Source organism: Cydia fagiglandana, chromosome 19, assembly GCF_963556715.1.
Source record: "Cydia fagiglandana chromosome 19, ilCydFagi1.1, whole genome shotgun sequence".
NCBI classification, from domain to species: Eukaryota; Metazoa; Arthropoda; class Insecta; order Lepidoptera; family Tortricidae; genus Cydia; species Cydia fagiglandana.
The window spans coordinates 11,233,798-11,305,886 of record NC_085950.1 but is presented as its reverse complement, the minus strand read 5'-3'; the positions used below and the strand labels follow the sequence as shown (position 1 = coordinate 11,305,886).

General features: G+C 37.7%; 1 protein-coding gene across 1 annotated transcript; it reads right to left on the bottom strand.

Annotated features, from left to right (window-relative positions):
- Nucleotides 1-37,703: 37,703 nt before the first annotated feature.
- Nucleotides 37,704-65,081, bottom strand: LOC134673764 (CCAAT/enhancer-binding protein-like). The gene is made up of 2 exons (XM_063531785.1): nt 64,039-65,081; nt 37,704-37,896 (listed from the first exon to the last, which is right to left on the bottom strand). Exon 1 carries the CDS (start codon nt 64,879-64,881, stop codon nt 64,045-64,047), a length of 837 nt encoding a protein of 278 aa, XP_063387855.1. The 5' UTR covers nt 64,882-65,081; the 3' UTR covers nt 37,704-37,896; nt 64,039-64,044.
- Between the last annotated feature and the right edge of the window lie 7,008 nt (nt 65,082-72,089).

The following is a 72,089-nucleotide window of genomic DNA, read 5'->3' as shown; positions in this document are numbered from 1 at the left end:
CCGCTGCTGGGGGTATAGGGAGGTAAGAAGGTCTCATTTTTCGGCTTTTGACTTGTATCTTGGAATCTTTGCGTAGCGACATGACTACTTAGCCAAACCACAGAATTAATAATAGTACTAGGTACAGAAGACTCACTCTCTAACAAAACGCGTCTGTCCCGATCAGCACACATATGGCCGCTAGCTGGCGACAGCGCCACGCGCGGCTTATGGCAAACCCCAAAATTGGGGTCGAACGGATGTAATTTTAGCTACCTGTAGCAAAGCGACGAAATCGCGGAGTGAGCCACGCCTGGCCAAACCGAAAGCTGATAAAAATTTGTTACATGTTTTATTTACTCAAGTTTTTCGACCTCTTTAATAGTTTTTGAGATATCCGGTCTTGAAAGTTTATTTAGAGCACTTAATTTTATCTTGATATCTACATCAGTGTAGCTGCTATGCCGTGTTCAGTATAGCAATGCACCGAGCAGAAGTTTCTTAAGTTGCGAAACTTCTATGAAGAATATTCTCTGGAACTTAAATTTAATAAACAATCTAATCGTGTCAAGATCGACGTAGACTCATACCATTTTAAATATTTCGCCAGCCTGCTTTACTGTTAGCTGTGCTGTGGCGTGTAATATAATATATTACACAAAACGTTAAAGTTCTCATGGGAACATTCTCACAGAGAGATTTCTAACTTTCTTTCATGTAATTTCTCTGAAATGTCCGAGAACATTTCTGCAATTTCTGCAATTTGTACATTACTAGTTCAGTATCATTTTCGTATAAATCGGGGGTGCTGAATTGATTTATGGTATCACATTAGAAGACCTTAGCTTCCGGGTATCTTGACACTGGTCTTCCGTTGACACGGGCCCTGTTAAATGTCATGAGTTATATTTGAATAATTGTGCTAACTAGTAATAGTAATGAGGAGTACTAGGTTAGCGTGGTATGGGCATGTAATGAGGAGGGATGAATGAATGCCATATAGGCAAAAGAATGTTAGGGATGAATGTTGATGGACGGAGAGCGTATGGTAGACCCAAAAAACGATGGATGGATTGTGTGAAAGAGAATCATCATCATCATCATCATCTCAGCCATAAGACGTCCACTGCTGAACATAGGCCTCCCCCTTGGACCTCCATTCGTACCGGTTGGAAGCCACCCGCATCCAGCGTCTTCCGGCGGCTTTAACAAGGTCGTCCGTCCATCTTGTGGGTGGACGTCCTACGCTGCGTTTGCTAGTCCGTGGTCTCCACTCGAGCACTTTTCGACCCCATCGGCCATCTTCTCTGCGCGCAATGTGGCCTGCCCATTGCCACTTCAGCTTGCTAATCCGGTGAGCTATGTCGGTGACTTTAGTTCGTCTACGGATCTCCTCATTTCTGATTCGATCACGCAGAGAAACTCCGAGCATAGCCCTCTCCATAGCTCGTTGAGCGACTTTGAATTTTGAGATGAGGCCGATAGTGAAAGACCACGTTTCGGAGCCGTAAGTGAAAGAGAATATGAGAAAGAAAAGAGTGAGTGCTGAGGACACGAAAGACAGAGGAGAATGGAAGAGAAAAACATGTTGTGCCGACCCCACATAACGTGGGATAAGGGCAGGGGAAAGAAGAATTGTGCTAACTAGTGCACATGACAGGAACCAATGAGGCAATGCAATTAAGAATAGCCCTCAGATTAGCGCTCTGATCGACTTAGTAAATACTTCCTCATTATTCATAAACTCATTAGGAATTTAAATATAGCCTTTAATTGCCAGTAATCCTATTGTGCATTATTTCCATGCTAATGAGGCTCATCAATGGCATTTATTGATTATTAGTTTATTACCATTAATCGGGGCTATCAAATATTTACAAATATAAATTAAGTACCCACTTAAATGTTCCTATCGTCTAAAAATTGCAATTCGTTTAGTTATATTTATATTATTTAATTAGTTTTGTTAGGGTCCCGTGCCCAAAGGGTAAAAACGGGACCCTATTACTAAGACTCCACTGTCCGTCTGTCTGTCACCAGGCTGTATCTCAAGAACCGTGATAGCTAGACAGTTGAATTTTTCACAGATGATGTATTTCTGTTGCCGCTATAACAAAAAAGATACTGAAAAGTACGGAACCCTCGGTGGGCGAGTCCGACTACCACTAAAGTTGTCCGGTTTTTTATTCTATCTTTATGGATGTGACAAAGAATCAGACAGATCACTGGGTTACCTAATTCATAAAAATTATAATAATTCTGCCTATATACGTCCCATTGCTGGGCACAGGCCTCCTATCATGCGCGAGAGTGCTTAGGCTATTCGCTATTGTGCTGCCCTAATTTTGTCAGAATTTCTACGTTAAATCTTATGGAGTAAAATTAGTTCAAGCGGTTGCCGCTAGTACTAATGTCGGACATTCCATAAGATTACCTGTGTTTGTGACGATCAGCGCCACCGACTTCGCACGTATATATAGCCCAATAGTCCCCACGCTGGCCCAATGTGGGTTGGGGTCTATACATACACCTTTGAATTTATTCGCAGATTTACCTATGCCGGTTTCCTCATGAGTTTTCCCTTTACCGAGAAGCTAGTGGACACTCACCGAAAATCAAATGATATTCCGAAGAAAAGTTCCAAAAAACTTAATGGTACGAGCTAAGATTTGAACTCTCGGCCTCCGGATTGAAAATCGGGCGTCAGATTCACTTGACCACCACCGCTTAATTCATTTGATTTATTTACTTTCAACCTAAAGGTAAATTATCTTTTAAACTATAGTTAACTACTGCCGTATTCGAACTTCAAGATATTCACAAGAGACGACACGTACTAGGATTCCATTCTAGATATGTTATAGTTTAGATATCAACTAGTACTCTTTTGCAGCGCAATTCGGGCAACCGATGTCACTTTTACGTTAGATAGAGTAAGATATCTATTAGATGTGAATTGGATCTCTAAGTCATATCCTGTGGAAATCGTTCAAGAGTATCTCCAGAATCGCGCAAATGTCAATTTTGACAGGTTAGATCTTAAACATATCGTTATCGTATCTTGGTGATGTCTAAAAGATATTTCATATTTCATATTATATCTAATAATAGATGTGTATTTCAAAATCCGAATCGGGTCCCTAGAAGGTATCACTGTACCTAGATACTTCAACCATTACTAGCCTGCATATGTCTGTGTTTAGCCTTTAGGGAAATGACTAAGTGCAGACATTCTAATTAGAAATTCCCCCAGACAGCGAATTAGATCGAACTAGCTCTTTTACATTTATGCAGTGACCGATTTCAATCGGTTTACTTGATTTTAAACCGTATTTTTAGAATGTTAAAGTTGAGTATTAAATGCAACGACAATTTTATTGAATCTTCCAGCTGATTTTAGTTTTAGAAATATAAAATTCGGGAAAAAATCGTAGGAATAATCGGATATACTTAGGCAATAGAGGTCAGTTCACTGTGGAATAAACTGTCGCCCGCGGTATTTCCCTACCGTTACGATCTTCAGATATTCAATAATTTAAATTTTTCGGTTTATTTTATGTTTCTTTCCTTTATGTTTCTTTATTTTTATTTTTTGTCTGTTACCTTCCGTGATTATTTCTCACTTGATGGTCTCATCGGAAGATCAGCGCTGGAAGTCGCCAGCAACATGCTGAGATGGGACCATTTCGTGACACTTTATTTTTCACTGTTTTTCTATGTATCTCTATAGTCTGTGTGTTTACGAATAAAAACAATTCTATTCTATTCTATTCAATAAAAGAGCGTACTGCCCCATCTTAAAGGCTGGCAACACATTTGCAACTCCACTGGTATCATAGGCGACGATAATCACCATCTGGCGATACATCTGCTCGTTTCCCTCCCATAAAAAAAGAAGGAAACAAGGATAGTTTTTGTCATAGATAGTTTCATTAGAAACTGGATTAAGTAAAAGGTAAAAAAAACCAAATTAAATGTTTTTGTCTCGAAATCATTATTTCACAATCATCATCGAGTCATCAGACGCAGGCAGAACCGAGAGTAGTGGCTGACTTTTAGGAAACAAATACAATCGCCCACATAGTTCAATGTAGAAGTAGAGAGGTATATATAGTAATAATCCTGTAAAACTTTCGTTCGAACCCAAATAAACTTTATGATGAATGCCCGAACGTGCCGCGGGTCATCAAACGCCAAAATCGGCATTTGCATTCTGTTCGACTCGCGCGCAGCCCTCCCCTCCCCCCTACCTCGCAGCGCGGGCACACTTTCACTTTCCGTTCAGTAGGGCAAACCACTCACTACACACTAACGTCAAGTTATACAACCACCACAACCAAATTTCAACCTTATTTTTTAACTCTGTTGGTCGAGATTTGATTAGCGCTTTTGCTTCCTGAGCAACTTTGTCAAAATAAGTCAAGTACGTGACAAAAGTCGAAAGTGATGATGCGCGTGTGATACCAAATGGTATCCTTTCTAAATCGTGTTAAGGGTTAGATTCCATTGAGTTTGATGTTGTGTTAGGTCTTATTCGGCTGGTAGATGGATTCTAAGTTGTTCCGCTAAGAGAGATTCAGAGCCTTATGACGGATCCACGTTTAGCGTTATGAAATCGATTGACACGAGCCTTTGTATGGACTTATCGAGAATGGGCATGATGGGTTTTTCTCATACTATCCTATTTGACTATATTTAAATAACTATAATGTAGATATCTTCGGGCAATGATTTCATCACTTTTATCAGTTTAGGCATAGCCCAGGTTTGGAGTTGATAACCTCTTGTTCTTGTATCTAAATACGTAATATTTAATTACGTATTTAAAATTCCCGGCTGAATAATGGATGCTATTAGCAATTTCCACTAAGATTAATGTAACACAACATACCTACATTATATTCGTCAGTCTGTAAAGCAAAGAAAAAAAGATAAACGCACTGAAAGACATTATATAAAAGCGAATTGGAGGGTATACACCCACTTGCTAGAATTTCATTTGCCATAATAGTCAACAGCCATTATATTGTTTCCCATAATTACATATGCAATACTTATTGTTTACTATATTAGTCACGTGCCAGAAACTTTGTTTCCCATAAAATCAATTTCAATAATATCATCTGTCATCATCATTGTAAGCCATAATTATCACTAGCCATAATATATTTTTTTACAGAAACCAAATGCTACTACCAAAATGGGTTAGGTTAGGTTTGAACTGCGACCCTTACAGAAAAGTAATGCTACTGGAAAAGTGGGTTAGGTTAGGTTTGAACTGCGACCCTTACAGAAAAGAAATGCTACTGGAAAAGTGGGTTAGGTTAGGTTTGAACTGCGACCCATATAGAAAATAAATGCTACTAGAAAAGTAGGTTAGGTTAGGTTTGAACTCCGACCCTTACAGAAACCAAATGCTACTAGAAAAATGGGTTAGGTTAGGTTTGAACTGCGACCCTTACAGAAAAGTAATGCTACTGGAAAAGTGGGTTAGGTTAGGTTTGACCTGCGACCCTTACAGAAAAGAAATGCTACTGGAAAAGTGGGTTAGGTTAGGTTTGAACTGCGACCCATACAGAAAATAAATGCTACTAGAAAAGTAGGTTAGGTTAGGTTGGAACTGCGACCCTTACAGAAACCAAATGTTACTAGAAAAATGGGTTAGGTTAGGTTTGAACTGCGACCCTTACAGAAAATAAATACTGCTGGAAAAGTGGGTTAGGTGAGGTTAAATATTCTATTAAATAGTATTATTACAATTAATAATATGGACAACAACACGTATGGCACTCGTACGTTCTGGAATCTAATAATCGGGTAAACAAAGAGTATGTCACATCATTTTTATGGTAAACAAACAATTCGGGCAAATGAAATTCGGGCAAATAAAATTCGGGCTTATGAGTATTATTTTATATAATTTTCGGACAAACAATAGACAACCGAATTGGAGGAACTGTCATAAAAGGGATCATCCTTCGTCGAATCACGCGTGAAGTATTCATTTGAGAATTATTCTCCGCCAGGTAACGACGGTAAGTAACATTATAAACATGTTATGGCTCCTCTACACGATGGGCCAGCGCCGGCCACTCCAAGGGACGCATTTATGCGTTAGAGAGAGCAAGTGATATTACTGACTCATTCTACCGCATGGCTGCGTCCCTTGGAGTGGCCGGCGCTGGCCCATCGTGTAGAGGAGCCATTAAGATTATTCTCGCTCCCAACTTGCACCTAACAATACTTAAATACCATTTTCAAAGTAGTACAATCTATTATGAATAGTTCTTGTCTTCAGGAAGTTATATTGACCCCTTTTTCGTTCAGCCTAGCGGTAGGCCTAATGAAATATTAAAACAGACTTCAGCCGACCAGCGACGAAAAGTGGGGTCCCTATGCTCTCCTAGTCCTTCTTCGCCAGGACGCTCTGTCCCGGGTAGTCTCAGATGTCCAACTCAAGGTTACAATATTATACTTGGTCAAGCAGATCTTGTCAGTAGAAAAAGGCGGCAAATTTGAAAAATGTAGGCGCGAAGGGTTATCGTCTCATAGAAAATTTGAATTTCGCGCCTTTTTCTACTGACAAGATTTGCTTGACCGTCTATATATAGTAAAAATACTAAGATTCGGGAATTTTTCAATTCTCAAAAATAAGATTTACACAACCAGGACATCGTAAAAGCACTGCGTGATTGGCAAAGTGTGTCACGGTCAGTTATTAAGAGAAATGAAAGAAAGTGCACATACGAAAGCAAAAGGAACGCATCCCGGATCCGGCAGACATCCGCGAGGGTGCGCCTCACACCAAAGTCAGCGCTTCTGCTACTCAAGAATATGGTCCAGGCCTATAACCGCGAACATCGAAGTTCGCAAATTGCGGGCATTTTTCTCTGTCACTCCTTCATTGGAGTAAAAGAGAAAGATCCCCGCAATTTGCGAATTTCGGTTTTCGCGGTAGCCCCTCAGGCCAGGCCCCGTAAACAACATGCTAATAGCTAACGCTCCGTAGCGAAACGCAACTGTTACTGTCACACTAATATGGAAGAGTGAGAGACACAAAGCGATTCGATGGCGAAGCGCAAGCGATCGTCACCTTGGCTAGGCCGCCAGATGCTAAGAAAAGTCACTTGATTATTTCTATACATTATTTAAGATTTAATTTGCGTTTTCTAATAAAGTATCAACGAATCATCTTGGCAAGTCCCCGATGTGCCACGATGAAATTCTTGGACATTCTGGAGCTAACTTGGTGACTGGTGTACATTTTAGACAATAAAGCACTTTAACTTGAAGCGCGATTGTCAATAATTAGGTAAGCCGGTGGGAATTGAGCTGTGAATAGGAGGGAAGGAAGGAGGAGGGGGAAGGGGAGGAGTTTTTACGAATAAACCCTAAATCGGGTTAAAATTTTACGAATATTTTTCTTGTTTCTATTTTTCTAAAATGTAACTTCAAGTTGAGGATTTCGTCGGGTGACAAGCAAAAGTCACTAAATACTATCAAAAAATTAAAGTAACAATGCACTTTATTACAATTGTAACACGGTTTATAGTCCAATAATTTCAATGGTGTTAGTTAGTGACTTTTGCTTGTCACCCGACGATTTATAACTTTGAGATTTTCGTCAAAACGGAATGATATATCTTGTCAATGTTAATCTTAGTTCTTACCGGAAAATTATAGGGGAAATTATTAATCCACCTTTGAGATTTTCAGCATTCGGTGTGAGACGCAGCCGCGTCATAACGGGTTCTTATCTGAGTCACTCCCGAACTGAAGTGGGCCACTTTCCGCCATCTTTAGCCTGTCCGGCTCAACTGTGACCAACATAAATTGATTATTTATTATGCAACCACATGTTTAAACTTAATGCATCATAACAAACCATTTTAGTAGTAGGTACATATATATTTTATATAGAAAAACATATTTTGCTGCTCTGTAAATATAGGGATCAATCTAAAATTCAAGTTGCCACTAATACTGATGTCGTACCTAGACCTAGTGATGTAGACCTATAGTCTGTAAATTAAACAAACATTTGTGCATTTTCAGGTAGTTATAACATTTATTGGTTAACCAACGCGACGAATTACAAAACCGCCTAGATCAGTCACTGAACGATCTGACTTTAACCTACATTATTTGATCGTGTAATGTTTTCATCTACCCTCAACTGGCTTAACGAGCCATTTGAGGATAGATTTTTTTACTTTTATTTAAATACCTAAAGAAACAGAGTATAGGCCGTTACGTCCACTGCTTCACAAATGCTGTTCCCTAACTTTGTACTACCTACTAACTGTAACTGGTTATCAGAAAGGAATCGATTCCACAGCGGCAAGACAGGAAAGGGCATGAGGTATGCTTCAATGTTCTACACAACGCTCGATCCTTTGCCGCCCTCCACTTTCAATATTTAGATCCTTCTTATCATCATCATCATCATCATATCAGCCAGAGGACGTCCACTGCTGGACATAGGCCTCCCCCAAAGAGTGCCACAATGACCGGTCTTGCGCCACCCGCATCCAGCGAACTCCCGCGACCTTTACCAGGTCGTCATTCCACCTTGTGGGGGGTCTACCCACGCTGCGGCTTCCGGTACGTGGTCGCCACTCAAGAACCTTTCCGCCCCAATGGCCATCAGTTCTACGAGCAATGTGCTTCATATGCGACCAAACCTTCTAAAGGAGGCCACTGACGAGCCCTCCAACAGTCCAAATTGCGTGGCTGAAAATCGGTCCGTGAATGTCAGAAACGTACAATGTTTAATATTAGGGGCTATTCATAAATTGCGTCATTTCAAATTAGGAGGGGGGGGGGGGGGCTGGACATGGTCGGATGATGGTAGCATGACGTAGGAGTTAACGGTCGTCCATTTGGATGAATCCATTGTAACATTTGGAAGGTTTGTCAGTGGCCTGCTTTATGCGTCCATCTTATGCAAAACCCGCATCTTCCGGTACCTCGCAAAAACTAATTGTAACTGCAAATCGGAACTTAATTTTATTAACAAAGCCTAAATTGCGTAATGAACTTAATTACACTGTGTCACGTCCGTCTAACCAGACCATGTCCCACAGATCGGGGGGTACAAAAACGATAATTGCTGTTATGTAACGCAAATCGGCGAATGTCGGTCATGAGTTGCGCAAGAGAGAAAGGTTACATAAGTCTTAGAGCGGGACGAGATGAGGCAGATCTTGCAACATTGCAAAGATTATGGTTGGGGTAGAAGGGGCAGGTTAGCTCTCAATGTGCGTCCACTTGAAATTATTTTTTATTCATGTATTTTATTATAAACCTAATGTACCTACATATGTTTGCAATAAGAAATCAGCAACGCAGGCTTGCCTCTTCCCAAACATACCAAGGATGATATCCGCAACAGGCTTCGTCATTATAAAATCTGAGAAGTTAATCAATATTTAACCGTCACGAATCGTACCTGGCTCAAATGTCCCCATTACGCTGGCAGCGTTACCGCGCTGAATGGCCAATGGGATCTGTTGAACCAGGTACGATCCGGAACGAGGGTCGCACCCTCTGTCTCTCAGCCGCCGACCCAAATCCCTCACAAAGTCCCTAGCCTCCACAGCCCACGATCCTGCAGTCTCGACTGCAACTGGGACAAAGTCGTACATTGGTTCCAGGGCAGAGTATTTGGCATGTTTCATTTTGGCGGCATACTCCGCGGCTGTCCCAGCAGACCTGACAGTGAGACTCAAGTGGGAAGGCGCAAATGTGCTCACTTGAAAATTATGATGTTCCCATACTGGTTTCTATATAACGTCGTGAGACAAGGGACAACGTGATAGTGTTGATAGTGTTTTATTATGTTGTCCTTGTCCAAGTTCCCTTGCAACGTCCAATTTACTGAAAACTTACACATTCCGAGTGAACATATTTAATAACACCAACGGATCTACCGCGATATGATTTAAGGTAAAAACAATGAAATTATATCGCGGTAGACCCGTTTGTGTAATTAAATACGAGTATGTGCACAAAACTTGAGAGTTTAAAGTGTTTAATTCCGAGTGAAGTCACATGCGGATACTAGTATTACTTTATATAAAAATCTTTTTCGCAAGACCATTATCATCTCGTCGTGTCCTATCGGAATTTCGAAAGAAACGTTATTTAGCTGCAAGTTGCATGATAATTATGATAAAGCATGCACATTATGCAAGCGTTTATTATGTAACTTTTAGATAATTCTAAATGTTTTTGCTTATTTTGGTGCAAATTGGTCGTTTTGTTTTTTCATACAATCGCATTACGTGGAGAAATTAAGCATAATTTGAACATTGTAACTCTTAAGGGACTCCCCCACGCCAATGACCTTCGATCTGAATCCCTTAGTTTTCTAATGTTTTTTGTAGCTTATCATATTATCAGCAACGGCTTTAAGAAATATAGTATCCCATATTTACTTTAAAGTTGAACAATTTTAGGCTAAAAAACTAGTTTTCTGGCCATAACTTTTATGTTAATTAGTTTAAAATTAAAACCCTGGACACGATTCTCGAGACTTAAAAGACGAACCGAAATATGTAGATTTCGTACATGTAAGATCCTTTACTGCAAACTAGATACGAAAAAAGTATGTTTTTAGACAATGTTTAAAAAATTCATAAAAAAATAAGTACCTCTTCATTTTTTTCAAAATCCGGTGGACAACCGTTTGTTCTATAATTCTATCTGTAGTGCAAAAAAGGAGATACGATACAAAACTTGTCAAAAATCGATGAAAACCTAGGGTAGCCCCTTAACAATATATTTTGAAAAACAATATTGTAGAGAATTTTATGGAGAATGTACTCCTCATAGACATTTTTATTGTAGCTATCACAGTTTGTTTGAAAATTTATAAAAACTAAAAATGGGGATATCAAAGTGGGGAAACAGTAATTTCTAGGCGTGTTTCTACTTGTTTTTATTCTTCTTCTTCTTCTTCCTCGTGTTATCCCGGCATTTTGCAACGGCTCATGGGAGCCTGAGGTCCGCTTGACAACTAATCCCATGATTTGACGTAGGCACTAGTTTTTACGAAAGCGACTACTAGTACTAGTACTACTTAGTACTGAGTACTTAGTAGTGAGTACTAGTTTTTACTTGTATTTATTCTTATAAACGTAAAAGCTACATGCATGCCAAGATTCATGCTTTCTGCTAGGTGGGGCCAAAGTTGAGGCTAAGAAACCGCACTAAAGGATGACTCACGTTAGACCGGGCCGTGTCCGGGCCGGAGCTTCCGGGGCAACGTTTTCTATGAAAAGCATCACGTGATCACCTGTCATGTCATAGAAAAGTAAGCGCCGGAAGCTCCGGCACGGACACGGCCCGGTCTAACGTGAGTCATCCTTAATTTCACACTACCGAAAACTAGTTTTCTAAGCTATTGCCCCGTTAGAACAGAACAAAGTGAGAGAGTGTCATTATACATCATATTCTACTATCATTATGGCATTACCACTCTTTGGCATTGTAAATACCAGGCACAGTTATGGCTTCTCTACACGATGGGCCAACTCCAGCCACTCCAAGGGACGCAGCCATGCGATAGAATGAGATAGCAATATCACTTGCTCCCTCTAACGCATAAATGCGTCCCTTGGAGTGGCCGGCGTTGGCCCATCGTGTAGAGGAACCATTAGCTAGGTCCGAATCTAGCCCACTTCATATTGTACCTACAGCCGCGTCTGCGAACTAAACTCTTTGCCAAAGATCAAAAGGGGGGAGGTATGTAGGTTGCCAGCCTTTGTTCCCCCCTTTTGCCCATTTCCCACCACTCGCGAACTGGTTTGCGGCGGTACGGCGACTGTTCCATTAATGGGTAGCACCTGATTTTGACGGAAATGTACAATTGATAGCCTTAGGAGCTCAGAGCACAGAATAAATAATAGTACTAGGTACAGAAGACTCACTCTCTAACAAAACGCGTCTGTTACGATCAGCACAGATATGGCCGCTAGGTGGCGAAAGCGCCACGCGCGGCTTAAGGCAAACCCCAAAATTGGGGTCGAGCGGATGTACTTTTAGCTACCTGTAGCAAAGCGACGGAATCGCGGAGTGAGCCATGCCTGCTGAGAGTAAAAGCCTGATTCGAACTTTAAGATATTATATTATGTCAATTAATAGATCTAGAAACGATATGGATTAGATGCCAGTGTCAAATGTGACGTTTCTTCAAACAAAAACGTTACTTTTGACACTGACACATCTAATCCATATCGTTTCTAGATCTATTAATTGACGTATCTTTAAGTTCGAATCGGACCGTAAGTAGAGTAACCCACCGAACCCACGCAACGGAAGATAATTATATTATTGCGTGATTTAAATAAATTGCATAATGTTTAATAGTACCTATAATTAAGTGATCACCATCACTACACCTTATAGAACAAAGTCCCCCGCCTCGTCTGTCTTTATGTCAGTATCATCATCATCATCATCATCTCAGCCATAAGACGTCCACTGCTGAACATAGGCCTCCCCCTTTTTTGGGGGTGAATGCCATAATCGCCCCGCTTGGCAGGCGGGTTGGCGATCGCAGTCGAGTACACCGAATTTGAGGGACGCTGCTGCCCGTCCACCGGTGGTCTTGGACGTGGTTTAAGGACATACCCGGGTCCTGGACGTAGTTTAAGGACATACCCGGGTCCTTTAAGGACATACCTATAAGGACATATCGTATAAATTGGTTGAAATATGATGATGTTGGGTACACGTGCGAAGCCGGGGCGGGTCCCTAGTTAAAAATAAACTACTAAAATATTTATTAGTTTAATTATAATATCTTAATTATAGTCGTGGAGGATAAGGCGAATTAAAAAATCATCTAATGAAAATTAATTTAACAAATATTTACTTAACGTGCATTTAAGAGATTATATTATCATTATTCAATTACTTATAACTGAATGAGACTATTATTTAAAATTAATTTCAAAACAGGTCACTCACGACGTAACCAGTAAAAACTAGTGCCTACGTCAATTCTTGGGATTAGTTGTCAAGCGGACCCCAGGCTCCCACGAGCCGTAGCAAAATGCCAGGATAACGCGAGGAAGGAGAAGTACTTATTGATAAATTGAATGTTTAAAAAAAAAAACATATTTAAAAATACATGTATTCGCGAAAATAATTGAATTAATGCTTTCGGATTGTAAGCAACATAGAACCTTTAAATATGTCAGATTTAAGTTTATTGCCTACATTCAGTTCACCTTCGCCGAAAATTCCGTTATTGTATATGTATGTGTCACTTTCCCTGTCCGTTATACGTTATTTTGACTAACAAATCCTCTGATATACAGGGTGATTCAGGAGACGTGAGCAGGATTAACTTAATTTTAAGGAACTGTTTCGTATCAGTATAGTGAGGTTAACGTTAATTTTCTTGTCTTGTTGAAAAAAAAAAGTTATTAATTTATTTACGACATGCATGGTCACCCTACAATTAGAATACTAAACTACTGATATTCTGTGTCAAATTGAATGTCATCACGGTCTGGTTACTTTTGAAAAGTCGTATCTCACTCAAGTTTGACAGTTTATTTTCTTCGTAATCATAATGCTGTCATCACAGTTAAAGAGGTTTTATGTTTATTAATCAGGTCTTGTAGGGTGACCATGATTGTAGAGAATTAAATTTGCCCTCGCCAAAAAGTTAAAAAATAGGAAAAAGTGTGGTTGTTTCACCTAAATACGCCGGTGATCGATCAATTATCAGTTACTGGGTGTGCAGGATTAGTCCTGCTCACGTCTCATGAATCACCCTGTATGTATGTTTAAAGGCTTCTCTTCACGTTGGGCCAACACCAACGCTAACGAGGGACGTTAACATTTATGCGTTAGAGGGAGCAATTGATATTGCTATCTCATTCTACCGCATGGCTGCGTCCCTCGTTGGCGTTGGCGTTGGCCCAACGTGAAGAGGAGCCTTAAAACCTACAGACGTTTATTTGAGTAGATCACGGATCCTAGCCAATATGACAATGTCACATCACCAAACGCCAAGTGAATTGAAGAAACCGGTCAAGTGCGAGTCGGACCCCACCGAAGGTTTCGTACTAACTTTTTTGTTACAAATTTCTAGTTTTAAGATTTCTCCCTGAACTTGTAGTGAAAGATGATTACTAGCATTTCATAGTTCTACATCGCAATTTATTTACTAAATAAAATACATACCTATCTTAAATATATCGCAATAGGGTATATTAGGCAAAGCTCTGCGTAGGTGGCACCACTAGCACATACAGTAAACAAACCTTATTGACATCATCAATGACACGTCATGCGTCATTAAGTCAATCACATGACCTACCGTGAAATACGACAATCGAAAGTTTGGTTTCTGCCTATCTATCACTCTTGCTTATCGTCGGTGCGAATAAAAAAATCGCTATGTTTTTTTTACGATTTTTTGATTTTGGCATATTTGAATTCCTTTTTAAATTTCCCGTCGACCCACATAAATATTTTTGTTATATCTTTATTAGTTTTGAAAATAAATATTCCGCTATGTGAACACAGAACAACATTTATCCAAAAAAATAACAGAACAGAAACAAAAAAATAGCTATGTGATTTTTTAGCACATAACGATATTAAATACCTTGTCTTCCGTCGAGGGTGACGGCGATAATGTTGCACATGGCGATTTATTGTAGAATGGATTACCCGACATAGACCCTAAAATCCGCTATGTATCATCCTCGTACTATGTTACTTTGGTAACAAATCGCTATGTGTACAAATTTCACACATGACGATTTTAATGAACCAAATTTAAGTCGCTATGTAGCAAAATTTGGTTAAAATAATAATATTGTAAAAATTACATATAAATCTGTTTATTTTCTTCATGAGTATAATGTAAAAATCATTGATCTATCAGAACAAAAATACAGGCGCAACAAATATATTACAAACAGGAAAATAAACAGTTATTTTTGTCTCCTGAAAAGTAGCTTAAAAATACATGGCGATTTTTTTATTCGCACCGACGTTATTCGATCGATAGATTAAGAAATTTCGATTTTCGCGTTTCGCGGTAGACCACCTGTGAACAAATTGCCTTGGTGCATCAATGTCATAGTGAAAACTTGTAAAAATTTAGTATGTATGTTACTCTATGGTTCACTAAGCAAATTAAGTGCTGCACTCTGGCGGCAGAACATTGCAGTATCCGTACTCCCTATTAAGGCTCCTCTTCACGTTGGGCCAACGCCAACGCCAACGAGGGACGCAGCCATGCGGTAGAATGAGATAGCAATATCACTTGCTCCCTCTAACGCATAAATGCGTCCCTCGTTGGCGTTGGCGTTGGCCCAACGTGAAGAGGAGCCTTTAAATACGTGGACTAAACTACGCACTATGCGGCGTCCATTTAATATATATCCATGATTTTCACCAAAAACAAACCGTGTAAACGCCGTTTTATTTTTTCCAACACGCTTGCTCGCGGCAAACTTACATAACTGAGATAATTTGAAAAACAGATTCGGTTACACAAGTAAGTTATCTTAATGGATTTTAAGGTCGTACAAGCGTGGAAGTGATACAATTTTCTATGTCAGTGGGTGTCTTACGTAATTTTTAATTAAAATAAGTTTCTTATTGTTATAATTTGCATTATATAATGTTTGACACCGTTTTGTAGAGCGCTTTTTGTCCAATTTAGATTCAACCTTTTTGAATGAAGCGACTTTAAGTAGGTATTGTTCTTATTACCCGACGCAAATATGTATACTTGATTTTCTGACTGTTTTTCTCCTCATTCATTCCCTCATTGGAAAAATAAGATCCCTTCATGTAGAATTGTAGACTTCCAAAAATAAACTAGCCTAACGGTAAGGCTACAGCTACAAAGAATCCTCATCAAATAGGTGGCTTGTTAAAATAATCTCTATGGGTTTCTTAAGCTCAGGTTTTCTTTAACTTCACTAGTCTTATAACCTATTCTCACTCCAAATAAAATAAAATTATTGTCTTATTTTAAACCTTATCGCAATGTAGTAATGTCTAGTTTTCATTGAAGTGTCCATCGGAGTTTTTGTTTTTTTTTTACCGTGCGTTATGAAACCGCGTGGGTCAGAGGTACCAGGGGTACAGAAGTTAGAAGACATCGCAGGGCGTTGGCCGCAGTCGTAGACTACCCATTATAAACTCCGCATTGTTTATACTTTATATTATTGACATCCGTAAAGGTGGGCCAAAATGGTTACGAAGTGGGACCCATGGAACACCATAGATCCAGGCCGGGGTGCAAGCAGACTGAAAAGGAGGTAGACGCATTTTACCCAAAATGGTGAGTAAATGCTAAATTACAGGGTCGAGTGTAGAAAACGAGGGAAGGCCTTTGCTGAGCAATAAAATGGACAATAAAATAGGCAACTTAAAACAAAAACGTTTACGTGTTTTAGAACAGATACTTGATCCAATTTTAACTGTTAATTAAATTGTTTAATGTAAAATACCTACTTATGTACGTGAAATAAATTAAATATTTATTTTTAAGGTCACTTTAGACAAACTTTACACAGTAAATTACTTACAAGCTTATGTTAATTACACGGCTGGTGGCTTTAGACTCTTTAGAGGGATCAAGAAGAAGGAAGGAAGGGCTCTCTTCGGGGTGAATCACTAATTAGAATAGGGTACATGAGCATCAATGTTTTTTAGGCGGGAGTCGCTTAAATGTTCCGTCTATTGGGCAAGTGATCTACGGCGCGGTGAAATTCGGTAGCCTTCGCTTATCATTGAACACCTTCGGTTTCTGGTGGCCTGGTGTTTTGGTATTTTTTTCATCATTTTTGACATGTGACGACTTGTTGAGTAAGATTTGATGATGATGTTGATTGTCATAGGTGTTTTCTATACCAATAAGCATCCATTGAGTAGGTATTTATCATTAACATTATCAATATTATCATTGTCTGAGTACCCACAACCAGGGCTTATACTAATAGTAAATTATTAAACCATAAAAAGTATTAAGTAGGTAGATATATTACTCGTACATCATATACGAAATATATCATATAATGACCGGATTAAACGAACTTTCCTGAAATGAAATTATTTCTTTATTGAAGTATTTTTTCCGAGATAATATCATAATAAGTAATGATTTTTTACAGGCAGTAATAAAAATGCATAATATAGGTATTAATTATACAGTACGAGTATAGAGGTACAGTAGAATCCGCTTATAATGACATCGAAGGGAAGTGACAAACACGTCATACTAAGCGGATGTCATATAAAACATACTTGTACAACTTCTTATTTTTGTTGTTTTCCAAATTAATCTCAAATTCCTTTATGAGAAATGAGTTTTATTAAACTTGTAACAAATATCAACTTGTCAAAACTAAATAACTTACACGCCACGAACGCACCAAACGTCCTCGAAGGGAAAGATGTGATGACGGCCACGAAAACCAGCGAATTTGTCAGTATAACCGGACATAATTTCATGGAAATTGGATTTTTAGGTCATAGTAAGCGGTTTGTCACTATAAGCGAAGTCATCTTATCCGAATTTGGCACAAAGAATTTTATATGAAAACCAAACTTCGCACAGTAATTACGTCATAGTAAGCGGTTGGTCAGGATAAGCGGAGTCATAATAAACGGATTCTACTGTAAGTATCGAGTGTTACTCGGCAACTCGGCACCGATATCGAGTTAATAGTCATATTGGGTAAGAAGTACTTTTTATGGCTCCTCTACACGATGGGCCAACGCCGGCCACTCCAAGGTACACTCCAAGGGGTAGAATGAAATAGCAATATCACTTGCTCCCTCTAACGCATAAATGCGTCCCTTGGAGTGGCCGGCGTTGGCCCATCGTGTAGAGGAGCTCTTAGAGGTCTATTTTTCCACAGAGACGATCTGGTATCCAATTCAAGTTTAAAAATTTGTTGGGATTTTGGTCTTATTTTGATACGACCAAGGTAAACCTTTATTTTAGTAATTTTGGCCACGGAACCCTAAAAATGTACCACTGGCGGCCCGATTCGAACTTCAAGATACGTCAATCAATAGATGTAGAATCGATATGGATTAGATATTTCAGTGTCAAATGTGACGTTTCTTCAAACATAAACGTCATTTTAACTCTGACACATCTAATCCATGTCGTTTCTAGATCTATTATTTGACGTATCTTACGAATCGGGCAGTCAACTACTATGTTTATAATTTAGGCCAACCTATATGTATATCCATGGTCAATTATTCGGGCAAAATTGTAGCCAAGGAAACTTAGTTGCGGCTACGCCGAGTATGACTTAGAGTTTGGTTAAAATAGCTAGTTCTTTCATATATTATAACCTGTGAAAAAAACAAATTCTATATTATGGTATTATAAAAAAAAAGATTAACTGATGGCATTAGTAAGATACAGTCTGTGAAACCTGCATAATTGAAATCTCAAGGGAATTCATTTGTATGACTTAAGTAATATTTTATCCATTTTGATTTAGGACAATTTAGGTCATCACAGGCCTATTCGGATTTCGAGATAATCACAAGATCTTGAGACGATTTAGAGATCAACTAGATCTACATTAGATATCGACTGGATGTGACTTGGATATCTAAATCATATCTTGTCGAAATCGTTCAAGGGACCTCCCGAATCGCGGAAACGTCAAAATTGACATATCTATATTACAAATATCTTTCTATTATCCGTATCGTAACTTGTTGGAGTCTAGTAGAAATCTAATTCATTTTCCGAATCGAGCCGACAGTCAGTGAAACAATTGAAATCTCAAGGGAATTCGTTTGTATGAATTAATATTTTATCCATTTATGACAATTTAGGTCATCAGTGTATTTCCCACTCTCATCAGTAATTTCAAACTGTTTTCCCCACATTTTTCTATGAAAGAACTATTTTAACAAATTCTCAAACGCGACAAAGGGCCAGTCCTCCACGTGTCCCTCCTATCTCTGTGACCTACTTACACTCACACCAACGCAGCACCCACACATGCGCAACATGCGCACGCTCAGCCCTACCGCATCCACAAAACATCTCGCCTCGACTATTACCAAACGACTAATATTACTTGACCTCTCGATCTGCCATACATCTATGTAGAAGTTATTACTTTTAAATTGGTGGCGTTGCGATAAGCGCGCTGTGAAACTTGTGAATAGCTCTTTAGTGAGATCACTAATAAAAGTTCAGTTACAGCCGTCGAAAAGAGATGCATTTATGCACAAAGCGAGGCGCTATCTCTTTCAAATACTACGTCTTTAAGGGCCTGAAGGAGACGACAGTGTGTGTAAATTTTGGAGTAAACATTGACAGTGTGTGCGTAAACGCATACGGATGTGGTTTGTGTGCGCATTTTTGGGACTTTTCTTTGATAAGGTTTCAATGTGTGGGTTGTCATGCGTACGATTCCAATTTTATGGCGAGTGTGGGCGATATTCGAGTTTATTTTGAATACAATAACTTAATATAATATCTTCACGACTTTATATCTAAATGAGATGGTCACGAATGGCAGTGAGTGGAGTGTTAAGAGATGGGGAGATAGGCTATTATGCTTAATTGGTTAGACAAGCAACCTCTATAGGTTTGGTGGAAGCTGGAATTTAATGTTATTATATGAAATCGAACATACACTTTACATAATGACTTTAATATAATATATAAAAACAGGTGACATAAAGTTCCTCAATGAATATGCTCATTTTAATATTTTAGTTTATCATCAATAGTTTTTGGACTAGTATCATCAACATCATATCCCACAGCTGGGCACAGACAGGCTTGATAAATTGTTTTAGTTTGAGATACAGTTTCCATGCTATCCCGTTGGGGACCTCACATACAACTATAACACTTTAAACTCGCGTTTTGTACTTACACATATTTAATTACACAATCGGGTCTACCGCAATATAATTTCATTCTTTTTGCCTTAAATTCCGACGTTTCAGCTGACTTGCACCAGCTGTGGTCACGGAAAGACCACAACTGGGATGGTCCGCAGCTGGTGCAACTCAGCTGAAACGTAATAGGAATTTAAGGTAAAAACAATGAAATTATATCCCGGTAGACCCGTTTGTGTAATTAAATATGTTCACATACAACTTCAAAATGATTGTACAGGTTTCCTGACGATATTTTCCTTCGCCAATAAGTCGCAGAAGCGGATTTTAAAAACAGGTCGTGAATTAGATCAGATTCCTAACTGGTCCAGATCTTATTCATGACCTGTTAATAAAATTCGAATACCCCTGTTAGTAAAATGATATTGTTGTATTATGCACATTTAAGACCATAGGTGATACCCAGTGACCTCCGGCTTTGAAGCCGCAAGCCTTACCAACTTATCCTTAGGGAGGAGGGGACAGTTGATAATTCCGATGGCCAAGAGGAGGGGTAGGGGCATACATTTAGTAACAAATTTTACTCTAGGGAAAGGCAGCTGACTCCCCCTACCACATCTGGCGATGGCCTTCCAGCCTGCCTATATTTCTCGAATTTCAGATCGGACAGGTATAGTATAGTACAGTCGAGTGCATAAATATGTATACATTTTTTCACCTTATTGCAATGGGTTAAGGTGAAGAGATGTATACATATTTATGCACTTGACTGTACCTAAGAAACAAAGATTTATATCGCATGTACAGATTGGTTCTCGTATCACAGGCTATAAAACCTGTGATATTGTTATTGAAACTTTTATAGTTCACACTGATTCGAATTTATTTCACTTCATTACATGACACTTTATCATCATCATCATATCAGACAAAATATGCCACTGAATACAGGCCTTCTTCAGTCAGGATTCGTCAGGATTGCGGGGGAGCTGGCGAGGTTCAAGGTTTTTTAGAAAAGTAGGCTAACCACTAAAACAGAATCCTAAAACTAACACCAGGCCAGAAAAGGGAAGATTATGCTGTAGCTGCAGTATCATAATATGGTAGCGAGTAAAGGGGCTAGTGGTCCACAAAAGGTTTTGGAAAAATTATTTAATGGACGCTTTTATATTTTATCTTGATAAGGTGGTGGTACTGGTGCTCGAGGCGGTCCCAGTATATGTGATCTTGAAACTTAAGTCATTGTCAATAGAGGTGACAGCAGGGTGTCATCTATTGGGCATTAGCATGTCGAGCAATAGTACCACCTTACCTAAAGCTAAATTAAGTCACTTGACATCAAACTCGGGTAAATCCATCTGTCAGATTATGCGATTTTGGTATTAAATCTTCTATCTATCTATCTATCTATCTATCTATCTTCTATCTTCTATCTTCTATCTTCTATCTTCTATCTATTCTATCTATCTATACATATAATAAAGCTGTAGAGGGTCGAAAGTCTGTACTTGGAAGATATTTGAAAAAAAGTTGGCTAGGGATACTTAAAATCGATAACAGAACACGTTCCAACAGTTTTTAGAATTTTTGTCTGTTTGTTTATCTGTTTATCTGTTTATCTGTTTGTCTGTTTATTTGAACGCGCATCACGTGAAAACGGCTGAACGGATTTTGATGCAAACTTTACTAATCTGTCGAGACAATCTCCGGCTAGGTTATAGGCTATAAAAATTCAACCCTTAAAAGGGGGGGTAGCCACAAACCTCGCTTGATTTAAGTTTGCCCCTGAATCTTATGGCGCTACTTAGGAAGGAGGGGCAAACTTTTTTCAAATGTGCTACCACTATTGAGTACCCTGGTAAACTAACAGATGGCGCTGAATTTAATACGTAGTGACATGAATAGCCACCGAGGAAGGTTTTTGCCATATTAACTATAAGTTTAGATGAGGGGGTACGGAATCAACAAATTTAATTGAATTACTTTGCCTTACGGCAAAGTTGATCTTCTGCCTTAATTACACTTGGGCGTGGATCCAAATCCAAGCTTTCCTCTTTCGCAGCTGGGCCTACTGCCTTGCTCACACTTCGCCAATTCAATTCACTTGGTCAATTCCACGCTCTGCTTTCTTGCATCTTTTATGCATGAAAACAACCTCGCTGAGGCGTTTTTTTTATCCAAAAATTTTCGCGCTCGCTACGCTCGCGTTTTTAATAACTTTTTAAGGTATGATAAAGGTGCCATTCGGGTGGCGACTGCAGCAGCATTACTCTGTTGCAACGTTACTGCTGCGGTACTGTCAATTTTCGTCATAAAATGATGTGACTGATTTCCATACTAAAAGTGAAAATGTACAACTGTCTATCATATTGCATTTTTATATCGAAAAATTTTCGCGCTCGCATCGCTCGCGTTTTCAATCACTTTCTAAGGTATGTTAAAGGTGACATTCGGGTGGCGACTGCAGCAACATTACTCTGTTACAACGTTACTGCTGCAGCACTGTCAATTTTCGTGATAAAATGATGTGACTGATTTCCATACTAAAAGTAAAAATGTACAACTGTCTATCAAATTGCGTTTTTATATCGAAAAATTTTCCCGCTCGCTTCGCTCGCGTTTTCAATTACATTCTCACCTAAGATATGATAAAGGTGACATTCGGGTGGCGAATGCAGCAGCATTAGGTACTCTGTTGGAACATTACTGCTGCGGCACTGACAATTTTCCTGATAAAATGATGTGACTGATTTCTATTCTCAGCTGTAATGTTGCAATGAACTTCACTCAATTTACCAAAAAAAATAATGTAATTTTGATGACCTTAGGGAGAGGAGGCACCAGGGTCTAGAAATGCTTAGGGCATCAAAATATCTTAATCCGGCACTGCTTCGGACTTAACCCGACGTACGTGTCGCGCTGTACGCGTTCCAAAGCCGGGCGCCTTCGGCGCCCTCATACTCAGAGCGTCGGGAGTAGCCCGACGTACGTGGCGCGCTGTACGCGTTCCAAAGCCGGGCGCCTACGGCACCCTCATACTAAAAGTGTCGGGCGTAGACCGACGTACGTGACACGCTGTACGCATTCCAAAGCCGGGCGCCTCCGGCGCCCTCATACTAAGAGCGTCGGGCGTAACGTACGCTCCGGCGCCCTCATACTAAGAGCGTCGGGCGTAACGTACGCGTTCCAAAGCCGGGCGCCTTCGGCGCCCTCATACTAAAAGTGTCGGGCGTAGACCGACGTACGTGATACGCTGTACGCGTTCCAAAGCCGGGCGCCTCCCTCATACTCAAAGCGTCGGGCGTAACCCGACGTAAGTGACACGCTGTACGCTTGCCAAAGTTGGGAGCCGAAGGCACCCTCATACTCAAAGCATCGGGCTAAGCCCGACGCACGTGGCGCGCTAAATGCGTTCCAAAGCCGGGCTCCTTCGGCGCCCTCATACTAAAAGAGTCGGGAATTGCCCGACGTATGTGGCGCACTGCACGCGGTCCAAAGCTAGGCGACTTAGACTTTCTCATACTAAAAGAGTCGGGCGTAGTCGGACTACTACAAATCGCGCTCTAAAAAGTATGAAACAATAAGATTATTTTAAGAAATTACCATGCAGGAAATTATAAATGTTATAATTTTTTGAATAAAAAAATACAGCGTAATGTATTGTAATTTACAATTTTTTTTATATTTAGCAGCTTACTGACACAAACCGAATTCCACGCGGGCGGAGCCGCGGGCACAGCTAGTAAATAAATAAATTATAAATATTATAGGACAAATTTACACAGATCGACCTAGTCCCACAGTAAGCTCAATAAGGCTTGTGTTGTGGGTACTAGACGACGACATATATAATATGCACATACCTAATAAATACTTATATACATAGAAAACATCCATAAGTCAGGAACAAATATTTGTGATGAACACACAAATAAATGCCCTTACCAGGATTCGAACCCGGGACCTCCAGGATCGTAGGCAGGGTCACTACCAGTCGGCTAGCCTAGTCAGGCTAGGAGGCCGTTAAAAAAAGGTAATAGGGTAGATGTTTGCAGAAAGGGTCGAATGGCTTTACCCGGGATTGAAGTTAAGGTGGTTCGCCTAGGTTACTCAAAACTTAACTCTCGCTAGATGGCACCACTTTTGCAAAATTTCAGATTTTATTTTTTTGTGAAATGGTCGTGGTATTTGTATACTTAAAAGTATGTTTCGCGCACTCTTTAAGTAAATATTGAACTATTAAAATAAACATTGAATACTTCATTGTGCAAAAACATGACGGCACTCCAAATTCGAGCCGTGGTCAGCCCGGCAACGTCGGAAATGGTATGGCAACGTCGCAAATGTATCTGTACACGACATTTGTGACACACACATACGTAAAATTGATGAAAAGTCAACTATGATTTTTGCATGATTTCTGTATGAAACATTGTTTTCCTGTTAATTTCGCGCAAACGAATATTCGAAAGAAGATAAATGCGGAAATATTTGTGTACTAATAGTGTGTAGTTACTTAATGAGCTTTGATTGAATTTTGTATGAAAAGCGAACCACCTTAAGCGACACAATTAACGTCAGTAATGTAGTCCAAATCCGAACGGTACCTTTAAAGTTCACCATCATTGTATAAAATATACAGATGGCTGTCCCTAACGCGAGCAGGGTTAGGCTATTGGCGCCCGTCTTGGCAGAAACGGTCGGTTATTTTTAACTGGCACAGTTAACCGCGGTTACAGGAATGGCGGAATCAGACGCCATTACATAAATTTTAACCATCAGTTATATCATTTTTATCCGCCCTACTTTTAAGACATTAATATACAGATTTATTGGAGATTAATGGGATTAGCGACGTTACTACGTTAACTAATGATTTTAACTGAAATAGCGTTGCATTGGCGTCATTTCTAAAGTTGCACAGGTTTTATATATAGGTGTTCGGGATAAGTATATTTAGATAATTTAAACTTGTTCTTTGAGTTGGTTTTCATGAAAGATTCCTGATACTTTCAAATTCTTCACTTTAAAGAATGACTCACGTTAGACCGAGCCGTGTCCGGGCCGGAGCTTCCGGAGCTTACTTTTCTATGACATGACAGGCGATCACGTGGTGCTTTCCATGGAAAACGATGCGCCGGAAGCTCCGGCCCGGACACGGCCCAGTCTAACGTGAGTCATTCTTAATCCTTAAAGCGTTTCTGTAACATATACGTACATATGTACGCTGAAGAAGTCTACACAGCATGATTTAAGAGTCGCTACACACTCGGAGTTACGCTATCATTTTCAAATACTTTGAATTAACATAAAATTTGATATGAAGATTCTAGTAACATAAAAAATTGGACAAGTGCGAGTCGGACTCGCTCATCGAGGGTTCCGTACTTTTTAGTATTTGTTGTTGTAGCGGTGACAGAAATACATCATCTATATATAAAAAATTCAACTGTATAGCTATCATGGTTCATGAGATACAGCCTGGTGACAGACAGACCGACAATGGAGTCTTAGTAATAGGGTCCCGTTTTTACCCTTTGTACCTACAGATGTACTTGGTACTTTGCTACATAACTAGTAAGTACGTACAGCCACCAGCAATAATATGTTACTCTTCGAAGGCCGCAAAAATATCTGACAGGGCGTTATTTGTAGAGCCACAAGAGCGTGTCACATATTTTTGCGGCCTTCAAAGAGTAACATATTATTGCTGGTAACTGTACCATAGATGTACTCGTAATTAAGGTACGTTAATTTTGTAGTTAATGTTGTCTAGAGGCCTGCATCTATTTCAGATCTGGTGAGTATACGGCTCGCGTTGGGAGATATTATGACTGACCCGGTTTATGCACTATCCAGTAGGGTTGCGGAGAGGAGAAATTATCAAAATAGTAGTTTATGTGATAGTTACGTAATGAGAGGCATTAAAGTACGAACGAACCCACTTTTCCTGTAAGGGATTATATTGACTAAATTCCAACTTTTAAGTAAATAAAGTAAGGATCTCTAATTTAATTTGCAAACGAACGGAAAGACAGTCATCTAACTTAACTAGGCCCCCTGAGGGTCTACCGCGAAAAACGAAATTCCGGTATACACTCTCTATCACTCTTGCATATTCGAGCGATAGACGTTATCGTTTTGGGTCGTCCCATTCGTTTTTCGTCAAGATCTTAAATTAGTCCTATTCTGCTTTCGTCACTCATTCTACATTGAAAGCCACCGACGATTGTGACGAATGTAGAATGAGTGACGAAAGCAGAATAGGACTAATTTAAGAACTTGACGAAAAACGAATGGGACGACCCAAGACGATACCCGATAGACAGATAACGAAATTTCGATTTTCGCGGTATATACCCTCTAGACTCTAGAAGGTATACCGCGAAAATCCTAATACTCTAGATAGTCTAGATACACTAGAGTGTTAGGACTGCTTTTCTTGGATCGTGGGTAAATATTTTTACAGTACATAATATGGTCCTATTTTTCCGCACTAGTGCGTAAAATAAATAGCACTTTTCGTGCGATGTCAAAAGTTTAAAGGGCCATATGTACTGTAAAACGTTGTACGATACACGTGCGAATAGGTAATTCGCAACTCGTGTCGATTTAAAACACTCCCTTCGGTCGTGTTTTAATTTATCGCCACTTGTTTCGAATTTCCACTTTTTCGCACTTGTATCGATGTACAAATTAACTATTTATTAATTTGTACATCGATATAAGTATTTTGACTTGGACAACCCTGACCGGCAGTGCAAGTGCAGGCGAGTATTTATACCGCTCTGGATTCTAAATGGGATGCGATTCTGGGGCAGCCCTGCTCGCTTCCCTGGTGCCCTGCTAGATATACGTAAGCTGAAACGTTCTAATATACGAGTAAATGTCCACAATTGCTATCAACAATTGTAATAGACTGTCTGTAAGATCTAAAAGACCACAGGATCTAAAAGATGGGGTTAGTAGAGCTACTTCCTCACAAAAAAGTTAAATTTTCTATAAACCGCCGTTTTTAGGGTTCCGTACCCAAAGGGTAAAACGGGACCCTATTACTAAGACTTCGCTGTCCGTCCGTCCGTCCGTCCGTCCGTCCGTCCGTCTGTCACCAGGCTGTATCTCACGAACCGTGATAGCTAGACAGTTGAAATTTTCACAGATGATGTATTTCTGTTACCGCTATAACAACAAATACTAAAAACAGAATAAAATAAAGATTTAAATGGGGCTCCCATACAACAAACGTGATTTTTGACCAAAGTTAAGCAACGTCGGGAGTGGTCAGTACTTGGATGGGTGACCGTTTTTTTTTTTGTTTTTTTTTGCATTATTGTACGGAACCCTTCGTGCGCGAGTCCGACTCGCACTTGCCCGGTTTTTTCGACTTCGGCACTAATATTTGCTATTCTCACCCATCCTGAAAATAAGCCTTGGTTAGTAAATTATAATTTCAATGAATCACGACAATAATAGAAAACTACAAATATAAAATAGCATCAACATACTCTTTGTTGCGCCATGCACCGGAAAAGAAAAGGACAAATCGATTAAACAGAGAAAAGTACACCACACGCACCCCGGATATCGTTGTAGCCTTGTCCCTGGCCCTGTATTATTTACCCTGTATTAGATAAATAATATAATCGTCTCTTAACAAGCCAGTGTAAAAGGAACCTACTGAAACAAAAGCTATCAATGCAGCTCGAAGATTTAACACGCTACGTTCGTCAGAACCGACAACTGCTCATAAGTTTTTTACTTCGGGTTTTCTCTGGAGATTTTTGATTTCGAAGTTGTAGTTTTTAAGTCATGATTGCATTTTCTAATTGAAAAAGAAAGCTCTTGTTTTTGAACTTTTTGAGTCGTTTAAACAGGCAAGGCTTAAAAAGGATAGATCGTCTGGGCAAATTTAGCGTGAGTCACAGGAAGATTTTTGTATGATCTTTGGGCAGAATCTAAATTAAGACCAGGCACAAATTAATTTTTTTCTGGAACCAAATTTTTTAAATATTGGTAGTAGTGTTGCGGCCCTGACATGACGACCACGACCACTCTGACAAGAGTGTGACGACAAAGAAGAAGAAGAAGAAGAAGAAGTAGTGTTGCGTAGAACCCATTTGGTATTATAGATACATTTGTGATAGTCTTAATAAAGTCCTTCAGACCAGAACAGTTGAAAGTCTTGACTTTGAACTGTTCTGGTTTGAAGGACTTTAGGTATTAACTCTTCTCTCTGTTCTTGAACAGAGAGAAGAGATTTTAGGTATTTAGAAGACCTATACAAGGGTCTATGATTTAACTGGTTTACATGAGACGTAAAGCAAAGTCTAGGAATATCGATATAATTGAAGCAGGTGATAAACGGGCAAAGACAATGGGATGAGTTTTTTTCCGCGACTGAAGCACGCGATGTGACGATGATCAGCCGTTGATAATAGACAACAATAGTTATGGTTCCATCGATTCTGTTATATCCTTGGGATATTGTTGTTATGCCGCACTTTAGAGGTGTAAACGGCCTAGATATGATAGAGATATACCTTCTTATTTCCAGTAAGACCCTGGTGGACGGGACGACAACTGTTCCGTGAAAACGTCTACGCCTCGGCTAGTCTGTGGCCATGAGTAAGCCCATTCATAATAAAAAAAAATCGTGCTCAATATCACTATCACTACCAAGGTAGGGAGCAGGGGGCCTTCCTGGTGAGTCTTCTGACAAAAGAGACCTGAAGACGCAAAACATCCCATAAACAAAGCGTCCTTGATTTAAACTGTCACGATTTTTACACATTATTAAATTGTACGACGGGACTAAATCGCATATTTAAGTGATAAGATTTACCTCCGCGTCTTCTCCGAGACCACCGTCCTCGAAACGTCGGAGGTAAATCTTAAAACTTAAATCGCGATTAAGTCCCGTTGTACAATTTAATAATGCGTCCTTGGTTTGTAAATTGCATTCTTGATCCAGCCAGCGTATTATGGATGCCTTTATCCATCTTTATCCACGTGATAAAATAACTGTCACTGTTTAACACCGTGGGATAGAAAGTGACGGACACCGTTTTATCACGCTGTCACGTAGACAAGAACGACCCTCATACCCGTACAGTCGGCTACAGCTTGACTTCGTGCTGGATAAGATTCATTCGAAAAGTATTTGAGGAGTAACCAAAGTAATAGGAAACCCTAATGTTACCGTTGGTTTCCAACTTCTCAGGGCTCGTCATAACGCCACATCACACAGTCATGTAAATTGCACCGTGACTCTAAGACGAAACAGGAGCTAAGTTTTAAATATTGTAAGTAAATATACCCGTCTCTCTAACGGAAGCTGCTCCTAAAACTAGTGCGATAAGGACAAGGCAAAAATCCTGCGTAAAAATCTCAAAATCCGAGGTTTCGTACTCGACTGTTTTCTCCTCCAAAACTTAACCAATCGTAACCAAATTTGGAAATCTAAGTGATTATGAAGTTATCTGTGTCGGACCGTCTTGCTTTTTTGGCTCATTGATATCAGTTTTGAATACTACGCCTCTCATTGCTGCATAGTCAATGAGGCAATTTGGCCATTTTTGAAGGGCTCTAGCGCCTTAAAAAACAAAAATATCAAAATAAGCAAAACGGTCCGACACAGATATTGACAATATTAATCTGTGTTGAAAAAATCATTGCTCTAGCATCAAAACCCACGGAGGAAACAGTCGAGTACGTTTGTATGGAGAAATGACCACTCCTGTTGGCTCTTATTTCGTTGCCATTCAATTGATCAAAACACGAGGTAGCCAAAGATATCAAACAATACAACAAATTACATTTTAATAATTTCCGTTTAGTCAACACATCGACTCGTAAGCTGTCGACCAAGCTACATTTGCGGTCGACGAAATGTAAAACCAATCATGCTGCTAACCTATGTAAAGTTAATAGAGTTCAAAGAAATGGAAAACGGTTGAAAATTTAACTGTGTCCAGGTTTGCATATGCAAGGTGTATGATGGAAGTTCGTGTAAGCAGTTTTTATAATGCATTCCTGGGTAAATACCTGTTCGAATATTGTACAAGTGAATTTGAGTGAATCAGCCATTTCTTGTTGTTATTCTATTCCGTCAGCCAGGTGACAACAGCACAGTGGGGTCCATTTATTTGACATAATTATTGAAAGTCATAATGTAATGATTGTCAGATTATCATTAGCATAGACAAATCATTAGTCATAATTCTAAAATCGTTAACTTTTCAGGATTTTCGTAGGGTTATCCTATAGGTAGGTTAGGTTTGTTTTATGGCAATCCTGAAAAGTTACGCGTTCGTGAGAAAAACCAAATTAGGACTAACGAAAAAGTGGACAAACAATACATTATGACTTAAAACTTTATGGGAAATATAGAGACCCCAGCAAATTGTGTTAGGAGAACTCTTTGTAACGAGTTAAAGTATTATCGTGCTTGGTTGATGGCCCATTGTGGAAAGGACACTATCACAAAAATTTATGTTTGGTTAATTTAAATGCCACGAAACCAGGATTTAAAGAGTGACCCGGGCGACCGTAACCATGGCAACGAGTGAAAAGAAAAATTGATTCACCCATTTATAATAGGGAGAATTAGAGCAATGTTCTGCCGCAAGAGTGCAGCACTAGCACAAACTGTAAACCATAGTACTTATTTATATACATAGTTACATACTATACCGTAAACAGTGTTTTGACAAGTTTTCACAGATTACTTGTTACAAATAAATATGGCATTGACGCAACAAGGCGGTTTGTTTACTGTTTGTGCTAATGGCGCCCCCTACGCAGAGTTTTGCGTATCCCTATTGAAGAGAGGAAAATCTTACAATAAGAAAGCTGTGGAGTCCATAACGAATCTCTGGGATCTGTTTTACCACGCTGTCAGGCTGTCACTGAGTCATTCTGAGACTGAATTTATGTAAATGCATGATACCAGAATGACTTCAATTAGATGTCCTGATACCAGTGTACGTTTGAATTGGCCTGAATGTCTGTGTATTTATTATTTATTTATTTAGTTATTTATTATACTAGAAGTTACAACTTTTTTGTTACATACAATGCTCCACAAAACTACATTTAGTTTGAATGTGTAGTCTCAGTAAACTTAAATTTAAAAATTAGAATAGGTTTACATTCTTAGTTGAGATAGGTAGGTATATCATGAATACACTATAGGGTAACACATCCCCTATAGAGTATTCAGGAGATACCTTTTTAGACTGATGTTAAATCTATTTATTTTGGGCTCTTTTACTATATCCGTGGGCAAAGTGTTCAGTAAATAGGGTAAACGTTTCTTTAGTGTCCTATCGCCATGATAATTATACACTAGGTACTTCATATTTGCCCGCAGTTAGTGCTCTGTGTGTATGACCTAATTAGCCTTCTATCTTCGTAACAGGTATATGAAAGTTAGATACTAAGTATACTCGCTGATACTCGTAGTGCGTCTAATTATACCCGCTGCACATTTCTGCGCGATGAGTAGACTTGATCTGGTGACCGCAGACGCATATCCGGTGCCAAAGTTGGGGCCAATGTTTGAGAGAACTTGCATTAAAGTATTTTGCTTTCCATACAAAAACAATAGCGTTATATTAAGTATTTATCATTTGGTCCGTTCAAATACACGGACGTCACACAAAGATACTTTCGATTCGAACATGGAGTAAAATTACCGTATGCGTGGCAGAGGGGGTAGCGCGACTATGCTCTTTATGTAGTAATAGTGTGTAATTACTTAATACATATTACGCAATTGTTTTTTTTGTATGGAAAGAGAACTACCTTAAGTAAATGATGGTAACGCTCAATATAAAGTGACGGACGTTTTATTCTGTCATTGTTATTTTCTCGACTCCACAATCTCTGTCTTCGCTCATCTCCGCTTCAGCAGAAAGGTAGCCTAACGCGAGTAAAAAACGACTCACGTTTAGCAATGCACCGAGGAGAAGTTTCTTAAGTTGCGAAACTTCTATGAAGAATATTCTCTGGAACTTAAATTTAATAAACAATCTAATCGTGTCAAGACCGACGTAGACACATGCCATTTTAAATATTTCGCCTGCTCGCTTTACTGTTATGTGGCGTGTAATATTATATATTACACAAAACGTTAAAGTTCTCATGGGAACATTCTCACAGAGAACTTTCTAAGTTTCTTTCATGTAATTTCTCTGAAATTTCCGAGAACATTTCTGCAATTTCTGCAATTTGTACAATGCTACTCACGTTAGACCGGGCATCTGGTATGGTATCCGGGCCGGAGCTTCCGGAGATTACTTTTCTATGACTTGACAGGCAATCACCTGATGCTTTCCATAGAAAAAGTTTCACCAGAAGCTCCGGGTCGGACACGGTCCGGTCTAACGTGATTATCCTTAACGCGTCTATAATACGACTGCACTCCTCATAACTTCAACCTCTTATAATATCGGGTGGAACAGAACGAGGGACTTTGATGCAAACTGGGATTTTTTTAGGCTACATAGGTACTTTATTTTTACCTCGTTAATCACGTTAATACTTCTAACCGTTTGTGAGATACAGTTTGTTAAACATTGGTGCAAAAATATGCATGTCTCAACCCTAGCTAGTAGATCCGACCATCGAATCATCGAATGTAAAGTCAAGTTAATGACGTGTCAATTTAAAATGTAAATAACTTTGTAGTGGTAGGGTTGTCACTGATAAAAATATATTTCATTTTAATGATTTTTCTTTACTTTTTAATCCAGCTCTACGATTATAATAACTCGAATAGATCATTCAGATAACTCTATCCTTTCATGTTATTTTTTTAAATTTATTGGAGAAACAACAGATAATAGGTTACATTGTTAGGTTGTTTCAGTTCAGTCTTTAGAAATATTCCACCCTGTAAATGGTTTTTCATTTAAGATACCTACCATGAGACCCATTTCCAGCACTAGATGTGAGTGACCCGACCACATTTCGGCTATCACCAGACGATGTCATCCCAACATTGGCCCAACGCCGTTGCTGGCAGCGCCGACGGCCAGGAATAGCCACATTGTCTCCCTGACTACCTTGACTGACATTTATTTATGGATTGATTGTAAGCTTTCAGAGTTATCTAACAGTCTTCGACGGCTGCATAAAGACATGCAATATAGCTTTGGATTTGCATCAGTAATGTCATTAATAATGACATTACTCGGAAATAATGACTCATTATCGGATTAAGAGCATCATAAGGACGAAACGACGACCTGTCTGGCCTAGTGGGTCGTGACCCTGCCTATGAAGGCGATGCTCCCGAGTTCAAATCCTTGTAAGAGTATTTTTTGTGCGATGTGCAAAATATTTGTCCCTAAGTCATGGGTGTTCTAAGTATGTAGATACATATTTAAGTATTCATAAATATGTTTATAGACCAAGAAAATTCTGCAGCGATTTTGATAGCCCACGCAGTGCAAGTGTTATTTATACGTCATAATTTCATAGAAGTTTGACATTTAAAATAACACTGGCACTGCGAGGGCTATCAAAATTGCTGCAGACTTTTCTTAGTTTCCTCTATTATCGTACCGTTGTCTAGTCCGACAAGAAATTGTTACCGATTATTTGGCACTTTAACTGAATAATTCGGCTGAATATGAACATTGCAGGAACTTGAAGCATATGCCAAATACTGAATAATTACCGAATATTTGGCCCATCTCTGTGATAAATTGTTCCCTGGGTAAATTAAACAATGCTTCTAAATCTAAAACATATAACTGTGCTTCAATTGATGCAAACATTAAGTCAAATATAATGACAGGTGTATAAACAAAATTAAAATATGAGGCGACCACCCACCAACATAAATATGATCCCTTAGAAGCGCTGCTCAGTATATTGTACTACATTTTTTGGTTCAGCATATTTTATCTTTTTTTTATAATTACAGACAAACACGCGTTCGGAAATACTTTTTATATAATATAGGTACCGATGTAGTGCATAATTATTTTCCTTCGTATTTTCACGGAAACGTACGAACGTGTCTTACTATTTCAGTCAGTCTCGGTACATAATGTACTGAGGTCGACTGAAGAAGCATGACAAATACGAACGATTCCGGGAAAATACGAAGGAAAACAATAATGCATTACATCTGTATATATAGGTATATGTGAAATTCTTTGATTCGGTTGTCGGGCTTACTCCTTAAAGGCAGGCATCGCAACAAGTAGCTACAAGTACATCTGTCCCACACCAATTTTGGTGGCTAGCCATAAGCCGCGCGTGGCGCTTGCCACCTAGCGGTCATATCTGTCCTAATCGTAATAGACGCGTTTTGTTAGAGAGTGAATCTTCTGTACCTAGTACTATTATTTATTATGTGGTAAAGGGATAAAAATAAATACAACAATTTATATTAAATAGGTATATATTAAATTTAATTGCACCTATAACATCGAGGGGCATCACCCACTTACACTAACATTATTGTCAGACATATTCAAGGCCTCTTACATTCATTTTACAGGAATTTGTAAAGGAAGTGACAGTCTACAAGAGTATCAAACTGTAAAATTATTGATAGTTAGGTTGGGTCGAAGTATTTTACACATTTCCAAAGCATAGGTTTTACCTGTCAAAACCACGAAAATCTTAATTGTTTTTTTTTTATTTTATGGCCTGGAGCCACTTGGTTTATCAAAATACTAACAGGTAAATCTATGCTGGCGCCATCTATAAAATCCTTTGACAGTCGCTAACCCCGTTGATACAAACGTAAAACTGAACATAGCAACAATAACATGAATGAGCAACATAACATAAAATAGTCGTCCAATAAATACGTATTTAGGTAAGTATACTTTTGTTATGAAAAAAAAGTATTTTTTGATATGTAACAAAAATGTGCATAAGCTGATTTTTTTTACGAATATGTACAGAAGAGTAACTTCATACAAACTTGATTTGTCACAAATGCCTGAAGATTGCTAGGGTTGTCACTCAACCAAAAGTTATCAATATCAGCAATAGTTAACTGTCAGTTGTTTAGTTGTATTTACAGTCATTTTGCAACAATCAATTAACATTACGAAAAATCAAATGATTAATGTTTTTTCTGTGTATGTTTTAAGTACATAGTTTGATACCCGAGTAGAAAAAAAAGTCTTTGGCTCAGAACAAGAAAGAAGGTTTGATCTCGCATTTCTTAGCACCATCTGGACGACGTAGATAAAAACATAATGATTCATAAATTATTTAAAAATAAATCAACAATATTTAATAAAATAAACAAAAGTATTAAAACTGAAGCATCAGAATGCTAACTTCAAATATAATTTTTAGTAGGTTTTGTTGTCGTTTATAACATTATGAAGCCTCAGTTTGAACAAGCCTTTAGGCATAGAAGATATTTTTAGAACACATTTTCAAGACCTCTAAAGCTTTCAAATCACACCACCAAAACAGTTTTATGTTGTATATGAATCCATTCCAACATTTAAACATTGATATAAAATCCGTACAAGAATACTTGTCACAAAGATATGTAATAGTAAGTAGTCAAAATATATTTTTCTTGAATGTACGTATATGTATGTAGGTAAAAGCAGGACGGAGCATAACGACTACATAATGACAGCTACACACCAAAAATTATAGATAAACATTATGCTATAAATATACGAGGTATTATTTCTGGGTAACTTCTGTACTGAAAATATCATAGGCAATAGAAGAAATATATTTCTCCTTCCTTTGTTTTTCTATTTTTAGTATAATTTTGTATTCTGTGTTTGTGCTTAAGAATAAATATATTCTATTTCTATTTATAGTGACAGGTGTGTAGCCATCTCCATTTTATTTTAACAGTAGGATTTGTTATGGTAACTATGTGTTTCGAGACCCGTTTTTACAATGAGTGCCAACCCTAGGTTTTATAGTAGGGTCAAACACTCGCTGCACAGAATACGTAGTGTGCTCTCTGTCACACTTACCTGCTACGGGCGACTTCCTGTCTCTTTTTTAATTGCTTCGAATGCAGCGAGTTTTTAACCCAACTATAACAATTGGAATTTCATATCGTCACTGAGGTTGGCAGTCAAAGTATATCTTTTACAATTATAATATTCTTTTAAGCAGGTTATAACATGTTACTAGAGTAACGTCATACGCAATTAAGTAGCTTAGAAAATTTACATCGATTTTTCATATAAATACACCTTGTACTTCCCACGGCAGTATGTAGAACAATGATTTAATCATAATTAATTTAAATCTTATTTTAAACTTAAACATACATAAAATCTAACAAAAATAAGAATTAATAGAAGGTACTTTTTAGGAATAAAAATTTTAGAACTCAACAAAATAGTTAAAATAGCCCTTTGCTAACCCTACGCTTAGCGTTAACCATAAAATTCCTATTATTTACATATATCGATTAATTAAAGTATTATTGAAAAAAATAAAGTTTTGTTTTACAATAAACTTCAAAAAGAACAATCCTAGGCGTATCAAGAGTAACAGGTTAGTCAGAATTTTGGAGAAGCCGAGAAACAATTCAGAAACAAGAATTTTACATCTATATATTTTTCAAGATTATTTACAACCAAATTTACAGATTACGCAGCTAGGGTAGACCGAGGTAAATAGATCACAGGGCGAATCGGATCAAAATAAAAAATCCGTTGCACGGCACGACTCCTCTTACCACAGTTATCGTAAACGTAAATATCAACAGATTTTTTAGTTGGATCCGATTCGCCCTGTGATCTGATGCCTCGGTCTACCCTACTTTTGTATATTACAAACTACATTGCATGTCAATGTATCAATGGGTACAGTTAAAAAATATTCATTCCGACCATAATAAGGTAAAAATCAGTCACATATTTCCATGTTATTGTGTATTTTACGATCCTTAATTTTAAAATCTTGGATGAGTCTAGCGACATCTATAAATGGGATCTATAATTAATGTATTTCAACTCGAAATTTGAATCCCAATGTCATATCTTTGCAAATGTATTATCTACAGCAGCCTTTACGTAGTAAATCAGTACGTATTATTATGTCCATAGAGTACAATTTCGAGACACATGGCAGTGATTGTGTGAGCTAGCGGGTGTAGCCGCCATTTTTGAGATCACTTCTTTGCGGCCAGAACTCGCTTATGAGTCGAAAGCTTAATGAAAAGGCTTTATGTAAAAAAAAAGCTATGTCCACATCAATGCTTCTATGCTTAAGTTACTTTTTTTTTTAAAGTGTGACTATCACCATAGCCCATACACTAAAGTTATTTTGCGTCGCTAATGGCAATCACATAACATGAGTTTTGAACAAGATGAAAGGTGAAGTAAAATGAAGCATACTGGCGTGGACATAGCTTAACGTATAAAAAGTAGTTTGCACTGTTAGGCCTTAGGCCACCAATACGTTGTGTAAAAACTACCGATAGTTTAACTCTTATGCGTGGCGCGCTATATGTGGTTCATTCTAAGCAAATCAGTAATGTGTTTAAGCTCACTCACATATAACACCTCACGCTAACATGAGTACTATCTTCACGACAATTACATTTTAAACATAATCGGTGCTTTTTAAATGGCAAAAGCCTCAAAAAAGTCAGTCTTAGTCTTGGTCATACCCCAGACCAAGGCTCACTCTTCGATTGAGAATAAAAGCACCAATAGAAAAGGCTGAACAGACTACGCGACATTTTAAATTTAATTTTTAGTATTGTCTGACTCGACTTATGCTAGAACTCAACAAGCCTCGTCCTGCAACTACTACATCAAGCATTTTTTTTCCGATTCTCGGAAATAATACACCGTAGTATAAAAACAAGTGAACACATTTTCAATTTAGGTTTTTTTTTATTTATCTGCGTAGTCTATCGCCCCCAAGCCTTCACAGCATCGACTGCGGATCGACTTACTACTAAACTATCCGTGTACAGTAAACAATATAAATCACATGATAATTTCGCTAACTACCCTTAACGTAGGTCACTTTAAAGAGTTAATGCACGATATCACACAGAGCTCCCGGCACCTCGATCTGTAACAAAAGAAAAATAAAATTAAAAATATTCAAAAAAAAACTAAAATTTAAAAATATCAAAGGAATCTTCGAAAGGCTAAATAGCTTCTTAAATATCACACAGATACCTATGAACTTTAAAATCACTTTCAAAAGGTCACCTTTCAAACAAATATTAAACTAAATTGAATGAATATCTACGTCATTAATTTCAGTAGGCTTATCATGGATGACTTTATCCACGTGATAAAATAACCGTCACATTTTAATACCACGGGATTGAGTGACGGACATAATTTTATCACGCTGTCACGTAGTAAAGAACAACCATAATGCCTATTCGTAATTCCGTACAGTACAGGGGTCTGATATCCTTCGTTTGTGGTTATACACTTTCTTCGCTTTAAAATTCCGAATTCTATTTTAGAAAATCGTGACACAACAAGTGCGACAGGCACATTTCTGGTGTCTGTATTTGAAACCCCATATCTACAACTCGTACAAGTAGGTATTTATACAATTGATCGAGTACGGATTTTAAACAGGTACATCGGATATGTTGGACAGAAAGGCTTTTCAAGTAGTGTTATTGCCAAAGTTTTCTGACATCAGCAGGCTTATTATGGATAATTTAATCGACGTGATAAAATAACTGCCACTTTTAACACCGCGGGATAAAAAGTGACGGACACCGTTTTATCACGCTATGTCACGTATTGTATTGTATTGTAAAGATATCTATGATGGCAGTACCACACTTTGTTCATTGCAAATGTCAGATTGGTCCGAGTCTTGACATCCGGTTGCAGCTCGAAAGGTCCTGCCGGTTTGTGTTTGAAGTTAAATAGTTACTGCGGCGCAGTTAATTATCAATTAGGGCGCGGTATTTAAGGCCTGCAGTAGAATAAGGATACAAGAGACGAGAGATAGACATCATAAACTTAACAGCTCTCCTCAAAAATTAAGAAAGGTAGAGTCAGTCCATGAAAAGTCTGCAGCGGATTTGATAGCCCACGCAGTGCACGTGTTATTTTAGACGTCAAACTTCTATGAAATTATGACGTATAAATGACACTTGCACTGTGTGGGCTATCAAATCCGCTGCAGACTTTTCTTGGTCCGACTCTGAAAGGTACTATCAAGAATTTGTAAACTTGCTTAAAACATTTATTAAGCTTATTTATTTTATTTAAACTTTATCGCACAAAAGAATATTTATCGTACAAAAGGCGGACTTAAATCCTAAGCCCAAAGTTTATAGTTTATATTATAATAAATGAGATTTTTCTATTTATGAAGTGAGCACTTATTTCTCTGACTGGATGGTCTGACACACTTCGATGACCGCAGGCCTATTTACTAAACTTTGGACATCTAAACTGGTTCACTTAAGACGATGCCGTAAGCGATCACCAGGCCATAGTCACTCGTTCTCCACCAGTTCCCAATCAGGCCATTCTATAAAATTCGCTCACCAAAATCTCAGCAACTGTGCCGGTTACATAACCGCGGAAGCGCCGCGACCGACTTTCACACTTATGCAACTCCAAAACTTATGCAAGACCAACAGACCCAATGTCCCACTGAGTTACATAATGCTAAACTTGACTGATGGAAAGTGGCGCGCGGGAAATGTCAATAATGACCACTGACACACATTTTGGTGATGACTTGGATTTTGATGCTGTTGCAGAAATAGTAAAAAATCTTCCGAAGGTCACGGAAGATGGATTATACTTTGCAAGTGTATTAGAAAAGGTTTTAAATCGTAAACCATTCACGACATATTATTAGCAATATTCTACTATACTAATGCCTATTATACTAATATCATAAATGCGATTATAACTCTGTATGGTCTGTCTGTAGCCATAGGTACCTATTGATAAAAGTTGGTATGGAGATAGTTTGAAGTACAATTTTCTCCATAATCACCTTCGGTCTTCATAAGCAGACCAGCCTGATAGTACGGTTAAGAAATATGATTTCTGTGCCACGTCATATCTAAATTATCTAGTCACAGTGACAATAATGTGAGATCCCTAGCGGCTTTCATATTGATTATAACTTTGACGAAGCGCTATATTGCGAAAACTAATTCACAATGCATCTCTTCGTCTGACTGCTGCAAGTGAGATGCACTGCAGTTTAAGTTGACGCAGTCGTCGCTAGCGGTTAAGGCGTAAAACTCGTGATGAGGATGAGGGATACCAATGTCCAAGTTGCGAAAAGTTTCCAATAAGTTGGTAAAGTTCACTGAAATTTTAGGGAAACTTCATAGGAAAATAAAGGAACCTTTAATTTTGGAAACGGAATATTCATTATTTCAATTCCTATACAAAAATAAGAGAAATTTCCGAAATTTTTCAATGTGAAAATTCCGCAATTTTGCCTTCCCACTACTACTCTAAAATTGCTTAAATTTAAATTGATGTCTAAAATTTTAACTTAACTTCTGGCTCAAAACTTGCTTGCAACAAATAAATTCCATCGAAAGTTTATTAAAACATTATAAAAAAAGTATACATTCAAAAGTATGTCTCTCTTCTCATATCAGGTAGTCCCGGAAGCTGGGAGCATGTATCTCTAACGCTAGAGTTCATTAACCCCTAATTGCACTGCAGATGACGTTAAAATAACATACGGCCCAATTCGAATTTTAAGATACTTACGTCAGTTAATAGATCTAGAAACGATATGGATTAGATATGTCAGTGTCAAATGTGACGTCCTCTTGTTCGAACAAAATCGTCACTTTTGACACTGACACATCTAATCCATATCTTTTCTAGATCTGTTAATCGACGTATCTTAAAATTCGAATCGGGCAGTTAATCATTTGGAACTAGCAAGAGACTTTAAGGTTTGTAAGGATTTTATACTTTTGTTAACATCATCATCAAGTAAAACAATATATGTACCTACAAGTATGACTGTTACTGTACGGGTCAATAGTTTTTACAGTTTAATTATGGATCAATAGTTTTAATAATTTAACTAAAATTATATTTAATTTTTATACCTGTATCTGTAGTAATCTCTGTCTCTGTAGTATTTATTTGTATAGCTTATAGTTGCGCTCTCTCGAAAGGGTCTTCACGGAAGACCAGCGTCGGGGACCTCAAAGGTTGTTGGCATTATGCTGAGTGGAGACCATTTCAGAAACGCTTTATAACTAATCAAGTCAGTGTTGTTGTTATTAGTTAAGTTTAAATTAAGCGTTTTTGAATAAAGCATCTTCTATTCTATTATATTCTATTCCATCATTGGCCACAGCATCTTTGCAGATGATAGTTGCAGCGACTAAAGAAGGTATTTTGAGGAGATAGTCTACACCTACAGCCTTCACACATACACACATTATATACATATTTGTGCATTACTGTGCAGATTTTTTGATTTTTTTAAATAAAAGTTATTATAGCATTTATAACATCAAGTCAATGGGTTGTAGAATCAATCTGTGCTTAGATTTGACATATTTCCTGTATTGCCTGTTTATTTCTTGAAAATGAATTCGCTACAACTGCATTTGTTACACCTGCTTGATTCTCAAAAGTATTGTCATTGCGTTGTTATTTGTTTGAAGTGTTAAAAGTTGTAAGGATATAATTATAAAAGCTTATCAGATCTTCACAATCGGTAATGAAGTGATCAATATTACATATTTTCTGAAACCAGTATCACTCATTGTATTGCGCAAGAAACATATTCGTTGCCTTCTTATTAGAAATATTAGAATAGTGTTGAATTAATTTGTACCACCTCTAAAGTAACACCTAATTAAACAATAAAGTATCGTCAAAATTAATTCATGTTTGGCAGTGTAATCGGGTAACAAACCCTTACTAGGGAATGCAAATCGGTTATTTTTTGTATGGAAATAACCGCGGTTTCGGTTAATAACCGATTATTTCCATACAAAAAATAACCGATTTGCATTCCCTAACCTTTACACTGCCAATAATGTTTTTTCGAAGTCAGTTAAAAATATAAACTGAAATAGATGTCATATACTTATAGCCGGTCAAGCAAGTATGACAGTAGAAAAATGTGCAAAATTAAATTGTTCTTTGGGACGATTACGCTTCGCACCTACATTTTTAACCGCTTTTTTTCTACAGACGGAAATTGCTTCACACACTATACGTACTAAAGCAAGAGCAAGCGAAAGATTCCAAAATTGAACCACGAGCGTAGCGAGTGGTTCGAAGAATGGAATCTTGAGCGTTGCGAGGGTTTCAAGGCACGAGGGTTAAACAAAATTTGCCCCCGAGTGAAACACAAAATTTTTCACCACACATAAAATATTAAATGAAAATATCAAACAAAATCGAACCAAATCAAATCCAAATGAATGTTATTAAATATTTATCATCCAAAATCATCATTTAAAAGTCAATTCTACCAGCAAACATAAGAAAACAACTCAAAATTTGCTGATTACTTTGCCTCACATGTGAATAAAATGCAACTTTGCTATCAGTTTTTGAAGTGCAAAAGCCTTGCCGAGCTGCGTTGCGTTCCATTCTTTCTTTCAACTCGGCCATTCTGTCGCACGCTTTCTTTCATCCTCTAAGCTTATCGCGCGGCGCTATCAAAGTGCATCAGATCCGAGTGCAACGGCCGGTTTCGGGGGTCGATGAACCAGCTGTGTGATTTTTTTTTCGATGCGCGTACAGAGTGCGCGAGTTCTATGACCTTGGAATGCGTGAGAATAATTAGTTTTTTTTATAGAAATTAGAACATGGTCGTTTGTCATGTTAAGTATTGTGTATTCCTTTAGTTTTGCTTGGCTGTTAATTTTATAGGATAAATTGTAGAAATGGAATGGTGCCGGTAAAATTGAACAGTTTTACGGTAGATGTCGCTATACGCCTCCCTAAAGCGTGTAAACAAAAAAGAATGTAAAGATTCGAACGCTTCTGGTAAACTTCGGTAGCTCAGTTGGTTAAGAGCATCCGAACCGGTGATCCGAAAGGTCGCAAGATCGAATTTCCCTGGAGCGATGAATATTTCCTTTAATATATATTTTTTAATAAAATACTTGATAAAAAAAGTTTTTATGAGTGATGTTGTTTTTTAAGTAGATATTTATTTATTAGTCAAATAAGTACCACAGCATTACAGTAAAACCAAGGCACTGTGAAACTACAAAAAAAATACAATACAAAGAAACTACAAATAAAAACCAAAGACAAATTAAATATTAGATATGGATTAATGCAAGGTTGACTAATTGATATACTTAATTAAATTAGTCACCTACTTCATACAACACATTAATTATTATAATGTGATTAATGTGTAATGCTTAATGCATGAATAATTAAATATGTCTTGATATAATGCATGAACGATTAATAAACAATTATCTAATTATGAAAAGGATAAAAAAAAAACCAAATTGATTCTAAATACCGGATATGAACTTCCTAAAACTGACAATTAAGTTGGTGAATGAAACATAAAAACTACTGGAAACGACTTAATTAATTGTACTACTAAAACAACTAATTTAAATTAAAATCAGTTAATTTATCTGCATCATATCGCATAACCGCCATTGTTTTTTGTCAGAAAGTGATATAACCCCCCCTCCTCCAACCCCCTTATGCACAGGCGTTCGTAAAAGTAGGGATCAATGCAGAATTTCTTCATGCATTTTTTTTTTGTTACTACGAATACGGCACTAACAATACTATTAATTAGTGTCCGCCTAAGCCAGAGATAATATAACTCCGTATAAGATACATAAAGTCTAAGAAAAAAACGTGCCTCGGAAATCAAGAAAAAATAATTCTCGAATAGATGGCGCACATACCTTTGGCCTATTCTCGGCTAGATGGCGTTGACGACACCGTTTGATATGTAACAATTTTAACACATATCAGTGAAAGAACATGGGTCAGTATAGAACAATAAAAATTAAAAATCATTTATCCGTAAACATATTTTGATTAATTTATACATTTTAAATTTTATTTTCAGTTTTAATCTTGTGTCGATAGATGGCAGTAAATATACCGTGACTACAAAATTTACTTTGGCAATAGCCCTCTTTACTATCTATTCTCTTTGCCTAAGCTAACTTGAATTGAACAAAGTGAGGGTGTCATTATAAACGTTAAAAATATTCATAGAAAATTGAACGATGGGATTGCCACACTTTGTTACAAATGTTATGCAGAGTTGTCTTGGCTGACTGTACGTAGGTAGGTTTAGCTATAGGTTTGTCGATTCGACATAACTCGTTATGACTAACTAACAAAAGTTGAACATAATGTCGAAGTGCGTACGCGCACCGTAATGTCAATGCATCCTCGAGTCATGAATGATCGGAGGCGGTATGACGTAACGAATATGACGAAATGCCGATAAGTTGTTTTCATGAATGAGAATGTATGTCAAAAGAAAGATACTGTTGTATTGGTTGAAGTTTGGGTCCGTTTATAATGCTTACTGTTAACAGGAAGACAGGAAGATATTGTTTGTTATCTAATATATATAAATATATAAGTAATGATAAATTATGAAAGCTTTACTTTTAACTAAGTATAAGAAGGGTCGACGGCATATGATTTGTTTATATCACTACTTATCTATAATGTGCGTTATGTAGTTTTTGCAATTTACGCAAAAAACAAAATTAAAATAAAAAAAATAAGTTTCTAATTAACCTCTAGCCGCGGCATTCGTCAAACCTTGCCAAGCAAAATGAAACTTTGATTTCGTCAACACAAAGTTCAAATTAGAATGGAACAGGAGACCTTTTTATAGGTCTCTGGGCGGCTAGATGCTTCGCACGGGTAAACCTAAACAAATTATGCACCTAAACCTTAATTAAGAATCAGTCTATTGATAAGTAAAAACCGCATGAAAATCTATAGCATCGTTTTTGAGTTTATCGTGAACATACAAACACACAGACAGACGCGGCGATAGACTTTGTTTTATAAGGTGTAGTGATTCTGATTACCTACCGTTTTAAGATAAATAAATAATAATAATAATTCAGCCTATATACGTCCCACTGCTGGGCACAGGCCTCCTCTCATGCGCGAGAGGGCTTGGGCTGTAGTCCCCACGCTAGCCCAATGCGGATTGGGGACTTCACATACACTTTTGAATTTCTTCGCAGATGTATGCAGGTTTCCTCACGATGTTTTCCTTCACCGAAAAGCTAGAGTGGTAAATATCAAATGATATTTCGTACATAAGTTCCGAAAACCTCATTGGTACGAGCCAGAATTAGAACCCGCGACCTCCGGATTAAAAGTCGGGCGTCATATCCACTCGGCCACCACCGCTTCGTAATAAAAAATAAAGTTAAAATAAAATTTAAGAAAGCTACTCATACCCACTATTTATTATTGTTGTCGCAACAATTTATAAATAGGCACCTAGTTGTTATCATGATGTAATAGATACAAACGCAAATATATTTTAGGCATGCTAAAAATAAACACTAGGCTATATATAGAGAGCGATATGAACTCGGTCCAAAATGATATTATCCTTATCGGTTTAGTTGTATTTGCTGAAATTTTATTGGTTCTTTTTATCTGTCACCTTTTGTACATTCATAGGGAGATAAGATAATTATTTTGTGCGTACTATTATCCGACAGTAACAGGATTATGTACTTTCCCGTCATAATACATTGAAATGATTGAATTGATAATTATTAAATACAGAATAATTCAATTACTACTATAAACTACAGTATTATAACAATATGAAGTAAGTAATAAACCAATTTGTTAATAGAGTCATACCTAGAAAAGTGTGCAGTGATTTTCGTCGTCAAACGTCAAACTTCTATGAAATTATGACGTGTAAATAACACTTGCACTGCGTGGGCTATCAAAATCGCTGCAGACTTTCTTGGTCTAACTCTATTACTTACTAAGTGAAAATCATGAAATATGTGAAAAATCATTAAAATTTATAGACATGTCAACTGGCAGGTTTAACAGAATGAACTCAAACCATGAAGTTAAGAAATCACCATAATAAATGAACCTACAAAACCTACCTACAAACCTATGAAATAGCAACGCTTAAAAACGTCAACAATTGTCTGCGTACAAAAATAATCGCGCGTAAGTCGCGGCGTAAAAACGCATCGCGTCGTGACATTGCTTCGTACATCGTGACGTAACGAATGTAGGGCGCGCGGCCACGCCCCCGGTAGTTCACTGAGTGAAAGTGCGCCGGCGCTGCGCTGTGTGAGATAAACGTAATGCGTGTCTTCCCTGCTTTATTCGAAGCTAACCTGTGAATAGTATCTCTTGTTATTGATTTTATATATTTTAAAAATTACGCTTCCACGTATTACACACGCATTTATGTTTGCTTTTTGTATTGTTTTCGGAAGCGTAATTTTTCAATTTTTGCTTTTAATATAAAATATGTAATATCACCCGCAGACGTATCCGTATGTTTAAAAAAAATGATTTTTGTTCTTGAATTTGAAACCTTTCCTTAATTATTAATTGTAGTCTGGCAAACCAATGTGTCAGTACAAAAAGGCCAGAAATTCAAAATTTGTATGGAACTCGACCTTTTTCATAATATGTCACCTTTCCCTACTGACTACTGCTTTACCAGACTATTGTTAATGTTACTTTTGTTTATATAATCAAAACACAAAGACCAAACCAAACCGGGACTGAGAAACTGGAGTCAAACCGGGGATCCGGCAGATCTTATTGACGGTGGGAAAACTCTATTTTGAAAGGCCAGATGTGGCATAAATCCGGGACGAATGGAAGAGTGGTGAGACTTTTGCCAGTGAGACACAATATGCTTCGTATAATTAATATATGCAATAATAGCAAGTAATATAATTAATAATTATGTACCTATGGGCATTTAGTTCCAATAGGTACTTCTAATAGTTTTGATATAAGTTGCACCTGAGATACAGCAATTTCTCTTAGGCTTAACTATGAATATAAAATTAAGCTATGACAGCTCTAAGTCAAGCACAGTTTGCTTCAGATTTTAATTATATAGTACAGTCGCCATCAATAGAGGCGTGTTCAGATATTTGTGAGCGCCTTGGCTGCTCCGATACATCTGATGGTGGCTATACCAATATGATCTGTGTAACGTCCTCTAGCCTACAGTTGCATGTAGTTGTCTGGCATGTCATACTTGTATATTCTGAACTCCTGGTATTTAAAAATAAATATATTGCGCAAAGCACGTTTTACGTTTACGCATCGAATACTACACGTAACCGGCCTAACAGTAGTATCTTCTATCCTCCTACGTTGATGAGGTATACATAGATAATAGTCCTCTAAAATTCAATATTCGTTCAATTTTATGCACGCCTAGTATAAAACTACATAACCACCAGCAGTAAGTCTCTGTGCTCAATCACAACGCTATCTTGTTCTGATATCCTGGTACCTGTACATGAATATATGCGGGCATGAAAACATGTGAGATAACCACACTACACAAGTACACACACATATATGTTGGTATAAGCCAGCATTATAGTCCGACCGTAAAAAGTCTGCAGCGATTTTGATAGCCCACGTAGTGCAAGTGTCATTTTAAACGTCAAACTTCTATGAAATTATGACGTATACATAACACTTACACTGCGTGGGCTATCAAATCCGCTGCAGACTTTGTTCGGTGCGACTCTATGTATTTGTACGTACGAGTATATGTATATCTATGGTGTGTCTTGAGGAGTTTATATAAAGATACTAAGAGCACAGAAAATGCGCTCCTACTTGTTGAGTACTAGGGAATCATGGTACTAAGATGTTTATAGTTTCGTCATATCATATGGTTGACAATTTTGTCAAACATTCCTTCCACTATTTACCTAGGAAAAGGTTAGGAGTTATAACATCAAACCAAATTAAAGATAAATATCCTTACCACGAGTTTGACAATGACACATTTGCTAGCGACTGGGTGGTAAGCGATCACCGTAGCCTATGAACGCTCGCAACTCCAACTGAGTCACGTACGCGTTGCCGATCCTTTTAAATATTATTCTTCAGTCATCAAATTACCCTCAAAATGCCTTGTTGACTATGGAACCTTAATAATTATATTGTAAATTTTATAAAAAGTATTGATTCTCATCATAACAATGATAAACAAAAGAGTCCCTTCATTGCGAAGCTGATTCACGGCCGTAAAAATAGAATTAGATAAACTGCATGAGTAAATAAACAACGCTCACTCACACGCAATACCTATCTCTGCTACAGTAAGGCTGACTCATGCTAGACCCGGCAGGGGCCGGGCCGGAGCTACAGGCGCTTCGTTTTCTATAGAAAGCACCAAGCATTTCTAAACCGGTTCAGGGGCTTAAAGGAAGACTTACGCTAAACCGGGCCGACCCTGGGCCGAGGCGTCCAATCTTGATCTAACTCTAAAGCTGGTCGATACCACCGGTGACCAGAGAGCTGGCAGCTTTCTCTCGCAGCGCATCAGTATTGCCATTCAGTAAGGGAATGCTGCCAGCATCTTTGGCACGATACCGCGGGGGCCTTTTTTAGATTTATTTTAATTTTAATTAGTTCAGTTTTTTAATTTTAGTTTGTACTGTACCCTAATATGTAGATTACTCTAAAATAAGCATTGACAATTAACACACTAGGGAAAAACTACTAAACATCAATAGGTATATTCAAACATAAACACGTGGTTAAATCAAAGCAGAAAACGCCGCTGAAAAAGTTATAACAACTTCAGCAACATGAAAAACAAGTCGCCAGTTATCTAAAGAATTTTATCTTGAGTGCGTCGGAAACAGGGAATATACTCTCACACTCTCCCACTGAGATAACTGGTAACTAACCGTAACTACGGCGTGTATTTTTTAAAAAGGTGGATTTATAGCGCTACCAGTAAGGTTATGTTACCAAAAACCGGGCAAGTGCAAGTCGGACTCGCGCACGAAGGGTTCCGTACCATAAAGCAAAAAAAAACGGGAAAAAATGCAAAAAGAAAACGGTCACCCATCCAAGTACTGACCACGCCCGACGTTGCTTAACTTTGGTCAAATATCACGTTTGCTGTATGGGAGCCCCACTTAAATCTTTATTTTATTCTGTTTTTAGTATTTGTTGTTATAGCGGCAACAAAAATACATCATCTGTGAAAATTTCAACTGTCTAGCTATCACGGTTCGTGAGATACAGCCTGGTGACAGACAGACGGACAGACGGACGGACGGACGGACAGCGAAGTCTTAGTAATAGGGTCCCGTTTTACCCTTTGGGTACGGAACCCTAAAAACGGTTGAAAATGGTAGAACCGTACTTAATATATGAACTGAAATAAATGTTTGCATAACAGTAACAAAATATTTCGTTACTACTAACACATTTATTGGAACTTGTGAACTTTCATCTCGTTTATTTTCAACTTTACGGCATAAATGAAGAGGACTAAACGAGATGATGAAAATATTTTGAATTTGTCGCTGTTTTTCAAATTTAATTTCCATAATATCGATCCTAGAAGAAAAATTGGGAGGACCAGACTTGTAGAGAATCAAATTACCTACAATTTTTGTCCTCACGGTTTTACTGTAAAATCAAAAATGGCCGAGTTATTCAAGAAAAACCGTTTTTCGAATATACACAGGAGCCTGATTCAGTCTACTTTTTGAATTTACACTCCCAGTGACCCCCCCCGAGGGACCTACGAAAAAAAATCCAAGAACTGATTATTCACAGGTCAAAATCTATAATGACTGAACTACTTGGGCTCCTCCCTTCCGACGTGTCGGAGCCGGTATTGCTAAAAGGGTAAGCGCACCGTCCTTGCCACGGATTATGCAACGGTAGCCTAAAATTCGTCTCGATACTAATCAGATATATGTTTGTTTGTTTGTCTACGCATCGATAGCGCATGTGTGTCACTGTTATCTGTTGCCCTAAATAAGTATGGAGTGTTCGCTATTTCTTTATCTTTTTTAACGTGAAGCAATGTGTTGAATCGGACTTTCAGCCATGGAATTTATAAAAATGTATTTTTAATCCAGCGTATTTCGCTAGCCGTGCAAAGGGGAAACGCCAGCAGCGTGGGTACCTATGGCCTAATAGCATGTAATACCCTTAATTTTTATATTTACCTAGTTATAAGTTTGTAAATTTCTGTATCTATTTACATTTCATTTTGTAATATAATTATATTTTATAAATAAAATATATTTTATAATTAGTCCGAGTTTAGTTGTAAGGTTTCATTTTACGGTTGCTCTGGAAACCAGCGTTGTGGCACCCATTTTGGAGTTCCTTTTATCCATGAATCTAGTAGTTATACAGGGTCTTACTGACCATGGGGCTTTAAATCCAGGGCTCGATTCTACTCGCTAAACTGAGCTACTTTTAATATGGCACCAACCCCGAAATCCCAAAAAAAATGTTACTTTTTCATACATTTTGGCTGATCAGATGTCGACGTTTTCTATGGAACAGCCATAAATTATTCCCCGATTTTATGGTTGGTCCCATAGTAAATGTAGCTCAGATTAGCGAGTAAAATCAAGCCCTGGAATTAAAGCCCGATGGTCAGACACATACTGTATAACTGGATCTGGCATGAAAGGTGGGGGGAAAGTGATCGAACAGGATAGTCTTATGTGTCTTTTAATAGGTGTAGCAGCGAAAGAGCTATTATTGTTTGTCCTTGTCACAGTCTCACATTTTAATTGTTCCCCACCGTAAAGTAAAGTAAAGTAATTCTCGTCTCCGCTTCAGTAGACCGGCAGCCTATAGGACAAGAGTTGAAACTTTAAGCGCCATTTGCACCATTCCACTAACCCGGGGTTAACCGGTTAAACCTGGAGTTACCATGGTTACCAGTACAATTTGACACTGGTTAACGGTTTAACCACTAAACCCTGGGGTAGAAGGATGGTGCAAGCGGCCTAACTAAAATGGCATGCCGAACATCATCCTTCTTCTTGTCCTATTCTCTCGGAGGCAGCATATACATAGTAATGACGTATAAGTACGATGTTTAAAAATTTTCAAAACCAAAAGTTAACAAAAAACGTGCACGCCAGGCCAACGTGACGCGTCGCGGCCAACGTGAAGTGCACGACAGTCCGCGGGGAAGCCTCGCAAACTCAAAGTTCGAGGAACGTTGGTTGTTTACCTTATTTCACGGTTGCGTCGTGGACTATGTCGAAACATGGTGAAGCACATGTTTTCAGCCTTTATACGTCCCACTGCTGAGCACAGGCCTCCTCTATGCACGAGAGGGCTTGGGCTATAGTCCTCACGCTAGCCCAATGCGGATTGGGGACTTCACATACACCTTTGAACCTTTGCACCTTTTTTGTTCATATTGAGTAGCAACAAAATAATAAATTTTTTCACGCATCACCTAATGAGAAAATGGATTTTTCTTCCCTGCTACGAGGGATCAAAGTGGCCCTTTTCTCTTCAACGACATATATAACTACACCCTGGCAAAAAAGAGTAGAAATTAAAAAAAAGCAACATCGTAGTGTCGTCGTGATTGTGTCAAAACTAAGATTTTTTTATTTTCCTCATAGTTGATGTGAAAAGCAGTATGTGTCACACTCTATCAAAATTATTTCGTCTTGGGCGTTAACACTTGAATCCCTCATTACCGGAATTCTACTTTAAATCCCTCATTACGTTCGGGATTCTATTGAAGAATCCATCGCTTCATTCAGCATTCAATGTACTCCCTTGACGGAAATATATCATTTTGATTCCTTTTTTTATAAATTATTAAAATTTTATTTTGATTCCTTGTAACACAAACTACTTTGGTATGTAGTATGTATTAAAATAGTGTAATAGTGCCTACTAAAAACTAGTGTTTTTACGAAAGCGACTGCCATCTGACCTTCCAACCCAGAGGGTAAACTAGGCCTTATTGGGATTAGTCCTGTTTCTTCACGATGTTTTCCTTCACCGAAAAGCGACTGGTAAATATCAAATGATATTTCGTACATAAGTTTCGAAAAACTCACTGGTACGAGCCAGGGTTTGCACCCGCGACCTCCGGATTGCAAGCCGCACGATCTTACCGCTAGGCCACCAGCACTTAAAGATGTACAGTCAAAGAATTTAATTTACTACCCATTTTGTACTTTGTCACAGTGACAACCGTATGAGGTCTCTAGCGGCTTTCATATTGATTGTCACTGTGACAAAGTACGAAATGGGTCGGAAATTAAATTCTTTGACTGTACGTACGATGTCAAGATGAGATGAAATTGAGATTGTAAAGTTTCTTTCACTCTTCCTAACGTCACTATAAAAATCGAAAGTATTTTAGAATAATTTAAGTTGACTGAAAACTACTAGATACTTTTCCCGAGTCTTCGAGAAAGATCTCAAGATTCGTAGAACATGCAAAGTCGCGAATCGAGAACCTGTCGTCGGCGCTACGGCGTAGCGATCTACGCGCTACGCGGCCTTGAGACGCGAATTCTACGCGATTCTGAGGTGGACCATTATCTCATAATAGCGAACTTTAGGATTACATCGCTCGTAAGTCGCCGCGTACTTATCTCTTTTGCACCAATGTACATATATGTCAATGTGTATGTAAGGGGGAGGCCTATGTTCAGCAGTGGACGTCCTATGGCTGAGATGATGATGATGATGATGATATGTCATCGGGTCTCTATTGTTTCCCATAAAGTTTTAAGTCATAATGTATTGTTTGTCCGAATTTTCGTAAGTCATAATTTGGTTTTTCTCAGAAACGCGTAACTTTTCAGAATTGCAATAAAACAAATCTAACCTAACCTATCTATGAATTATGACTAATGATAATCTGACAATCATTACATTATGGCTTTCAATAATTATGTCAAACAAAGGAATCCGATATGTCATCATGTGTCAAACAAAACCAAGTACCTAATTAAAAAATATCAAATAAATATTTAACATTGTAAATCTGTACTTGTACAGAAGTAAGATTACTGCAAGTAGTGCAAGTGATGTCAAATCCCTACTTATTCATACTCCTACTAATATTATATCGAAAGTAACTGTTTCTTACCTGTTCACGATTAAACCGCTGAACCGATTTAGATGATATGTGGTATGGAGATAGTTTAAGGCCTGGAGAAGGATATAGGGATGTTATTATTAATCATCATCATCCACTCAGAAGCTAGTAATACTGGCGCTCCAATAATAAATAAGTTAATAGTCACACGACCCCGCTATGAAAAAGCGGCTCCCATACAATCGAAATTACGCTCTCAATTTAAATAAAACTACATGAAACTTGGCATGAATATATAATACGTGATTTATCTGCAGAGGGGCTACCGCGAAAACCGTTTTTCGCAAATTCCGGGATCTTTGTCTTTTACTCTAAATACTAATTAGAGTGACAGGGAAAAATGCCCGCAATTTGCGAACTTCGATTTTCGCGGTTATAGCCCAGTACTACTTTTCGCTAAAAATCTTAGAATCTATGGTCTAACTGGTTAAGCTTTCAGTAACTTATCTCTCTGTCAAAAACCTTGCACAACGTGAAAAATCGTATAGGTACCATGGGTACAAACACTATAAAATATGTGCTGTAAAATGAATATAAAACTAAAATTAATTACAATAAAATAACTAAATCTAAAAAAATTAAATATACCTATCAAAATTTTGCGCTTGGTAGGGTGCCCATCACGCAGGCAGCGTTCCCGCGCCGGATTGCTATGACCAATCTATCTGTCATTATGTTTGTGTGCGTCAACTAAGACATTAAATGTGCGTGTGTCTTCGTGTTTCGAACAGATATTATTATCTTAATCTTATGCATGTGTTACTTTTTCACTGCCCCGCAAAATTCGACAGACATTTTTATACACAAATACAACTTAAGGCTATTCCAGCAAGTATATACTAATAGGATTAATAATAATATTTTAATAAATTTTAATGTTATATAAGAACTGAATAATGTCTGACATGTAATATTTAAAACTATTATGAATAAATGTCTACGTCTATAGTCGCACCAACAAAAGTCTGAAGCGGATTTGATAGCCCACGCAGCATAAGTGTTATTTATACGTCATAATTTCATAGAAGTTTGACGTTTAAAATGACACTTGCACTGCGTGGGCTATCAAAATCGCTGCAGACTTTTTACGGTCTGACTCTATGTTTATAATGGTCGTTCTTGTCGGTATACGTCGCATTCTATCCCGCGGTGTTAAAAAGTGACAGTTATTTTATTACGTGTATAAAGCCTTCCACAATACGCCTGCTATTGTTATAAGACTTGTAAGTATATATATTCCAAGCTAAAAATAGAGCGCAAACTTTCATTTTCATCGCTTTATTACAATTACGAACAATTTCACGTATTATTCGGCATGTGACCCGACCACGTGGAAAAGTTGAAATGAATGAAGTGAACAAACTCTCGAAAATTCTTTTCAGCATTTCGCAAGCGACCGACGCCCTCCAACGTGATTAGAGTTTGGGCAACCAAAATAACATCCTACTCAGTGTTGCCAACTTGGCATAATTGATGCCAGATCTGGCATATTTTCACTTGCTTTGGCACCAAAATTTTCCATTTAGCATCTGGCATATTTTTTAGCATAATTTAGTCTAAGCCACATTTGGACCAACTTGGCAGCAGCAATATGCGCCATCGCCTTATGTGGTTCATATTTTCATATGAATTTTGACTTTTGTAGCGGATGGACGTCGACGGACTATATAATAAAGTTGGTCAAGCAGATCTTGTCAGTAGAAAAAGGCATCAAATTTGAAAAATGTATATCTTTTAAGTATCTAAGTTCAAGTTGACATTTTAGCATTTTTTGTAGCATATTTCTAAAAACTTTGGCATAATCTAGACATTAGTCTAGCATTTTTTCAAAATCCGAGTTGGCAACACTGATCCTACTTTGGCTCCTACAGTAACAGTTCCGTTGGAAATATTCTATGTATTTTTAAAATAAGATAACGTAAGAGGGGCGGTTTTTTTTGGCAAAAGGCTCGACGTAATAAAAGTTAGATTCAACGACTTGTCATCTGTGAACTGAATAAGTGAATATACTCCTTTTAGGATTACAAGAAAAGATTATGGATTACCGTAGGCAAAATTGTTCTTTATAATGCATTTTTATGATTACCGGAAAAATATAAAACTTTGCCCTTTAACAAAACTTTGCCCACCGCGTCACAGTTCGTAAAAGCGAAATAACTTAATAGTATTTACAGATACACCTTCTTTAGGTACATTCTTCAGAAATAACTTAAAAATAGTTACAGATACACTTTCTTCAGAAATATCTTAAAAGTAGTTACAGACACAGTTTCCTCGGGAATAGTATCTGTAACAATTTTTAAGTCATTTCGCTTTTACTGAACTGTGACGTGGTGGGCAAAGTTTTGTTAAAGGGCAAAGTTTTACACTTTTACGGTATTAGACGATGCCATTACGGTTTCTTCCTATTGGCGATTCTGCATTAAGGTGACAGTCCATTTCCAACGACAGCTGCACTACTGTTCATTTTACTATGGAAATTGACAATGACAGCGACGCGTTCAGTACCTGTAATGCAGCTGCGGTTAGAAATGGAATGTTACCATAAACATGAAATTATTTTCATACTTCCAATATACTAAGTCGCAATTTTATGTTAACTTTGCTTTGGCGCACTCCTAAATAACATGTCGAAGAAGAAAATATGAATCCATCAAAATATGAATTGTGCACCAATCATTTTAACGTCTTTCATTTCATAATTTGTAAATAATACAATATCCTATTTTAAACGTCAAACTTCTATGAAATTTTGATGTATAAATAACACTTGCACTGCGTATGCTATCAAAATCGCAGGAGACTTTTCTTGGTCTAACTCTCCCACGTTTGGCACTGACATAAACGTTCGCGTGAAAGTGAAATTAAAAAAAATGGAACTAAAAAAATTCCATACTAAATTGTTGCCATGGTTAAGCATTTTACGTAAAACATGTGACAGTTACGTACGAAGTGGCGCCCTCAATATTTTTTTAAATTTTTTTGTCGGACAAGAACCTACCGTACTGTTTAACTTAACCACAGAATAAATAATAGTACTACCGTACAGAAAGGAAGCTTCCTACAAAACCGAAGTTTGACAGCGGTTCAGGGTCAAATCATACTATCCCTTTCTAATATATGGCACTATCCCTTTCGGCTATTTAGGGTTGTCAAAATTTAAGTGATTATCTTATCTGTGGTCGTGCACGCAAAAGGAAGTCAAGTGGTGCCAACCCTAAAAATTGCTCGGAGCAATGCTGAGCCGAGCGGAGCCGAGTTAGGCCGAAGTCAGGAGCTTCGCACCCCTGACTTAACTATGGAACAAATAAAAAAATGTATATACATTTTAAGAACAAAACTTCTGTGAGACACTGACGTATTATAGTACATTACTACAGAGGCCGGGACGAAAGGGGTTGCCGGCCGAAGACATATAGACGGCCGAGCGAAGCGAGGCCGGATAGGTCTGAGCGCGGGCAACCCCATTTCCCGCCGAGGTATGTATAGTGCTTTTCTCAAACATGCAATGAAATAAATAAAATAAAATTCACGAAACCCAAGTTTTATTTATAGAAAAAACTAAAAGTAAACTACACCCAAAATATAACCAACACGTACCTATATCATTATCACGCGTATGTTTTACACGAGTCGTGTATTATTACTACCCGTATATTTTCATGTATCTTTGATTTTTTCGCCTTGTATCCGTCTGACTGTCGTTTTCGTCACATAAGTTTACATAGTCTTTCATGTTGATATCATGTTTCACATACATCGTTGCTTTATGCATGGAGTAAATAAGTATAATTTCCACAGTGTTGACGAATTTGTAGTTACATTCGTTTAAAATATGCCACAAAACTGTTTCTAATAAACTGTAAGCCATTTTTCTTAGTTTCTCAAATAATAACATTGCCATAAGCAACCATATACATACTTCCTCTTTGACTTGGCGGCAGAGGCAGCAAGTTATTTAAAATCAATTCTGCTTACGCTGCCAATTCCAACACCTACGATTACAATTAATATTAATTTCATTATTTCGTCGGAACTCATATTAAAGTCAAAAAATCAACAACGCACCATAAATCCAATAAAACAGAATGAATATTTTTCAACTTTACCTCCATAACAATTTAAAAAATATAACTACGCGTGTTTGAGTAGACCTTTTTACCGCTAACGTTTAGATGAAATATTTTAAATGTTTTTATTTGTGTAGTTAAATTTATAATTTAAAATTATAAAATTATAGAATGTATTATTTATTAAGTTCATGTTGATTTTATACAAATAAAACTGCAAATTATAGCAAACATTGTTTTTTGTTTTTTTTTTATAGGCGTAGTGGCAGAGTGCCATTACGAACCATAAAGCAAATACTGCCTCTAGTTTTTTTAATGGATGAATGCCACGATGCTGTGTCACAAATATCTGTGAAATGAAAATTAAAAAAGAGGACTTTGCCGGCCTAGGCCTGCAAGATGTGTATGAAATTCCATTAACGACCTTTTGTCCTAGCCGCACCTGAAACGTCATACTTCGCAGCCTATTATAAGGAACATAACATCAATATTTCATTGCATGTTTGAGAAAAATATATTAAAACGAATCACTGCCCTATTCGAACTTTAATATAGGTACGTCAATTAATAGATCTAGAAATGATATGGATTAGATGTGTCAGTGTCAAAAGTTGAAGTTTTTGTTTGAAGAAACGTCACATTTGACACTGACATATCTAATCTAAGCAGTGGTGGCCGAGTGGATATGACGCCCGACTTTCAATCCGGAGGTCGCGGGTTCAAATCCCGGCTCGTACCAATGAGTTTTTCGGAACTTATGTACGAAATATCATTTGATATTTACCACTAGCTTTTCGGTGAATGAAAACATCGTGAGGAAACCTGCATACATCTGCGAAGAAATTCAAAGGTGTATGTGAAGTCCCCAATCCGCATTGGGCTAGCGTGGGGACTATAGCCCAAGCCCTCTCGCGCATGAGAGGAGACCTGTGCTCAGCAGTGGGACGTATATAGGCTGAAATGAATGAATGAATGATATCTAATCCATATCGTTTCTAGATCCGTTAATTGACGTATCTTAAAATTCGAATCGGGCCGTCAGTCTCGTATTTTAAGTCGAAGATTTACCTACTGTTTTATTTTACGTCAGGTCTTTTAAATCAAAAGTTACATGTGCAACTTTCATTTTAACGGCCTATCTTTTAACAATTAAAACGACTAATTAAATTACAATTTGTATGTCACAAGGCTACGGTACCGTTATATCAGTTCTTCCGCCAGTTTATCAAATTCACAAAACGGCTGTGTCCCTATTTCATCGTTACGTTTTATAATGTCATAATGCGATAAATTTGCCAATCGTTAAATTTATATTTAGATTTTTTAAATTTACCAATCGTTATTTTTTTTATATTGCCAATCGTTAAATTTCAATCAAATATCAAAACCAACCAACAAACCAACGTGTCGGATAAAATTTCTGACACTCGCATATTTTAGACAACGGATGTATGAATAAAGTTTTGATATCGTTTAAAAAGGTACTTATAGGTAACTTAAAAACTAAATGTCCATGAACCTATGAACCCGAAATAGTTACAAACGTTTAAAACGACAAAAGTTCTGACGACACCGATTTCCCTACTTTCCAAAACTCCAGGGAATGTTCATGCAATAAGTTGCCAAAAATTGCAAATAATAAATCCGCAAAACAAGTGTTTGTTGTTCCTGTTTGTGTTATATATTTTATTGCAGTTTAAAATTAAAATAAATTCAATAATTATTTATTTCAGAAATTAAATTTCCATAATATATTAGTAGCTTATTATTATTAATCTTAATCTATGTTAGTGACTAACTATGTTATGTACTTTATTTAGCTTTTATAAACATGTAGGCTACTCCAGTACTCCCAGAAAGCGCCATCTATCCTGTCTGCTACAGTGGCTACGAAGTTAAGTTACGAGTTTTGCAAAAGGAATGTATTTGTGTGTTGTTACGGTAACCTCAGTGCCTGAGTCTAGCTTGTACCTGGCTGATTACTATCATTTCATCCCACGTATAACTCAATTGTCGCTCGGGGATTTTAATAAAAAAAAAATTGATGATTGCGATTCCAAAAAAAAAATCCGTCAAGTTCGTGGCCTACAAACCAACATACACAGCCGCCGAAGCTTCATTCGTTCGAGAATTCTTAAGTAATCGATTGATTGGCTAAAGCGTGTTAACAATTAGCCGTTCCAGCGAGCAGAACGAGTGGCGCAATCGCTATGTGTGTCGCCTTATGTCACGGTGCGTGCACTTGCGCATCGTACTTCCGATCGGTGAAACAAGTTAATCAAAAGGAGATTACAGCTTGCCAAAAAAGAGTAGAAATTAAAAAGTGGCAACACTGTAGTGTCGTCCCTTTCAAACCAATATATATAAGAAAACGGGACGACACTACAGTGATGCCACCTTTTAATTTCGACTCTTTTTTGCCAAGCTGTAATTAGACTCGTATTTTAAAATCAGTATGACCTTACTTATTTGTATAGCGTTTTTGTCAAAAAGCATTAATTTATTTTATGATTTATGGTCAACAAACCGGTCCGAACATGTATGCGCTGTTGTTTTTTATGTATATTTGTCTAGAAAAAATTGTGTAAATATACGAGTAGGTAGCTTTAAAAACGGTTAACGATCGAAATAAACACACTATTTTCTAAACCCAAAACAGTGTGGCATAAAGTCGTCCAAAACACAAAAGGCATATTAACGAAAAAAGTGAAAGCTAGATGGGGGCGTACAAACCACACCAAGCACCAGCACATTAAGAAACCCATATTAATGTCGCTGCAAAGAGCTCAGAGGTCAGGCTATTTTGGGCGTATACTACCAGTAAATCAAGATCTGTTGTCTAGACTGTACGTAATACATTACGGGAGTCAAGTTATTTTGGGCAAAGTTGATTTATTTTCATTAGCTCACCATTATAACGAGATATATTTCAAGAAGCACTGTTTATGGTCGCAAAGGTCTTAGCATACTGGCGATGGATGTAATCTTAAGGTGATTCATGATTGTAGGAGTATTTATGTCCTTGTTTGATTATGATAATGATTACATTTGCATTTGTGAATTCACTTCGCCCATTCATGTGTTTAATTTGTATTATTATATAAAATGCTGCGTCAGTTTGTTCTTGGTTTTCACTGGCGTCATCACATCGGTTTAGTAGGTATATGCCTATCTGTTTCCGTTCTTTCGCATTATGATAATTTTATTTGAAGTATTTAAGTAGGCCGGTTTTGGTGATCATTATATGTATTCTTTGCGTGTAATCATTGTAGGTAAGTCATTCAGTCTATACCTTGTCAGAAAAAAGCTATAAGTATGTACTTTATAATATTTACGCAGTGTTTCTTTAATCCTTCTACAGTAAAACAATTTGAACTATGGACCGCATAGTATCTCATCATAATGACGACCATACAAATCTCTGGTGACTCTAATATACTTGGTCAAGCAGATCTTGTCAGTAGAAAAAGGTGGCAAATTTGAAAAATGTAGGCGCGAACGGATAGCTTCTCATAGAAAATTTTAATTCCGCGCCTTTTTCTACTGACAAGATTTGCTTGACCATATTAATGATTGTTGTGACAAGGTACAAAGTGAACCAAAAATTAAATCGGATCACTTCACGCTCTAAACAATTATTAGTCATCTCAAAAGTGAGAGTAGAAATCAAAGTAAAAACAGAACTGGTCGTAACTTGTCTAACTCAAAATTACTTAGCACTCGATCGATGTAGCACACGGATATGATGGATTGTGACGTCAGAAGTAAGTTAGGTATTCCCACTTTCGCTGTACCTAATATTATTTAACTAGATGATAAAGAAAAGGTGGTACTAAATACTTGAACAAGTTAATGATAAATAAGTAATAGAAGAAGATAGGAAATAAGTAAAACTAAATAGAAGTGAAACTTAAAAAGCAGAGATGATAGAAATGAAATAAAATAACGAGATACGATTTCAACTCAGAACCCATTTATTCGTTTTGCTGCTGCCTATCGTAGTGAAACGAAACTGATTCTGTAACTTGTACACAATATGGTTTTAACGGTTAAAAACAAAACTCCAAGTTCGACACGAGAATACCGTTGTGATACCACTATTGTTTCGTCCATACGTAAAATACCTAGTTAAAATTAAAACCAACAAGTTACAATGTCGGAAGCCATAAAAGTAGGACGCGGCAAGCGAAAATTTTGGCAATTGCATGCAAAAGGGGACCTAGAGCAGGCCACATAGAGTCGATTATCAAAGAGCAAAGGTGACCAGTGAAAACGAAAGTTGCAAGCAGACAACGTTTTGCACAAACGAATTTGAATACTGAATTCTCGTTTCGGAAGAGTTATAATCGCGAATGTAACCGTTGACCGAATTTCATGTGACTTGTTGAATATTGCATGTCACTGGTCATTTTTTTGTTGACATAGGTCCGGGCAAAATAGAGTAGGTAGGCATATTTTATAATCAGATAAGAATTTAAAATCATACATTGGACCATGGACTGAGGAGAAAGTTGCCAGATATGATCTAACCACCCTAGAAGTGGGTGCAAAATGGGGTAGCGTTTTTTTTGTCCGAGCCCCAAATTGTTTTCGTGTCACTCAGCCAGTGTATGTACAAAGAACGCAGAAATTTTGAAAAATATGATGGTCTAGTGTTTTTATAACAAGTTCTTGATTTGTTTTCTGTAATATTCCAAAATATCGGTCCTCGTAAATAAACTTTACAAAAATATAGACTCACATTGTAATACAAAAATAAATAAAAATGTTACTCCTTGTAGAGTTGTAAATCACGATAGTAAATTGGATACCTATAAAGATAAGATTAAAACGGATGAAAGAACTTGCTTAAAGTGTGATACAGACGAAGTTTTAGAGCAGGAGAAAATAATATAGCTACGATTATAAAGATTGGTGACTAATAAGCTGTAATCTACTGTATAATAATTATTCATTTCGATTGAATAAATACTGTGAACTCGTTAGTTAAACGTATGTAGTTAAACAGTAAAAAATAATGAACTTACAAAATCATACATCTTTATATGCATTTTTTTGTTAGACAGGGTACTTTTAAAAATATTACTCTTAATTTCCTGTCTTTTTGTTTCTTTTTTCTTTCTTTTTTATTACATTAATTTACTTTCTTTGTCTCATAATTTATTTATTTCCGACGCTATCATAAATCTCATCCCAAAAACGTCAAAATGCACTTAACCGATTAGACAGTTACTGAATAATAGCAAACAAAAAATAAATTGATAAAAAAATTGCATGCCGCAGCAAATATGCCGTATTTTCAACTGAAAACCCAATCAAATACCTTCGACAATGGGAACAAGATGCTAAATTGAATGAGTTTTGGAAAGCAGATACGGTCAATATGTTTAGCGCGGCAGAATTTGCGATAATTGTTAGCATTTCGTTACACTTGCAAACTGCATACTTTGCAGGATGTACTCATTGACCCAATTGCAATTTGTGATTTTACATCTACATTTCTCTACGTTTATAACAGCATTTTCGCAGTTGGTGAACCAAATTTTCTTATTGGAAAACAAATTTTATATATTTTCGATAATCAATCGTTCATTCACATGCCAATCTTAGAAATGCATATTTGCAATGCATATTTTATGAGCCCAAGTTGACATGTAAATACCGACAAAAGCTAGCTAAAACCAAATTCTTACATTTACATCGAACATTCTTATTGTGCGTGGTATGTCGTGAAACGTCGTCATTGGTGAAATCCCTCCTGCCAAATCCTACAAGAGGGGAAAGCCTTAATAAAAAAAGAAAACCTCACTGAAAGAAAGCCGAAGATGAAAGTGTAAGATGAACTACGCTAAATCTTAATCAACGGAAATTCTTTAGATATGAATATAAACCTCCCCCAAGGAACCACTCTTGCATCACATCCTTAAACCAATGTTTAAATCCTGTTTCAACAGTTCGACACGTGTTTTCTTCCAAAATTTTACATATGAGTGTCTCTTTAAAACCCCAATCACATCAGGTCCTACCATTTTTGTATTTAGAAAGCGACAGTACATTTGGTTACCATAATCCTTGTTCATGCTGTATTCAATTTTGGATTCTATAGTAATACATTTATGGTGTACATTTGCGGTTTGGATAAAACGTGTCTCTGGTCACGTTGGCGGTGTTTGGGAAATTTGATAGTATCTTTAAAGCATTGCGATTGGAGTACAAGATTTCCTTAAAGTTTATTGTAGTTTTTGATGTGAATTTTCACTTTTTCAGATATTATACATTTATATTCACATACATTCACGTTTTCACATCGACCTAAAACGGGCAGAACCATGGATATAATAAGTTACAATGAAGAAGAACTTCGTGAAAATTATTTTTCCAAAGTTTTTGATTATTATTTACAAAATTGCAAAACCCAATTTTGACATTGACGTTTGGCAAATGAGTTTCATCTAACTTAAGCTATAGCTTGAGTTTAAGAGCGGTTTACTTTTACTCTAATTTCAGTTCAATTATCAGAGTTATTTGTTCTGAGTAGATTTGATTTAGTTTCTCTGGTTGCAGCAAGTACTTAATGTTTTAGTTAACTCACACGTGACATTATTATTGAAAAGCACGTGCTTCGATTCATAATCGTTGAATAACTATTTTCTCGCGCCAACTATTACAACAAATCTCACACGTGAGCCGATGACTAAAAAGAAAGCTAAATCATTAATGTAATGTTTCCATTACGCCTCCTAATAACACAGACTTAATCATTGCGCTGATGGCGATTTCCGAAAAACTCCTCATTAGGGTCATTAGAATTCTCACTAATTTGGAACCTCTTAATCACTCCAAACACAGCAAAACAGATCCAATCGATACAAACACTGCACACATTCAAATGCAATAAGTATATTACGTAACTCATCCATAAAAAAACCCTTTTTTCTATTCACCATGTGATTTACGACTTTCCGCGCTCACACTGAAACGAGGGCACCCACACAAACACAACTTTCTGTAACAAGTTGACAACGCAACACACACTCACCTATGGTCAGAGCGTGTGGTCGGGCGCGTGCGGCGCCCCGAGCTGCAGCATGCTGCGGCACAGCTCCGTGATCTCCGGGTGATTCAAGTTGATCAGATGCACATACATTTGTTTATGTAAACTCAGTTCCCCAGACACCGCCTCCAACCGCTTCAGCAGCGCGTCTTTCTCTCTCAACAGGGTCTTCACCTTCTCTTCTACCTCTCTAGAGCGCACTTTAGCTTTCTCGCGAGATTTTCTGACAGCTATGTTGTTGCGCTCACGTCTCCTTCTGTATTCATCTGTGCCTTTGTCTACGGATTTTCCGGAGGTGCGTCTCGATGGGGTCGGTTTGTGTTTGAGTAGGGGAGGCAGGAGCGGTGCTCCGAGCGGCGGTAAGGAGGTAAATCCTCCACCATATGGACCGCTGACGCCTACGGGCGGCTGGGGGTTGTACTGGCCTGTATATTGAGCGCAACTGACGTTTCGCCTAAAATCATGTGGCTCAGGCGGTTCCTCCTTTATGGGTGGCTGTTGTTCGTGCGCCGCGGTAGCCGGCACGGGCGCGTATGATGCTCCCGAGTGTACCGGCTGCGGCATGTAAGCCAGAGTGGTCCGTGTGAAGTGTCGCGGCTGAGGAGAGCGGCCGCCCGGCAGGATCTCCTGGAAGAGCGCCATGGTCTCCTCTCCCCGGAACTGGTCCTCGATGAGGTGCTGCAGGTCCAGACTGATCTCCTGGCCATTGAGCTCGTCCAGGTCCGGGGGCGGGAAGGGCGCGCGCTTGTCATCTCCGACCTTCTTGAGATCGGGTTGCGGTGGCGGCGGCGGCGCGCCGGTCGCATCGTACATCTGTGGGGAGTCCATCCCACCGCCCGGGCCGCAAGCGGGCCCAGCGGCGCCGGCGGCCCGAGCCTCCACTTCAAAGCACTGGGAAGCCGTCACTTAATCACATGCACCGTGGTTGGTATCCGAGTCTTCGCTGGCACTGATCGCGTGTATTTGTGCGGAGCGGACAGAAAGGGCGCGTGCGGACGCGACGGCGGCGAGGCGCGGACTGGCGCAGCGCGCGCGCCGGCCGGCCGCCCCGGAAGGAAGCACTCGAGTTCCACTGTACTTTTACTGCGATTACGGACTTCGGCGCTACGAACTTCGTTTCGTTATTGTTTCATGAAAGCTTGTTTACGAAGTTTTGTTACCGATATTTTTTTCGGTTTATTTTTATTTTTAGATTCTTTCGCTACGTTCAGGGTCAAAAATGTTATTTAACATGATGTGAATTTTTTTATGCTTTTAAAAACTTTAAAGTAAGTAATACCTTTTTATCCCATCAAAACCTATTTTTGTGGCTGTCTAAAAGAAAATAAGTAATAGGTACTTCCCAAAAAATCTTGACTATGCATGCAAATTAAATTATTTGAAATTGAATTATAGATTAGACCTAAATTACGTTGACAAAGAATTTTTAGACACATATTTTAGATACTTACATGTCTTTTGGCTTTTGAGGCCTTTACCTGAGAGGGGGTTCTTGCTTAATTCACCTAGTAAAAAAAAAACAAATAACAACATAAGTGACCAAACATTTACTAAAACTGACTATTAGAAAACATTTTAATAAATTGTACTGTAAATTTAATTCACGTTTGACATTGTAATATGCAAGAAATAAAAGGCTTTTTTATTTTTTATTTTTTTTTGTTTTTTTATTTTTATTTTTTTTTATTTTTTTTTACATGTCTTTTACAAAATGTTAAAAAAATTAATAAGTACTATGTACAGTCATAAAACAAAACTTACTAACTTAATAATATTTTCCGTTAGCTTTTTGCGCAAACGTTTTTGCAAACGTATTTGACTAAAAGGCTACCCTAAAAATGTATTTTGTTCTGAAAGACGTCTTCTCTTTCTATAAATATTGTCAAAACCGGCTATAAAACACAAGTTACTTCAATATGTAAATATTTACTGTTACATAATTTTCTCGAGCTATACTTAGATTGTAATGTTTTTAACCTACTTCTAATAAAATTAGGAGGTCGCGACTCGATTGTTATTTTTAATTGTTGTTATGCATGCTGAATGATTACTAAGCATTTTCAAGAAACGTGTAAAAAAATGTCGACAAAGTTTATTTTAGTGTATTCAGGGTATAGATACTAAAATTACTCATTTGTACTAAGGCGAAAGATGTAAATATATCTTTGACATCGACTATACTAGTTTTCGATGCTTGAAATTGTAATATATAGAGATTAAAACCAAAATATTACTTTGCTAATCCGCGAGAAGATAACGTGCGAGTTAATCAGTCAAGTAGTCCTGAGGATGCCTCGTAGAGAGGCGAAACACGTGTCGAGTATTGTTCTTTTGGTGATGGTTTGTTATATTTATTTGCGTATTTATTTTTGCGGTGGGAGGGTGGGAATATTCGTTGCGTTCGTTGCGTTTAAAAATACGCAAGTAAGTATAACGGGTTAGCACTGATTGACTAGCACGTTATTTTTTCGCGGATTTAGCAAAGTAATATTTTGGTTTTAATTAATATGGATTTCCGCAAAGTTTATTTTTTTTCTAATACATATACAGGGTGTTTGGTACATCGTTTGCCAAATTAAAACGGCAAATAGGTTGAGTCATTTGCTATCTTCCCAGGCCTAGAAATTTTTAATTTTGCGAACATTTCTTTTTTTCAGTTCTATGGCAGGTTTTCGTAAATTTCAAACGTTACTTGAGCAGTAGTAAAAAAAAATTGGCAATTTTTTTTTCTAGACATTAGCAGATAGCAAATGACTCAACCTATCTGCCGTTTTAATTTGGCAAACGATGTACCAAACACCCTGTATAAATTAGAGCGAGTAGTTTTATATAAAAAAAAACTTTTTGCCGCTCTATTTTCTTAATAGCTTCTAGTTTCGTAATTTGAGCCCGTTGTTCGATTGAATGGAAACGGCTTTTTGGCGGCTTGTTCAGTCGCCATCAGATATATCGGAGCGGCCGAGGCGTTCACAATATCTGAACACGCACTCTAACGCCTTGACAATAGAGGCGTGTTCAGATATTTGTGAGCACCTTGGCCGCTCCGATGTATCTGATGGCGACTGTTCGTGTGACCCTTAAGTTAGAACCGTATTCGAACAATGCGTCTAAGATATCATTGCGGTACGATAACGATCTGTCAGCAAAGTGACATTTCTTCAACCAAAAATTTCACTTTTGAAGCTGAAAAAATCGTTAGCGTACCGCAGTGATCTCTTAGAACTGTTGGATTATAGTCGTTAGTAAATAAATTAATAAATATTATAGGACATTTTTACACAAATTGACTAAGCCCCACGGCCAGCTCAAGACGGCTTATGTTGTGGGTACTCAGACAACGATATAAATAAATGGTGTGGCCTGTAATAAGAGTAAAAAAATAAACTGTAGGTCCTCATACTGACCAACATTTGTTCAGCGACTTTTAAAAATAACTCGTGGTTTGATTTTTAATTCACTTTAAAGTTTATTCTAAAACGCAATGTATTGCGAATTTTGTTATCTCTAAGGCATGACAAGCAACGTCATTCACAATGATATGGCGTGGCGATGGCGTCCATTGAAGATAATATTTATTTTGTACGAAAAATAAGAAGTCTAATTACTTCATAATTTTTAAAAGTTGTTGAATAAAAGTGGCACCGTTTGAGGAGTACAATCTATGTTTTAATTATTTGCTCGTGTTACAGGCCACACCCGGTATATAATATATAAATACTTAAATACATAGAAAACAACCATAAATGCAACACAAATAAATGCCCTTACCGGGATTCGAACCCGGGACCATTGCCTTCTTAGGCAGGTTAGGTAAGTAGGTTAGGTTAGGTAGGTAGGTTAGTGTTAATGAATTGTCTCGTTTTGTGAATCGTTTTTGTTTGTATCGCGAAGCACGTAATGGCCGTGGTATGCGCGTTTCTTGCTAATTGAAACCTTAACTCGAAATTACTGAATCATATTTATAAGTAAGTAATTTGATTTTTATACTACTTCGGTGGCAAACAGGCGTGTGGATTTGGTAGTAAGAAGTTACCGCTAAAACGTTAGGAATGTTAGTGTGGCAACCCATTAAAAACCTGGACAGCGGAGAACTATAAGATCCCGTAAAAAAAAATTAAGTCTCTAAATCATTCATTCCATTAATTACGTCACACCAATTTCTAGGTTTTTTGACCCCCCCCCCCCTTGTCACACTTGGTCACATTTGGCAAACCCCTCCCCCCCAGTGTGACGTCACATTTTTTCTACGAAATCGCCAAATCGAATTAAGTAAGTACCTAAGTATTATTAATATTTTATCAAAATATTTTTGACGATATAAATATTAGTAATTTTATAACCCAAAAGTGCTTACGAAAGAAAATTAAACGATTAAAAACTATTTTCGTTTTAAAAACTTGTTATTTAAATGTACAGCGAACTAAATAATTTAAATAAATTTTCGGTTACTGATGAAGTTAAAGTGACGTCACAAAGTTTGTGTCTCCCCCCTCCCCCATGTCACAATATGTCACATTTTCTTGACCCCCTCCCTCCCCCTAAACGTGTGACGTAATTAATGGATGACCCCTTACATAAATTGATTTAGTCTCCAAATCATTAATTTAAAAAAAATATTTAGTCTAATCTTTAATTAAAGAAAATGATTCAGTCTCTAAATCTTTCATTAAATAATAAAATAAAAATAAACTTAAAAATAAATGATTTAGTCTCTAAATCAATCATTAGTCCACTAAAAATTAGTCTAAAGTACCGGACCTTTGTGATAAAGTGGGATATTAACTGAATTTAATAATCTTGATATAAAAAAGTATAATTTAGGTCCACAAAAATTAGAAAAGCTCACGATGTTCTAAGAGTAAAATTACAAGTAACAAAAAATAAATGGAAAACCTAACAATACTTAGTGAAACATGCATTTCCGAGCTGGGGGCCTAGCTAAGAAGACAATCGTTGATAGAAAACGCCAATTAAAACTAAAATAATATATGTACGGAAAGTGTCACGTGACATTTCATAGCATCTGTCGTCCCGATATGGAAGTAAAATATTCAAATAAAATTCACGAGGCACACTAATCATACAATAATGCCTATTTATTTAAATTTTAGTTTAGATGAAGCCTACAAATTGTTGAACGTGTCTTTATTTGGAGGCTAGAATCCTTTTAAGGCTCCTCTTCACGTTGGGCCAACGCCAACGCCAACGAGGGATGCATTTATGCGTTAGAGGGAGCAAGTGATATTGCTATCTCATTCTACCGCATGGCTGCGTCCCTCGTTGGCGTTGGCGTTGGCCCAACGTGAACAGGAGCTTTTACGGTGACTCGACTTGGGACTTAAAGGACTGCAAAGTTTTTCAAGAGAGTCTCGTAAACATGAGTCGAGATCTTCAAATTTAGACTCAAAAGCAGTGGCGTGGCGTGAACAAGGTACCGTAAAATGGGGTGAGTTGGGTGAAATTTGACTTTCAAACCTCGATAAATTTTTTTTTACATGTGAAAACTGAATGGTGTATATAATAAGTGGTTCGGACGTTTGTATTTTATTTTGGGTAGTTCCATTTCATAACTTTGACGATAAAGAGGAAAACCCACCTCACCCCGTAGTGCCTCGTATTTGGGGTGAGAGGGTTTTTCATACAAAGGTGATTTTGGAAGATTGTTGGATCGATTTTTTTTTATCATGCGTAATACTATAGCCCCATTTTAAATTGGAATACATTATTTTTGTAGTAGTAGCCTTAAAATACCTTCTCACCCCCCACTCAAACCTTCTCTCCCCATTCATAACCCAAATCTCCCCGCGAAACCTACTCACCCCGTTTTACGGTAATAAAAAGGTTGGCTTTGCGAGGCCCCCCTAAGTGTGAGGCCGTGGGCGAAGACTCGAGTTTCCCAAAGGAGAAAGTCGCAAGAAAGGGGCCTTGATCCGCGCTCCGGGTTTTTCTTGGTGCAAAGGCTGTCCATCGCAATTCAACGCGGTAACGCAGCGAGTGTGATGGGCACCTTTGCGCCGGGGGTAGCACGGGAAGGCCTCTTACAGTTGTTTTTATGCTCCTTGTTTTATTTTAGATGTATTTAGGGTTGTTAGTTTTAATTCAGTATTATCCCCAGATATATTTAGTTCATAAGTTATTTATTTGTTTTTTCAATGAAATTTCCCACCTACCTCAACTGGTTAAACTTCACTGAGAGAAAAATCGTCACCAGGAATTAAAAAACAATTCTGGACTGGGGGAAAAAATGAAGTTTTAGTAATAATTATGGACGTTTCACTATTTCTGTAAAGTTTATTTATTTCTACAAACAGCTCAGTAATCCCAATACAAATATAATTTCAACAAACAGATAATAGGAATTGCACAAACTAATAGAAATTGCAAAAGTCAATTTGTTCCTATCAGTTAAGTCTCCTTGTCCCCGGATTAAGTTTATTTTTGTAATTCTAAGTGTGTTTTTGTTGTACTTTTCTCTCAGTGTTCCCTTGACCACACCCCGCCATCCCTAGACATGTGACAACCAGGAATGTCATCACCACACGTGATCTCTATCACCTCGCTATCATCACGCACTGATAGTGATAGCACGTGATATCGAGCCAAGATCGGACACGGCACGAACGTGGGCAATCGGCGCCAGGAAAAAACTTATGTAATTATATTAATTAAGTAGTTATTAATTTATGATGGACTAAAACTTTTTATTGTTTACCTACCCGTCATTATTGGCATGATCTGGCATATCGTTCAGTTTATGCAGTTACAGATAGGTTTAGATTTAGACCAAGAAAAGTCTGCAACGATTTTGATAGCATACGCAGTGCAAATGTTACTTTCAACCTATGAAATTATGACGTATAAATAACACTTGCACTGCGTGTGCTTTCAAAATCCAGACTTTTCTTGGTGTAACTCTATGTGTATAGTATTTATTATTTTTATAGTCATAAGTTAGATACAATTTTCCCCATCTTTACATAATAAAAGGAAGAATGGTGAAGGAATACATCGTGAGGAAACCTGCATACTTACATCTGCGAAGAAATTCAATTTAAAGGTGTATATGAAGTCCCCAATCCGCATTAGGCTAGCGTGGGGACTATAGCCCAAGCCCTCTCGCGCATTTGAGGAGGCCTGTGTCCAGCAGTGGGACGTATATAGGCTGAAATTATTATTATTATTTCTTCTATATATAACTAGAAAATTCTAAATTCCAGGTAAACAGCCTGAAACTTCTAAATTTTCCTCCTAACCTGAAATCTAGTTCTACGTCACTAGGCGGGTCTCAACGTCACCCGTGACGTCACGCGTAAACAAAACGCTACTTGCCCATGCGCATGCATTGTTGTGTTACCATAACGTGTACTACGCGTGGCCTAAATACGCATTATATGAGTATGAGAGGTGTGTGAGCTGTGGTTTTCTGTTTATACCCCAGGTAGGTACAGTGAAGGTTTTAAATTTCAACACGGACAAAGTGCCAAAAATATATTCTCCGTACACTACTGTAATGTGTGGACCATTATGGTTGTGTTTATATTATACTCTGTATATTTAAGTATTAAAAAAAAGTAAACAAATAATTTGTACATTTTCGGGCAGTTATAACGTTTGTTGGTTAACCAACCAAATACAAAACCGCCTGGATCAGTCACTGAACGACCTGACTTTATTTGATCAGGTAATGTTTTCATCTACCCTCAACTCGCTTAAGGACCCATTGATCCATTTGAGGATAGATTTTGTTTACTTTTATTTAAATACCTAAAGATACAAGAGTATGGGTGTAGAATTTTTGGTTACTTTTTTCGTGTATAATTAAAAAAAAATCCCTAGTGAGTTAAAATCTAAGAACCATCTCGACTGACACTTGATTTAAAAAAAACGGCCAAGAGCATGTCGGGATGCTCAGTGTAGGGTTCCGTAGTTACCCCTCCGTCACAATAGGATGCCTTAAACGGAGGTTATTACATAACAAGCAAATTTGGGATTTTTTATGTTATTTCTACTCATAATCACAACTAAGAAAAAAAGTA

What these genes read in the sequence shown, in the direction of transcription:
- LOC134673764 (XM_063531785.1), bottom strand. Translation starts at nt 64,881, where the DNA reads ATGGACTCCCCACAGATGTACGATGCGACCGGCGCGCCGCCGCCGCCA.